Below are 69,295 nucleotides of genomic sequence, written 5' to 3'. Positions count from 1 at the left end.
ATTATGACCATGGAATGGATCATATCAACTTATAATTTCCACGAACACAGACATGTGTGCTTTGATAGTTATACCCGATTTGCACGTGTCAGGGATGAAGAACCCCTTCCCACGGTTGAGAGAAAATAAACAAATACAAGGCATGATAAGATTACTAAATATAATCAATATACTAAGTGACGTAGCAGGCTGCAATCGAAAATTGAAAATCCGCGAGTTTCTTGATTCACCCAACATCATTCAAAACTTACAAACATAGAAATCGTTGTTATAAAAATAAATGGTCCGAGCCAGAGCTTCATCCAAAATGACCTAGGCCGAAATGTCTGACCCGACCCAGGGACAAAATTTGGTCAAAAGCCCGCGCGGACTGGCCCGTGCACAGCCCCAATCAATAGGATACAAGGGCAAAATCTAGTGATATCAATTTGAAATAATTATAAAAATAAATAAAAATAAAAATAAAAAAGCCTAATGAAACGTGTGAGTGTTAGGGTTTTGACCTGATAAAAAAATGTCGAAGTGTGCTAATAATGTTGGAATGATGACGTTGTCCACAGGCAAGTAATCCAACAATGCTACATACGTCATCCATGTGCTCTGCTGCAATAGATTAATCACTAGGGATCATATAATAAAGAGCAACTTGCAATCTTAGGTTTCATTAGAATTCGTCATTTCCGAAGAAAGTCCTTGCCTTTGTCCAAAAGAAAGGAACAAAGAAAATCGTGCAACAAAGCAACCCCGCACCGTACATCAACTTCGAAAGCCATTTGACTAATAATCAAAATCCCCACGTTCATCACGAACCTCGAACAATTAGCTAATTGGGTATTGGTATTCAAGATGCGGAGTAATTTCTATGAATGTCATTAGACGACGTGATGGCATTGAAAAACGAATTCAGCTGAATTTATTGGCAAGACCTACTGAAATTTTGTTCTGTAATTCTTCCTAGGCTTCATATTGAACCGCATTGACCAGTCTTGGGTCTAAATGAACAATATGTATGAGTAAACATTGTCCAAAAAGTCATAAACCTATTGTACTTTCGTTAATTCAGTCCTAAACATTTTCATTATAATAATTGAGTCCTTAATCTTTTCAAGTTTTGCAAATTGAGATCATCCGACCAATTTTGGTCGGAAATAGCTGACGTGGATGCTAGCAATCCTACATAGCAAAATCAGTGCTATTGTGGACAATATTTAACAATTTCTTTAAATTTTTTCATTTTTTTTTTACTTTGTTTCTTTTTTTTCTTTTCTTATATTATAAAAAAATTTCAATTGTCCACATCATTGTCGACCATGCCACATAACACCGTCGACGTTCACATCAGCAATTTTCTGTCAAAATTGGCCGAATGAATTAAATTGGCAAAACGTTAAAAGGTCCCGAATTCAATTGGCACAATTAAAAATTTTAGGACCGAATTGATAAAAGTCTAAGAGATTTAAGACTTTTTGAACAATTTTGCTACATGCGTGAACATGTGTTGTCGAATGTGGTGAAATTCTAGAGGAACAAGGACATTTCAATGCTCATAACGACAAAGAAGACAATGAATCGATTCCACAGACCACACACGTATTCAGAATGAGACGTCAAAGTCCAGGGGGAATTTTATTCCAAACAAATGATCCTTAGAAAAGTTGGATAATTAGGGTTTCCATTAGACACCTCATTGCTGGTGCCATCACTGACGTCCAAGTTGAGCATTCAGTTTGAATAAAAACTAAAAACACGTTTGCGAAATTCGTATTTGATTAGAATATTTATATTAACATAAGCACATGGTCAACACTTTAGAAAGATTGTGCCCGCCAAGACTCTATTTGTTTCGTGAGAAACGACTGATTTGAAAAATATTTTCCTAAAAATGATTATTTATATTGCTTGAAATAATTACTCAATGAAAAATGTTATTATCATCAATAATGATTTATGTCTAAATATTTTCATAGACGATTAAAAAAAAACCGTTCATTCATTTTTGTAAGAGTTACAAGTATTTAGGAAAATATTTTTCAAATTAGTTATTTTTGCGATCAAACGGAGCCTTAGATACCGTCTTGTATGAGTTATAATCATGAGAGTTAATTTCACATGAAACCTTGACATTTCATATGAAGCTTTGTCGGAATTGAAGCATTGCCAGCCTGGATGAAGTTACGTCCAGAGAGGTCCTTTCCGAGGTCTTTTCTTGATATAATTCATTAATGGAGATTGCCCAAATCTTATCATCTCTTTGCTGTTTGACTTCGTGAACCATGTGTATCACATGGTAATGAATTTACGTTTTTTTTTTTAAAATATTGTTTCGACCGCTACTAAAATATCGACATCATTAGCAATTCTTAAATGTAAATTGAGGATGTATCGTGTCATGCCACCTTGGCGGAACCGTCCAATGAAATGCCGATTGGCTGATTAGGTTGTTGAAAAAAGATTAGCCACGAAAGTTAAATTAACAGCTATCAGAGGCAAATTTGAAATGGATTTTTGAAAGTTGTTTAAATTGAAATTGTGGGTGGACGAACCCGAACTAACTCAATATGTTCAAATACAAGGGATCCAAGTCTACTCATTATAGATAGGAGAATCTCCATTGCTGTTGAATCTGTTCTTGAAGAAAAAAGAGTCTGAGTAATTTCTTAGTTTCATTTGTAATAAGAGATTGCCCTGAGAAATGAATCAATACTTCACTAGAGATCGTACCCCATTACTAAAATTTACTAGTCGATACAACATTTTTCAGATATAATTACATATAGGATATTTCCTTGTTAAACTACCAGCCTATTTCATTTCTTGTATACTCAATGATCTTATCTAGCCTACTGAAACAATAATGTTGCTGGGTTTTGTTGAATAATAAATTAAATAATTGGTGGTCCCATTTCACCATTAATTCCCTTAAATTATAAGCAAAAATAATCATTTTCTGTTTTTGAGAAAGTTTGTCCTGGAGTGTTCATATGGGTCTGCATTGACCGAAGAGAACACGTATCAAGAGTGAACTCCACAAACGCCAAGATTCAGTACGGTTGCATAGGATCTGACGAGCTCTTCATTGAAGTTTCCGAACGGTTCCACCCGACCCATCATTGCTGATGCCCTCTCTTACGTCAGATGTGATGGCGACGGCCTGACGACGACTCGTTGCTCTGTCATTTATTGGTTTTGAAGTTGAACAGAAGAAGGTTTTACTTAATCTAATCCTCCAGGTCAACACCCACCTGAGATAAGAACCGCGAAACCCCGTTTAGGATTTGATTAACTTTGCTTTTTGCTTAATTAAGCCCCGGTTTGGGTTCTGTCTTGTTCACTAATCAGCTGGCCCATCCGAGTAATAGGCCACAGTTTCAAGGCCAGGTTGTGGAATTTGTTCTAAGAGTACGGCCCCAACGTGGGATCTGAATTGACGAATCTGTTTGTAGGGTGTAGAACGAACTTCCTCAAGGTCTTTTGCAGTATTAGAGAGCGCCCTTATGTATCATCTGTGCGTACGAAGTTTCGAAGGCGCGAGCTGCGCATGTCGATGGCGAGTTTATCCGATGCTATGTGGTAAAAATTTAAGGGAGCAAGCGTTGTGAACGAATGTACATTACATCTGCCAAAATCAGCATTTTGTGAACTTTTGACCCTCTGTTTATGCCAATAGATATATGAACATTGAGATAATCTCCTTTCTTCTTCCTCTGAACTTCTCGTACATACTGATCTTATACGACGTAAACAACGTTTACATTCTCAATCTTCAAAATCTAACATCACAAAGCTCTCAGAAGACCCTCATTTGCTATAAAATAATTGACTCTTTCGGTCCTCAGTGACATAAACTTGCATGGCTAGCTTCACAAACTTGCGGATATGCATACTACCTCCACTTTATTAGGGCATGAACTACCATTCCGAACGTTCAAACAAATACTAGAATTCAAAACATAATGAAAAACCAATACTCGGCATCTTGTTAGCTTCAATGGATGGTCATCAATTTTCCCACAGATTGACGGTGAAATCGTCTAAGGAAGCAGCTGAAGATGCTGTCTCCGATGGCCACCCAGGACACGATATAGTAGTCATCGAGTCCATGAACAAAACGTTTAAATCTTGTATCATGTATGCATCTTCCACAGAGAAGTGTTGTGCCCACAAATAGCTTTGGACTTCATCATCCACATATGATGAGCACACATTGTCCACAAAGGAGTTTTCCTTTTCGTCCCCATGGATTCCGATGGCTTGATTAGAGCTAGAAGCGCCGAAGTTATCTGGGCTTGATGGCAGATTCACGGTAATATCTCCGAGATTCGGCGATTGTACTGGAGTTGAAGTGGGAGTTGGCCTACACTCTTCTTCCTCTTGAGATGAACTCTCACGATCGGCGTCAACACTGCTACACACCCTCGCGGATTCGGAATTTCTAGGCTTTGGAATCGGCTTCCCCTTGAACCGCTTCTTCAAGCGGGTGTTCCAGTAATTCTTCACTTCGTTGTCCGTCCTTCCGACGAGTTTCGATGCGATCACAGACCATCTGTAACAAAAGAGACGAGTTAAAAAGATGAAATTCATTGAGAATAGGGATGATGTACATATGTAATCCCACTGCGTTTGTCATACAGCCAATCTTCTTACTTGTTTCCCAATACTTCGTGAAGCTTAATGATGGTTTCCACCTCTTCTTGGGTGAAATTTCCGTGCCTAAGGTTGGGCCTCAGGTAGTTCATCCACCGAAGCCGGCAACTTTTCCCACTTCTCCTCAGTCCTGAATCAATCACAGATACACAAGTTATAGTCCAAAAATATGAGTAATTCAGCTTCAGAGAGCCATTCCCATCTCAAAAGAGAGAATTAGAACCCTAGAGACACAAAAAGATGGTGAGTGGAGTTACCTGCTGGTGCAGCCATTCGGCTCCAGTTCCAAATGCCATGCCTCTTGATGTAAGCAGTGAGCTTTTCATCTTCCTCTGCACTCCAAGCACCCTTCTTCAACCCCCTCTTCTCATCCAACGCAACCCCAAGCTTGGCCATTTGATGATTCTCTCTCAGTAATCGTGACAGCTTGACTAGACCCACACCGAAAACCGAATCGTCAGAGCTCCCATTTATAGGGAGCCAGCAACACCTAGCACGTGTTTCCCCATTTCAGTAAAAGTCGTCCAGGTTTCACTTGAATTCTAGAAAAGGCATACGGTAGCAAGAGAAGGTCCCGTTGACTGTCAGTAAAAAGGGAGATTTTGTTGGTGTTACTGCGCAATAAAGAGGGCACAGAGAAATTTCTCCGCAAGATCCCCCATTTTTCCATGTGCACACGCAATCACTGTAATTAGACGTGGACGGTTCCGGTTCCGATTTCTAAAAAAGGTGGAATCGGAACCGGCCCTTGAAGGGCCGGTTCCTAAGCCCCATGGTTATTTTTCCCCCGGCCTCCTCCCTTTTTTTTTTTAAAAAAAAAAACCGGGTTGGAACCGGAACCGACCCTTGAGAGCGGGTTCCAATTCCAGGTTGGAACCATGGGCCTAGTCAACAGGTTGGTTCAGGACCGGTCAACAGGCCGATTCCGAGCCCACAGTTCATTTTGGCCATGTCTAACTGTAATCCTTTACTTGAAATGCAAAGGGTTTTCTGGACTGCCCCCCATATACCAATTTCTCTTGAGGAGTGTGACACCATCAAATAATGACGTCATCATGTACTGGCCATTTTTATTAAATGAATTGGACTGTGCAAATATAAAATGTCTAAGAGACCATACCAAATGTGTACACTACAGACTGAGTTGTCAGATGAAAACTCGGTCACTCTTTAATGGTATGACCTCTCACATTGCTAATAGATTCTTCAAAGGAAGCATCCCCATTTGAGGACCCTACATGCTTAATTGCTCATGAAACGTCATGCCTAGTACGATTGGATCTGCTTCCTCAGGAATTATCTAATAGAAAACCTAGGGAACACATATAATTTTCCATCATTAAAAGAGAGACAGATGAATAATTTTGCTTCCTTTGACCCTCGCTACGCTTCAGGCGAGCACCAGCGTCGCCCAAATCTGGACCCCCTTGCCCTATGAGGCCTCGCCCTAGCCTACCGAGGACCGGCGACTCTTGCCCAGCAATGAGGGGCGGCATCGGTGCTCCACCGACGCCCGGCATTCTCTTTCTTTCTTTTTTCAGTTTTGTTTTTTTGATATACAATTCTAGCTTTTTTTTTTCTTTTTTAGCTTTAAAATAATTTTAAAAAAGGAAAATCAATGATTATGAAAAAATTAAATCATTATTAGTAAATTGTCCACGTTAACGCCGACATCCATGTCAATGATTTCATGCCAAAATTGGCAGAATAGACTCAAATGACAAAATATGAAAAGGTTTAAGATTCAATTTGCAAAAGTACAAGTTTTAGGGCTGAATTGGTAACTGTGCAATAAATTTATGACTTTTTGAACAATTTTCCCAAGAGATTCCCACCAGGTAGCCAACTTGCTGCGAGGTCCTTGAAGATGTGAGTGGTAAAGACAAGACTAATTGTGCATCCTACTTCCCATTATTTTAGTTAAACGAGAAGTAAAGCTCGCTTAAGGTCCATTTACCCCTTCGTTCAATCGGATTCTTCCCACTTGTTTGTCCAAAAGAACATGACCTCTCCTCCACTTATTAATGTTTGACATGGTCAAACAAAAATTTCCTCTATGACATCACGCCTATGTCCAAACATTGGAGCTTCCAAAATAAAATAAAATGAAAAATTGGTCATAAAAACTAAGTAGCGTCGACATCGACGCGACATGACATACCGGCACATCATGTCTCAAAATTAGAAAATTTCAACATGTTGGGATATGTTGTATATTAAATGTATATTTTTATATCATGTATCATATGTATATATAAATATCAGCGGTGGATTTTTCCTTCTTTTTCTTCTTTTTCTATTAGAGATTAATGATAATATTTTATTTATTTATTTATTTATTTATTTTGGGGGGATGGCTTGGTATGTTTATTTTGGTTTGACTGGATATATAACTTAAGCATATAGTTTTTGATGAATTTATATTTTGACTTCTAATTTATTGAAAATACTTAAAATTGACCTCGTACATGTCAAAATAGCGTGTCAAGATACTGTGTTTGCGTGTCATTGGAGTGTCTGGAGCATTAACCACGTGTCGATCTCATGTAGGAAAGTATTGGACACGATACGACACAAAGGCCCCTAGAGGACGTCGGTACTTCCTAAATAAAAGGTTGTCCCGTCTAGCGAAAACCATTAATTTAAACCCTTCACATTGGTGCTGATGCTAGCAAACGAACTTACGTGGTGGGTGCACGTGTTACTGATCTCCAAGTCAAGCGTTGACCAAATTGTGTTTCACGCTCCTAACCTAAAGGCGAGTAATTGACGGACCAACCGGGACCAGAAGGCAGCCTTGGCGAGAATTTTCTTAAGTCAATTCCCATTTTGAATGTTTTCCAGATGGTCAACTACAAGACCACCCTTTTTCACAATCGAGGCACCTGCCAAATAGCACGCGTTTTTGGTTCGATTCTGAAATATTTGGATTTTCTTTTGGTTAGGACCCGGTCATATCTATCTTAAACTAATTTCGATACACCACGCTAAGCCCATCGTCTCTAGTTCTTCATAAGGATGACATTTTTGTCCAAAGCGACATGAATCTCTTACCCGATTAACTAATTTGTCTAAGGGTTTGATATCTAGGTTGGTCCTTCTTTTTTTTTCCCTAACGAATCTTAGACTAATTTTTCGTGCATAGGATTAAGTTCACCCTCCTCAACCCACATAAGTGCGGCATTTATGTTGAAATCAAGAGAATCACATGATTCACTATTTCTTGAGGTGAAAACTCAACATTTCATCAAGTTAGGCTCTTGCAAAGACAAAGATTACTAAAGGTCAAATTGGTAATGATTTTGATTTTCCGATTCCGTTACCCGAAACAGAAAAGGATGAGAAACATGTTTAGTAACATAAAAGACTCTGATTCTCACATTCCCTGATTCTATTTCAGGAACGGATTTGGAGTAGAAACAATAAAAAAAAAATTGTTTATTCTTTATTTCAGAATCATTTTTGAGAAACAAGGGGAGAATTACCAAACCTATTGTAATTGTGCTAATTGAGTCCTAAACCTAGTCCATTTGACTGACCGATGCTAACGTGATGCAGCCGAATCTAACATGATAAAATTTTTATATTATTTTATATTTTTATTTTTAATAATTTTTTCTATCATTTGCCAATTTAGTTCGTTTGGTTGGCCGAAATTGACGTGGAAAATTTTTAATAATTTTTTCATTCTTTTTTAATTTTTTATTTTTTGTTTAGGCCGGTAACCTTGCCAGCCATCGGTCGAGGAGGGGCCGAGGGTCGGCATGGCTGTCGGTCCAAACCAAGAAAGAAGAAAAGAAAAAAAAGACAAGAAAATGTTATCACAAAAATAAAAACAATTAAAAAATCTAAAAATATTAAAGTTATTATTAAAAATTTCACAAGTTAGCGTCGATAGGCCAAATGGACTGAATTGACAGAATTGCAAAAAGATTAGGACTCAGTTGGAAGGAAAAAAAGTTGAAGACTCAATTGTACTTTCGTAATAAATTTAGACTTCTAACACACTTATCTCATGAAATGATGTCGGGCACTGAAAAAGGCCATCGACTACATGAGGTGGAAGCTGTCAACCAAGTTTTACCCCTTCTTTTTACACAGATCATTATAATCTGCGAGAAACAAACTCGATTCTCTTGAAACAGTAAGATGATAAAGTGTACCAGTTCCCTTCATTAAATCAAACATTCCTTTTCAGATTGATTTTGTTGACTATTTTTTCCCTTATGAGGATGGAACATAAGATGGTGTGAAAGAGTCGATGCTTTCTCCGCGTGGAGAAACTGTTCTATCCAAGGGTTTGTCACTAGGAGGCACCCTACATAAGAAGCTTGATATTCAATGCAGTCATACTATAGAGAAACCGCGACATGTCATGCACTGTAAAATAATCAAAAAGTTTTAAATAGTTTTATGTTTTTTTGGCTAGAAAAGAAGTTTCTAGACAGTTAAATAAGTGCTCGATTTAACATGTATTATGCTCTTTTAACACTTCTCTGCTCATATACGCATAAATTTGGTCTAGGACTTAGCGTAAAAATTGATTATAATCGGGGAAACCAATGAAAAGTTTGGGGAGATCGGCGCAGATTGGAACAATGTTAAATAACTTAAAATTTTGTTTTTCTTTTCTTTGGCTCGGCAAGCAAAAGTTTATTTATCATGAATCGAGCTATACATCATAGTCCATCCAAGCATCAGACTAAATAAAACTAATCCCCGACCCCACAAAGGGCATATTAGCAGATTGAGAAGTGGAAGAAATCTGCTGAGAAATGCGAGCCAGCTAATGAAACTACGTTTTGTCGAGTTCTTAGTAACTTAAAAGCTATAAATTGTCGAGTTCTCCACCTATTTACGGGTTAATATTCAAAAAAACCTCCAACTTTAGCATTTGTCCCAATTATATCCAAAACTTTTTTGTCTCGTAAAAAAAATCCAAACTTTTATTTTTGTTCCAATTCTAGCGGCCTAATAGCAAAAAAAAAAAAAAAACTGAATTTTTACTTTTGTCCTAATTCTTTTGGCTAATACACAAAAGACCCCTCAAATTTAGTATTTGTCTCAATTATATCCAAAACTATTTTGTCTCATAAAATTTTTTTAATTTTTACTTTTGTCCCAATTCGACTGCCGTTAGCCTTCTGTCTATATTCGCCATTAATAAATCTTGCATGGCATTTCCACGTTATTAATGAATTACACCGCATCAAAGATAACATGAAAAAAAACCTCTTACTTCTCTTCTATTGTCTGCTTCCTCTATACATTGGCGGTAGAAACAGAGCCACTCAAATGGCACGTTTTGGATTGTCCCTAGCACTCAACAGCCCAAAGAACATCTAGACGTGGAGATCTAATTATTTGGACCGACAATCTCAAGTCTCGTCATTCATGAGATTTGTGGTGATTATGGACAGAAGGCTAATGATAGAGGTGGCAAAATGGGTTCAGAACCCATATTTGATGGTGGTGGATCAAAATTAGGTTGGCTTAAGTGATTAAGTGGGTCATAAATGGGTTACTTAGAAACTTAATGGGTCATAAATGGATTTTAAATGGGTTATAAATGGGTTAGGTAAGAAAACTATCTTAAGAGAGTCATAAACAGGTTTTGCAAATATTTTTAAAAAAAATAAATTTTATTTTTATTATTTTAATAACTTATTTTAATTTTAATTTTTCTTTTCTTTGTTTCTTGTCTTTTATTCCAATTTTATTTTTCCTCCTTCCTTGGCCATTGCTGAGGCCAAGTGACCAACGGAGAAAAGAGGAAGAAGGAAAAGAAATTTTTTATTTTTTTAGAGATTATAAACATTATTCATGATGTTTTAGGGATATAGTTTTTTTCAAAAATTTATAAGAAATGAATTTTCCTAAATATGATTAAATATTGAAGTGTTTGAACAATATGGGTTGTTAAATTTGTATTGTATAAAAATGGGTCAAAATGAGTTAAATGGGTCAGTATGGATAGGACCATATTCAACTCAATCCGATCTAGCCGTTTGATACCTCTAGATGAGGATGATAGAATTGAAACAAAAGTAAAAATTTTGGGTTTTTCATAAGAAAAAAGGTTTTGGATATAATTGGGACAAGTATTAAAGTTGGAGGTGTCTCCGGTATTTTGTCGATAGAATTTGGACAGAAGTAAAATATGGGGTTTTTTATGAGACAAAAAAAGTTTTAAATATAATTGGGATAGATGCTAAAGCTGAGGGTTTTCCTAGATATTAGGCTCCTATTTACCTTCATTTTATAATCCCTTCTAATGGAAAATATTTAATGGTTAGATAGTACCACGTCAGCACCTAAGGTGGCATGTATTTTTCCTACTCTCGTAAGTTGACATGTGTCTTCCATAACACATCAGCAGCATGTGTGGTATACAATAAAAATAATCAAATTTCATTTTTTTTTTCATCTCGATTCTTCATTCTCCATTCAAAGCTCTTTGAGCGTCATCACCGGCAAAGCCCTCTTACCTTGTCGCCATTGGCAACTAAGGTGGGTTCAATTGGATATGCTGATGAGCTCGATTTGGGCTCCATCTTTACAATCTCCCCGAGTAAAGGTATCGGACTTCTGCTGCATGCTCCCAACAAATGCTAAATCAGCAAACTTCCAGATCTAGAGATGGCAATGGCAGCTCATCCATGGCCGCGAGCAATGACGAAGAGGCGTCAACGGAGACACGCCGGCCTAGTGACAGAGCCTGCAACAACACCGCTGGTCCATATGTGGAGCTATGCCTCCAGATCTAGCTTACGAACTTCCAAATCTAGAGCTGGTGATAGTGTCTCGGGGTGGCTTGGCTTGGACGAGCGATGCCAGCGACGGCCATGGATGGACGGGTCTCTCCGAATTCTCTAGGCAACGAAGCAAGCTTCAATGGCTGAAAGATCTCTCCAAACTTTATTTTTTTTATTTAATTCCACATCAATTTACATGTGTCAATACATAAGTGAATATAAGTAAAACAAAAAATTATAGCACATAATCATTGACGTAGTGATATCAAACTACCGACTATTTGCTCCCTTCCAATGATCATTGCCATATTTCCACAACCATTTGGTTATAGCAATTTATATTTGATTTTCGCTGTCATTAAGGATTGGAAGAAATCTCTCTTTCTTTTTTTTTACGGTCAATTCGTGGAAGAAATCTTTAATATACATCCAAAAAGTAGAGAACAAGTCAGTTCGTTTAATGTCAAACTTGGTGTGCAGTAATGCATGTGTCTTCTCCACTCGTCTCCAAGAACGTCTCAGCAAGCTGGCTATTCAAAACCACGTAGGAAGGACATAAATTGTCGTTCGATGAACACCATGATGACCTAAGGCCGCTTACATCACTTCTCTTGACACCGACAAGACAACCAGTTATATTGCAGAGGACGGGGCACTTCTCAATGTATCTTATTCTTCTTCTTCTTGTTCGTTTTTCAACGTGAGTAAAACTAGGGTTTTCTCTTTTGCTTGATAAATGCATTTAAAAATTAATTTATCATTTGGAACTGGATATGTTATCGTGCATCTATCCTAGACATATACTATTTCCTCTCAGGTAAAGTAAAGGAAAAAAAACAATTTGCAGACTCCTACCCTTTTCACTCTTTTCGGACAAATATTGTATACATATGGGATATAGCTTAAAATTTTAATTAATGACTTTGAGGTGCTCCTAAAATATAAATGTTTCTGAAATGAGGACTTTCGAGTTTCGAAGGACCACCCTTACCTTATTCTCTCTAATTCAAACATTATCTCTAACATAAAAAATTTTCTCGAACATAAAATGTTTCTGAAATTAGGACTTTGGGGGGACCGCCCCTCTTTTCTCTCTTCCTGATTCAAACATTATCTCTAACATAAATTTCTTCGGGAGAATTACCAAAAAAATTTTAAACCTATTGTAATTATGTCAAGTTCAATCTTAAATCTTTTATGCGTCCATCCAACCAATTTGATTGAAAATCGCTGACATGTCATTTTCAATAATATTTTAATCGCTTTTTTGATTTTTTATTTTTTTTATGTCTTTTCTTTTTCTGGCCGAGGGCGACCTTACTCTCTTTGACATGGCCACTCTTAACTCCCCAACCCCCAAACCCACCCACGCCCCCCCCTCTCAAACATTATCTCTAACATAAAATGTTTCTAAAATGAGAATTTTGGAGGGACGTCCCTTACCTCATTCTCTCCCTTTCTCTCTCTCTAATACAACATTATCTCTGACATAAATTTTCGGCAAAATGACACCTCAAGTGTCAATATTTATGTACGACGCTTACTTTAGTATCAATATTTTTTTTATCACTTAAGTGCCAAATCGGAGAAAAAAATGATCACTTTAGTGCCAATGGTGAGAAATTTCGATGATCTCATCGTAGTTGACATTTAAATAATCATTTTTCAAAAAAATCGGCACTTACGTGATTCAAAAAACGATCTCTTTAGTACCAAATCGGAGAAAAAATAATCACTTTAGTGCCAACTGCGAGAAATTCTGGGGACCTCACCGGAGTTGGCACTTAAATAACCGTTTTTCAAAAAAAAAAATTGCACTTAAGTAATCTAAAAAAAAAAAATATTGACACTTAAGTGATCCATACATAAATATTGGCAATTTGAGGTGTTCTTCTGTCATAAATTTTCTGTACGAGAAATTCTAAGAAACCGATCTATTCACACCGGTTCTTTCTATTTAAAAGCATCTCTCAACAGTCTCTCTCATACACAATGTAAACGCTTCTATCATCTCTGCCACGTGATAGGTCAAACATGAATATCGACCTTGTGGACTATTGCATATAAGCATAACATCTAGGTATACCACCCGGGGCGTCTTTATTGTTTTTTCTGGTTTTATTTTTCTTTCTTTTTTATGTCATTAAACAGAAAAGGAATGGCTTTTGGGGAATAAATGTCACATCTGTGCACATTGAATCTTCTGATAATATCAATAAAAAAGAATAATGTCATGATGAAAAAATCATAGATAATATTCAGCTTTCCCTAAAAATTGTAGCAAGATGTTCTCTATTCATGGAACTTTAGCATACGGATATGCGAACATGATGATATTACCAATTTAAGACTTTGAGACTATCTTTTCAACCCCCTCATTACCATCAGACCAAAAAACACGTTATGATATGGTCAAGCAAAAAACAATGTTTCCCATCAGACCAAACGACACGTTACGAGATGGTCGGACAAAAAAATGTGGACTTCGAGAGAGTCCCATAAATCAACACTTTCTAAGGATATTTCGGTCATTATGCGAGATTCATTATAATAATAAATTTGTCGTGAGCCGATGCTTGAGTTGCCCCCGACGGAGTTTAATCATGTCCAAATTTTTATTTTTTGTTCTTTTAATGTTACACGCTGCCTTTTGTAGCACGACTCTCAATTTGTAATTTGCGCCGGACATGAAGTAGTGAGAGTCTTTGTTATTTTTATATCATGTTATAAAGAGCTATGACAATGTGTCCATTTGAGTGCATTCTCGAGGGAGATGTTTTACAAGCCCAACCATGTTTCACGATTGAATGAAAACATATCACTGGGAATATAAAGTAATGCTCACCTTTTTAGAAAGGGATTCTTGTTACTTTTCCTTGAACTCGTGGTTATTCATTTTCTCTAATTTATTTTGGGCTGTCTAAGAATGGACCCGACAAAAGAAGGGACAGGAAAAAAAGAATGATGCAACTTCCGGTATGTTTCCAATAAGTAGCTAATTTTTGTCAACAATTTTTCCTTTTTCTTTTTCCCTTTGCTTTGACCAAACTTGCAAATCCAAATTAAGTATCCTCCATCCCCATTAGAAGAAGCCCCTCATCTCTATGGTTAACATCCGTTAAGATGACCACATCCATTGCAAATAGGGTTAATATCACGAAAAATCATAAATTGGTACATTAATAATAAATTTAATCTTTAAAAATATTTCTGGAAAAAGATTCACTCACGCTCTTTCATTAATAAATTTTGAAGCTTGAGGTAAGGGCTGTGTTTGTTCTTTCTGAAAATTTTGCAACGCTCGATTCCGGCAAGTTTTAATTTCCGAGGGTTCCTTTCTTTTTCCAAGCATTTATTCACGATGTGCCCTGCACATGGGTGACGTCACCTTGCTGGCGTCACATTCGCTGTCGTCATCGCCGAGCAGGTTACAAAACTCAGTGGTGAAAGCTCGCTGAAGATTCGCATGCTCGTGAGATACGGAGGTAAATTTTGTCTCCTTGGGTGGTTCCACGATAATAAAACGCACGTGGCCTGGTAGATCCGCCTTTCCTATTTTCGGACAATCTCCACTAGACAGTACATATAAAATAACACGGTTCTCTAGGGGAGGATTTTGTCATAATAACACAAAAAGAAATCTTGCCTACAAAATTTCAACTTTTATTTCTTTTGATTTATACAAAAAAAAAATTGTATAGTTTATCTGCATTTCGGTGATAGCATCATATTTATGGCATGTAATGATTTATATTATGTCTGGGGATTTTTGTTTTCATACTAAAGATAAATAGAACCTGGTCCATCTCCTTTCACACCAATAAATTGACTTTGAAAAAAAAAAAGCATCCACCGGCCAACCATGTTGACTATTAATTAACGAAAGACCCATCCCTTGTTCTTTTGTCTGGCTTTCACACGCACGGGACCCAGCTCCACGTTGAAGATAGAGAACACTCTACGAATAAGAGGAGACTTATTTTGATAGGAGTGGAGGATACGCAATTTGGATTTACAAGTTTGGTCAAAGCAAAGTGAAAAGGAGAGGAAATACTTCGCGGGAATGAGCCACTTCTTAATATAACTTTGAAAAATAAGAAGAACAAAGGGAGCTATAGCTCTTTATAACTTAAAACCAAAATACAGCAGCTGCGTCGATTGATTTTGTAGTACCGATCCCTCTTCGTTAAGATCCATCTTAGGAGAACATGGCAACGTATAGGGAAGCTTCCAATAAATTCTTGAATTGCAATTCATGATCCAGCGCCAGAAAGTAGAAATTGAGCGTTGTGCTACCGAGATGAAGGGTCGGTATGTATTTGAAAACATTTGTTGCTTAAACTTCTTTTGAGGCGTAACTTACGCATCGGCTCGTGACGAATTTATATTATTATAACTGGTCTCATATAGTGATTAAAATATCATTAATAAGCGTTGACAAATGAATTCCTAGAGATCTGCGTTTTTTTGTCCGACCACCCTCGTAACGTGTTATTTGTTTTGATCGAAATGATGGGATCGAAAAGTAACATTGACAATGGCAATGCTATATCTTCAAATATTTATATGCAAAAGCTCCATCAATTAAAGAAAAAAAGTCTTGCCACACTGTTTAGGAGTCATTGCCCACATGAATGTTGATCTTGATCATTTGGACCGTTATCATCACCATCACTATTGCTATTATAAATATTAATTAAAAAATTTAAGATTGAATTGATCGCTACACAATGAAAAAATGTGGACATAAACTATAAAAACCCTATGGTATCCAAAGGGCGCTGTCTCCTTGAGACCCCCACTGGAGCAAGACTCCCATATTTTTCTGTCGATTGGAAGTATAAACCACATTCCAATATTAACTATAAATGAACTAAGTGTTATGTAAATCCTAGACACTAGATAAAAGAACAAGGGATGGGACTTTCGCTAATTGGTGGTCAAAATGGTAGGCCGGTGGATTTTTTTATGTAAATGTAATGGCGTGAACGCATATGGACATGTTCAATTTGTTCTAGTATAAAAAAAAATTCCCATAAAAACAATAATTGTAGAATAGCATAAAAAAATATGCTATCTCTGACATGCATGCAACCTATAGAAGTCTTTGTCTACTAATTGGTACAAAAATCATTATATTATGTTATTAATGTAAAATGAAAGATCTTCTTGAATACAGGTTGGTTACAATACAATAGTAAAATAAGGAAGAGAGAGGAGAATGACGACATCGCCAAAACATTGTCTTGTAGAGGCAATGCTTAAAGATGGCTCTGTTATAGTATATTATGCAAATATAAACAGATTAGAACCTCTCTTGCATAAAGTATAAGACGAATTAATTCAAAAATCCGATATAAGGCGAGAAGAGATGATTATAAATGTGAAGATGGATAAATTGTATATTTGGATCCTAGAATGTATAATTATCTATCCACCGTGAATTGATCGGGAAATTTAACTTCACATTTTAGCAAAAAGTAAAAATTAGAAAGTCCATGAAGCATTCAAAAAGTCACGTATTTCTTTCTTAAATTAAATAGGTTATTTCTAAAATCAATATAGATAAATGGTGTGTAGCAAGATAAACTATTAGACATATTGATTTTATAAAGTCACATGGACATGCAAGGTTTGCATTGTCTATACGACTTAAGTACAAAGGTTTTATCTTGATTATAAGGCAATAATCCCATATTTTTGCTAAAGAAAAAAAAATTCTCTTACAATAATTTGAAAGAAACAAAACCAGTTGCAATTATTCTAGGCAAGATTTTTTCTTGTCATATTATGATGAAATCCTTCCTTATTAATTACGCTTAATGTCTTTTTATAATAATAGGCAATTGCTATTATAAAATAACTCATTTATAGAAAGAATTATAGGCAATTGCTTGTCTCTACACAATATTGAACCGGCTCGCCTAGAGAATCGCGTTATTTTCTGTTTACCGTTGAATCGAGAAAGTCTGTCCTTTGACCCAAAAAAAACAAAAAAGTCTGTCTGAAAATAGGAATGGCAAGTCTGCGCGGCCACGTGTGTTTTGATCATCGAACCGAAGACTACAAAATTTACCTCGAATCTCACAAACATGCGAATCTACTGCGAGCCTTCACCATGTGATTGTGACCTGCTCAATGATGACGAAAGCCAGTATGACGACAGCAAGGTGACGCCATCCACGTGTCCGCCACACACGGTGGACAAATCACTTGGAGTACACAAATGAAAAAAAAAAAAAAGAACAACTAGAAAATTAGAACTTGCTGGAATGAGCCTTAAAAATTCTCGAACGGGACCGACACGAGGCCCATACCTCAAGCTTCAGGTTCATTTCAATGAGATTTTTCTTTCCTGTGAAAGAAGTTTCGAGGGATGTAGCGAGCTTGAAGTGACAATTTAAAATGAATTTTGTTGAACATGAAGATGCCGATAGCACGTTAAAGATAGAGAAAACTCGACGAACGAGAGGGACTCTTTTTTTTTTTAATAGGAGTGGGGGATACTTTTAGATCTGCAAGTTTGGTCAAGGCAAAGGAAAAATTTGGAAAATAGTTGACAAAAAACTCGGTACTTGTTGGAAATATAACGATGTTATGTTCCTTTTTTTTTTTCTTGGGTGGAATATATAGATAACGATTTAAGCAAAAAAAAAAATTATAATATGCAGTAGTACATATGATATCTTGTGCGTTCTTATTTCCGAACTTGAACTCTGGGGCAACTTGAAGTGATTTGGTGAAAGACAGCTTCCAATGATACTGATCGATCTTCATAACATGGATTCCATCTTAAATGAGAACATGGCTGCACAAAAGGAAGCTTCCTATGTATTCTTGAATTGCAATTCATGTAAAGTGGCCAGGAGTTCACATCGTATTTGGCGCCAGAAAGCAAAAATTGAGAATCGTGCTATATAAAATGAGAAGCCAACATTTAATTAAAAGAATAAAGAAAAAATCAGGCATTGATTAAGCGTCTTCTGAGGCGTAACTCGCGCATCAGCTCGTGACGGATCCGTGTTTTGATAATGAGTCCGACATGATGACTAAAATATTACTAGTAAGCGCTAACAGATGAATCTTTATAGATTTGCATTTTTTTTTTTTGTCCGACCATCCTCGTAACATGTTTTTTTTTTCTTTTTTGGTCGAAAGTAACATGTTGTTTGCTCCACGGTAGTCTTGAGAAAGGCAATAATATATATCTTCACATATCCAAATGCAAGAGTTTCATCGACCAAAAGCATCTTGTTGCACTTTTTGAGAGTCGTGACAATACCGCTTGAAAGATGCTAGCGACAACGTTGGGACCTAAATAGCTTATGTAATTTGTATGAAGACACCGTAAAGAGTAATTGGACATTTCCATTAATCATCTTTGCATAATGCCATAATTATTACTATTACTATAACTATTATTACCATTACTATTATAATTACGACAAGGTTAAATGTGCACCGACATCGCATTCATTCCCCCAAAATGGGCATGCCGTTTTTGTTTAATTTCCACGTAGAGAGAGAAAAGTATAACGTGAGAAGGAAGAACAAAAAGCAATGACCTTGGTGACGGCGCATATGACACATCCCATCAAAATCGTCGTTCCCACTATCTAGAACGCGAACAAATTATTCAGGAAAATTAAGTAACACATGGATGTACGCGTGGGTATGACCACGATGTCGGAAACTCTTACAATTTTTTGGCCGAAATTGTCGGATATGATTGTTTTTGTTCTGGAAAGACGCGTAATGTCATGTAAAGCAACATGAATAATTTTCAAATTTCAGTCAATCGGGTGGAAATTTAATCCGAAAAATTAAATTAAATTGAGTCATGTGGACGGGAATAGGGCCTACTCATCTAATCGCGATTGGTTGACCATCATTTAAGAATGCTGACATTATTAAAATCTATTGTAACTGGACAAAAGAACAAGGGATGGGACTTTCGCTAATTAATGGTCAAAATGGTAGGCCGGTGGATTTTTTTTTATGTAAATGTAATGGTGTGAAAGCATACGGACATGTTCAATTTGTTCTAGTATAAAAAAAAAATTCCCATAAAAACAATAATTGTAGAATATCATTAAAAAATATGCTATCTCTGACATGCATACAACCCATAGAAGTCTTTGAGTCATGTGGACGGGAATAGGGCTACTCATCTAATCGCGATTGGTTGACCGTCATTTAAGAATGCTGACATTATTAAAATCTATTGTGAAACAGAGAAGCGGGTAAAAATTTATAGGACAAGGAGCGCCAAATCATAGATTGCTATGACACATTAAATTGAATTGAGTCGGGTCAAGCTCAAGCACGCGAAACACTTTGTATGGATCGACCTTTGAGATAGCCGATTTGAAGTGAGCTAATGAGCCTCGTGTAGCAACTCGTGTCGACTCAACTCTATGCTCATCCATACCCGCAAAACGCAACCGCAACCCCTCGGTTTAAACACGACATGATAATAATACAGGTCTAAATATTTAGCATTAGATGAGATAAAGAGTTCAATCGGCAGCAAACACAGCAAGCTGCTATTTGACTGGGCTGAATCCGGTGGCCATTTGGGTCTCTCTCCTTTTTTGGGCCTTGGCATCAAGAATCTGACAAAATGCGAAAGCCCATACAAGATTTGAATAGGAAATGGAGTTGGGAAAAGCACTGTTTTATCACTGTCGAGTGAATGCTATGATTCAGTTTTTCACAGTACACTGGGCTTTAGATGATTTCTTCTCCCCCAGATCAATGAATTAGGGAGGAGTCAGTTCATTCTTCCAACAAACAGGAAGCAGAGCGATATGCCGGGGCAGGGGATGGGAAAAGGAACAGCTCCGAAGAAAGAAACGGGGGTTCCCGCCCTAGTGTTGTTATGCAATTCTATTACAAGCACACATAGATCAAAGAAGTGAGCATCATGCACCGACAAGTGTTCGCTAACTACAGCTTGCTCTTCGGAACCCCGACATCTCTGGACCTCCTCTCCACGGCTCTGGAAAGTCGCCTCACCTCGTCTTTGGGAACATGGCGTGGTGCGCTCAGCCATGATCCTCCATCTACAATCATTGTCGTTCCGTTGATGAACTTCCCTGCCATTACCAGAAAATGCATATGAACAACCATATCCTTCCGTTTCTGGCACTCTCTTAACGCAAGGATTGGTGCCCTTCCAACACAAACATCTCATCATCTCAATGCACAGATACGGTAAGTTGAGTTCATATATCATCCATCGAGCAAATGACTCGAGTTTTTTCGTTGTTCAATTGTTAAACTATGAGTCGTTCCAACTTGAGAATACGATTTTCATGAAGCATGAAGATTCATGAATGCATCAGAGAGTAGCAACAGAGAAATTACAAAAGCACTCAAAGCAAACTGAACAGCACGAAGGAGTGGTTATGTATGCAAGCAGGAAGCAGCTAAAAGAGTTCCATCACAGCACTGAAATGCCAACCAATGTGTCCATTATAAACAGATGGCCAACAGAACCAGCTCAACGGCCAATGAGGACCAGATTGATATTCAGCTTTCTTTCCTGATTTGGCAGTTCCATCTGTGGTTTATCATTCACGTACATCAATTAGATCCTCCTATTTAGCTTATGTCGGTATAGCAGGAACACGATACAAACATCTTAAGCATCTCGAATGAGATTTCAGATGCAATGACAATTTGAGGGATGGAATTTTAACATTGTATTTTTCTACATCACGTAAAACAAAGAGTTCCAGCAAAACAAAGCTGAAAAGAAGACACTACAGCACTGATTTTAACAGGGAAAACCAAAGCAAAAGGGCGAATTTTGCTGAGACATGTTTGAGCAGCTGAAAAAGATTACAAACCTGCATCAGATGCCAGATAGATAGCAGCCATGGCAATGTCCCATTTCTCCCCGAGCTTAAAGAGCGGCATTTGCTCTCTGCTGCTCAGAACTTCGCCAGGCGCAAGTTTGCTTGCGCCTGGCGTGTCATCAATAGGTCCTGGTGCAATCCCATTGACTCTTATGTCATAATCCGTCCCCCATTCCAGTGCCAAGCTTCTTGTAATGCTATCGACAGCCGCCTGTGAAGAGCTTAATCGGTAAGCAACTCCAACGCAATTTGAGTCAGTACTTTGCGAATAACAAGAAAATGGACTGAACCGATCACAGCCAAACCTTTGCAGCGGATACATGGATCTGGTACCAAGACGCTGTGTAGTGCAAGGTTGCGCTGATATTTATGATCGTGCCCCCGCAAGACGGCTCCTTTCCAGGACCGCCTTTCTTGAGATACTTGAGTGCTTCATGGCACACGGTGAAAGTGCCGACCGAGTCTATGTCAATGACTGCAGAAACCAATCATAGGGAAAACAGATCATCTAATCTAATACAATACTTCACACCTTATAAATCTCAATCCTCATCTGCACAACCATAGCAATTAACTAGCATAATCACAAGAAGAAAAAGGAAAAGAATAGAACCTTTGACCAAATCCTATTCTGATTCATCTTTCACTACATGTTAGTGGCAACAACTGGGACAAGAGAAAGAACAAGACCTGTACGAAACCCGTTGGGAGACAAATCCTCGGCCGGGACTAGGAAATTGCCAGCCGCAGCATTCACCAGAATGTCGAGCCTCCCAAAGCTCCTGATGGTCGATTCCAGAGCTCTGACGACGTCGTCTCGCTTGCGAACGTCTCCTTCCACTCCGATTGCCTGCGGCAACAGGGACGACACCCCCCCAGAGACTTAATCATCAAACAGCAAAAGAAAGGAAAGATTTTGAATTGCTTGAAGAAAGAAAGACGGAATTTTTAGTTACGGGAATGCCGTGGAAGTGGAGAGCAGCGACGGCGGCGTCGAGGACGTGCTTGCGGCGGCCCATGACGGCGACGGAGGCTCCATGTAAGCCCAGCTGGCGCGATATCTCGAACCCGATGCCCGACCCGCCTCCCGTCAGCAGCGCCACTTTGCTCTTCAACACTTCCGGCTTGAATGGAGACTCCATATGGAACACCCCTTTTCTCCTGCGACGCTCGGAGAAGACGATGAACAGGGACGAAAGAAGAACGATCCCAGTAGGAAGATGGCGTTTGTCTGTCGCCGGATCGGGCAAGAATCGTGGGTCGACCGGAAACAGCTGGATGGGGCGATTCTTTTTGGGCTACTACAGGACAGGACAGGATTGGAGAGACGTCCGGCCGTCCTGTTCCTTGACTTTCGCTCCACCAAAATCAAATGGTATATGCTGTTTCGGTCAATTCCGAAGCGTGCAAAGACCCACCGAGCTTGTCCTGTTCGAGAAGCGGTTCTTGAATCGGTCTCCATGTGAGTCGATTCGGATTCAGAGCCCATCTCCAATCTCGAAAACGAGCATCTTTTGAATCGATTTTCCTACTCGTGAAAAGGGTCGAAAGGGATCGTTCTCGCATAAGAACAATGTTCATGCAGAATTCATCAAAGAAAAAAAACTTTTATCATCAAGAATATAGGTGAGTGTCGGACGTGCCAAAATCCATTCCAAATTCTTCATCCTTAGATTCCATTCATATTCATGCTCGATCATGCGTTGCCTCTTCCAACAGAGATTTGGAAGGACGTTCCTTTCATTTTTTTAAGACAAATCAAACTCTGCTGAATTCCATTACTGAGGTGCTACAGCACCCCACCAACCACCAACGTGGACTTCAGTTCCATCTCCAGCAGCCACTGGGATGCCATCCGCCTAATCCTAATCTTTGCAAGAGACGAAACAGCAACCTCGACATCAGCTAAGTAGGAAGAGTAAACTTACTTTAGGTAGAATGGCAAATGAAAGAGGCATTGATTACTATGGCTTTAGACAATTTTTTTTTTTTTGTAAGAATACTATAGTATGATCTTTAGATGTGTTATGCGCGGAATATTCCTTCTTGTGGAGATAGGTCCTACTTTTTTCTCTTTTCTTTTTTTATCAACCACCATGGATGTCACGTTATAAGACAAGCAATAGGCCATCTTCATAATGTAGGGAGAATTTTGCTGCCGGAAATTCAGTGATTGAACTTCAGCTACACACATTATTAATCTAGCACATGCTCCTTTTGGGAAATATAGGTAACAATTATTACTATTCGACAGAATGAAAAGTTGGTGGGCAACATATGTTGTGCATTAATGGAGAGCATGGACATCTGAAATTAAACAGAAAAGAAAAAAGCTAATCTTTTGCTGTTGAAATGGTTTCGCTTCAACCAGAAGTAGCTCTGTAATGTAGAATTCTACCGCCACAAGATCGACATAGTTCTTGGGAATAGCCCACATACCACACCTCAGGAGTGAGGTCAACCATCTACTCCATTCATGTTTCAAGCATGAGTGTGAGGATTGGTTTACCCTGATTGATCATTAGTCTAAAGTTACATCCGTTAAAAGATTCTATTATAATTAGCACATCTAATTTCTATGTTACAACTCTCAATTACAAGAGAAAAAGATTGTATATATCAGCAATTGGCTATCCATGAATACGTACCCGGACTACCAATAAAATACATACTCAAATTATAAAAAAATCCTCTAGCATCCCGAGGCGCTACCCCCTGCAAGTCACGTCGAGACAACCCTTGAACCTCTGCCGAGGCGATCTCCCGGATCTTCGTACCTTCCGTCGATAGGAAGTATGAACCACACTCCAACGATGCGTTAGTAGATAACGCAACCACTGCCCCCCTTTATGTGTCTGTGATGGCGTCAGTTGAAACTTGATTTTTCTGTTCGAGAGGTTCGATTTATCTTCAACGGCGACCGACGCCGACAGGATAGAGACCAAGTGGATAGAGAGATGTCGCGGCAACAACTGTCGCCCCATCAGACAAGGACCCTTTGCATCCCCCAAAAAGTTGCTGAAAAGTGGAACCAAAGAAGACAGCAGATGCACCGCACGGATGATGAAGACTCCACTTCTTAGGAGCGTCCCACGTTCGTCGTGGATGGGATACAATGAAGTCCTGCAGCTAAAGTTCATTTCCCCCCCACGCCACAACCCCCTCCCCTCCCCCCCACTCCCCCCCCACACACAACAACCATCATGCCAACCCTTGTAATCAAAACGATAAGCACGTGCGCGGACCAGAGGGTTGTCACAACCTCAAGCCCAGTCAACTGTTTCACACGTCGTTGACTTTCGGATGCAAAATTTGGAGCACGATTAAGATAGTTTTTGAACAGCCTGTGCTTGCTCCTTGGCACCGTCTTACCTCATTCGAGTTGAAATCAAACCGACGTAGGAGCACCTCATATCTGCATTTTATAATCTCGGTTTTAATGTTTGCGAAGTTCCTATAATAAATTAAGAAGATTACCCTGGACAAGTGGTATGAAGTTTTTTAATTCGAAGAGGATAAGACATTGAAAATATTTCAAAAAACAGGGGAGCAGGTGTGTAATAGAATATGGATATCATTACAGGGTCGTTAAGCAATTATTATACACGTATGCGCATATCTCAACCTATATTACATATTCTCTACTCTTTTTTTCTAGAGTTGTTCGCACGAAATAAATCTGTGATGAAAATATATGGATAGTTTTCCCTCTAAGGTTTTGAAAGAAAAAGGAGATATTTCGTGTTTGTTATTGGCGAAAACATCTTATACGTAAATACTATGACTTCCCTTTAATTAGCTACATTCCAAAATAGTCTTAGTCACCCTTGGAAAACAGGGGAAAACAGGGGAACTTTTAGAATCAAGTGTACGTGTTTCCATCAGTGAACGGACCATTACCCAGAAAAAGCAGAAAAATAGCTCATCACCTTCCCCATATGCTAGCACCCCAATGAATTCCCCAGCCTTTCGACACCACCAACCCAAAAAAAAAAAAATCCCCCAGCCTATAGCAACAAGACGTTGTGTAGATGAGATTGTTTATTATTCAATTCCTATTATTGTGCACATATATCCAACGGGGCATCACCAAAACTACGAAACTCTTCCAGGGAAATGATAAAGAACCTTCTTTTTCTTCTTCCGCACCTCTCTCTGTCTCTCCAGCTTCTTCGTCTGCCTGATTCAGTCTTTGTCCGCCAAGTTCTGTCAACTCTTTCCGGGGAAATTTTTTTTTATGGGTTTTTGCAAGTGAAGCGTCCGAGCTTTACTTTACTGTCTATCTGTTTTTTCTTGATTTTTTTTTTCCTGAAATCTGATTCTTTTTGGGTACGTTTGAAATGTAGTAAAGCTGGTTTTTCTTCTTCTTCTTTTTTGATCCAGTGACTGAGGGGTCAAGCTGATCGCTTGGTTGTTTATTTTTATCCAAACGAGCAATCTTTTTCTCCCCTCTTTTTCTTGCCTTTATGGGTTTATTGTTCCGGGGTTTGAGGTTTTGCATGCCTGCTTTATCTTTTCTTGATCAGTCTGTTGGGCCCTTTTGAGTTTTGACCTTCCTTCTATGTTGATTTCTTTGGTGGGTCTTCGATACAACTTGAATCTTCCACTTTTATTAGCTCTCCAATTGTTCACATGCGGTGTCCTGCTATTCTCCAAATTAATGGAGAACTGATGCTCAGTTCAAGCCACGGTTACTACATTGCGTGTGGTGGGTGTTTCAATTCTAGCATTAAACCTAAGTGATTAATCGAGCTTCTACATTCCAGTTGGCCTGGTTTTTAGTTTTAGATGCTTGGATTTGGTTGGTTGCCATAATTGCCCGTGTATTTGAAGAAGTGATTGGAGTGGAAAGAGGCAAAATTGACTGTATGAAATCGGTTTGAGACATGGATTCAGGAGCTGAAATTGATGAAGAGAGTGATAACAGGGGAAGTATGTGGGTTTTGGATCAGAAGCTTGATCAGCCCATGGATGAGGAGGCTGGTAGGCTGAGAAACATGTACAGAGAGAAGGTATTGATTCTCTCTTCTTCTTCTTTCTTTTTCGCATAAGCCGAGTTTGAGCATTCTAACCTTCTTTATGAGGCGGTGAATTTGTATTCTGGTAAAGCTTAAGTTACTGCTAATTCATTAAAAGTGAAGTTTCAGATCGTGGACTCCGTGTCCTCTGTACAATTTGTTATGGCCCTATGTCAATATTTGCAATGTGTTATGGCTCTAGTACTTCGTAATTGTGCTTTTACATTACATTCGGTAGGTACTACTAATGACCTGGTATATTTGGTGACCTGAAAATGGTTAGGGGCTAATAATCATTCAACGCTAACTGTGTGCTCAATACTTTCTTCTTTTCAGAAATTTTCTGCTCTGTTGCTTCTTCGGCTTTCATTCCAGAGTCTTGGAGTTGTTTATGGAGACTTGGGCACGTCTCCTTTATATGTCTTCTATAATACATTCCCGCGGGGGGTTACAGATCCGGAGGATGTTATTGGAGCTCTTTCTCTAATTATATACTCCCTGACGCTTATCCCACTTCTCAAATATGTATTTGTCGTCTGTAGAGCTAATGACAATGGTCAAGGTAAACTTATATCCCTTCTGTACTTACCCCTTCAATTTTTCTTCGTGTAACTTCTAGGGATTTCTCAGATGCATGAAATGTTAGCCTACACTTTACATTGATGAAAGAGTCTCAGTCCGTAAATCAGTGGCTTTTGTTTCTTTTGCATGATCAAATTCTTCTAGCAACATTGAGAGGCTCAGCCAAAATTTTTATATGGACCTTCATCAGCCAAAATTGTAAATGCCTTTGCTTGTGATATAGGTTTTACTCGTAGGATTTGTCAAGCGTAACTTTCGTCCTAATGGCATAGGTGGAACATTTGCTCTTTACTCCTTGCTTTGTCGACATGCGAACATAAAAACTATTCCCAACCAACATCGAACTGATGAGGAGCTGACGACTTACAGTCGTTCCACATTCCATGAACAGTCATTTGCGGCAAAGACCAAGAATTGGTTGGAAAGACGTCCTTCAAGGAAGAATGCTTTACTTATTCTCGTCCTTGTCGGGACATGCATGGTGATTGGGGATGGAATTCTTACTCCAGCTATATCAGGTGCCAATTATTCATAACTTTATTTAGATGTCAGCTATACCTTGTGCATCTGATTTCCCTGCTTAATAAATGTCTCTTCCTGTCGATATTGGTTATCGACCAAATCATTAGGAGTAGCATATTATGTTTGTTTAGTCAATAGCAACGACAATATGTGACCCCTGGATGAGAAACTGAGGTGCCTGTTGTTTGTTTTTGAGGCATAACAAGAAGTTGACCTGAAGAGTCAGTGCCGCAACTAGATTCTTGCATGAAGCCTTTTAGGTTGTAGCTTTGCCCATGTTATTCTTCAAGAACAATCCTAAGAGATCTCTAAAATCCTCAGAATCTGTAGAATACCAATGTCAGTCTTTCTTGATGATGCACTGTCCATGCCCAGTCCATCGATATTGTCAATCAGGTGACTGTTGTTGGTATCAGCAAATCTTTGGTGGAAATTTGAGTAGAGATGGTCCATGTGAGTGACTGAAATCCCATGTGCTCTTTCAAGCAAAAAATGAAATCAGCCTGGATGCGTAAATTCTCGTACTTTTGATGAGATGCATTTAAATGGAGAAAACTGCAAATTGCTTGCTGAGGGATGGATGGATAGGACAATTGTCACTAAGAATTTTCCATTTTTAATTTCTTTTCACCCTGCCTCTTTTTTGTCATAGATGCTTTTGTTTTTTCGTGAACAATTTTTTTTTGGTAAGCAGTAATGTTTTTTGGTGTCATTTTTTTCTCTTCATTTCGCTTTTATTTGATTGAGATTTTTCTAACAATACAATATGGAATAGTTCTTTCTGCGGCTGGAGGAATCAAGGTAGCCCATCCCGATGTTAGTAGCAGTGAGTATTTCCCTGAGAATCTGAACTTTTTGGCAGATAAGAACCTATATTATTTCTATTCAATCACTGAGTTCTTTTCCTCTGGTGCAGAAGTAGTCGTGGTTGTCGCTGTGCTAGTGTTAGTGTGTTTTTTCAGCATGCAACACTATGGAACGGATAGAGTTAGTTGGCTCTTTGCACCCATTGTGCTACTTTGGTTCCTCTTAATTGGAGGAATTGGTATCTATAACATTTGGAAATATGATAAGGGTGTTCTTCGGGCTTTTTCTCCTGTGTACATATATCGATACCTGAAACGTGGAGGGAAAGATCGTTTTACCTCACTCGGAGGTCTCATGCTCTGTATCACAGGTTGGATTTACTCCTTTCTCAAAGAAAAAAAAAAAGAAACGAAAAAGGTTTTAGTGGAATCGTGCTAATCCTTTTTGTGGTTAACTTGCAGGGACTGAGGCTCTTTTCGCTGATCTTGGCCATTTTCCAGTTTTGGCCGTACAGATTGCTTTTACAGTAGTTGTCTTTCCTTCCCTTCTTTTAGCCTATTCTGGGCAAGCGGCCTATCTTATGATGAACAAGGACCATGTGGTTGATGCATTTTATCGATCTATCCCAGGTTTTTGTTCAGTTTTGATCTATTTGTTGATTTAGCTTGTTTGTCCTATCAAAGTTTTCTCTGGCTTTATAACTTCATGCAAAAGAGGACTGTCAATCAAAGAGTCCTCCTTTTGGGTGCCTCTGAACTAAAGTTTAATTTGATAGCAGGTCAAACATGATTTAATTACAATTTCTCAAAACCAATCAACTTATGTATTATCTCTATAGATTTTTCAGTAATTAAGAAATGATATCTCTAAACAAGGATAATGCTGGTCCCATCAGTATTGATAGTGTATATGTATTAGCTATTTAGATGGTCTTACCACATCAGAGGTTATGCATCTGACACCACTTTATGATGGGGGACAAATAAAGATTAAACGAAAAGATGCACATGATTCTTTTTTAATTACTCTCCTCTCATACCTGTGTACTTACCGAGGTGTTGCTTTTTGACTATTGTTTGAACCAGTGATAGTGGAGGAAAACTTATCTATAAATGGCCTTAATCACCACATAGGAGTTGGTTAGTGTGTCTTCCACTTAGTTCACTTCCTGAACTGAACTGATAGCTTTCTTTCGTTTGATATTTTTCCAAGTGGACTTATTTTTGCTTTCTAAAAAGGAAGTGGTGACGATTGTATGATCAGTGGAGCCATTTTCTGGAGGTTAAGATACAAAACATTTGCTTAACTAAATCCCTGAAGCATAGAAGTGAGACACAAGGCATGGAAATGTGCATATCCGCAAAAGTCATTTTTCTACACATTTATGGCCGATTGGAAGAGAGTTTATGTATTGTTTGGATCATGTTTCAGTGTAGTGCCCAGGGTATCGTCCTGGGTCTGGTGTGTTGCGAGCCCCCAAGGCATTTATGGGTGTAGCAACTTGGTGTCGAGGAGATACCTTTTAATAAACCATTTCATTCTCGATGCTTTGAATTGTGTTTGTGTATTGTTTAAATCACAGTCTAGTGGAAGCTTATCTGTTTTAAAACTGCACTCCTCTTTTATGCATCTATAGAGTTTATGTATTGATTGGATCATGTTGCTGCTGTAATGCCAAAGGTCCTTCTCGTTTGTGTTCTGTTTAAATCACGTTCTAGTGGAAGCTTATCATCTACAAAACTGCACTCCTCTTTTATGCATGTCAAGATTTTCGGAATTTCTTTACGTTGGCAAATAGTATATTTGATTCATGCAAAGGTGGTGCACCTGCAAATATTCTTATTTACGATGTATACTTGGGAAGCAAACTTATCCCCATGTAGGCTGATGACTTCTTAATCTTACAGATAGCATATACTGGCCAGTATTCGTCGTTGCAACTTTAGCTGCTATAGTTGCCAGCCAGGCCACGATTTCTGCTACGTTCTCGATAATCAAGCAGGCACTTGCACTTGGCTGCTTTCCTAGGGTCAAAGTCATACATACATCAAAGAATTTTCTCGGACAGATATATATTCCTGATATAAACTGGATTTTGATGATCCTCTGCATTGCCGTCACTGCTGGCTTCGAAAACCAAAGTCAAATTGGGAATGCATATGGTAAGTCTTCCCTTTAACCAAATAGTTTCTTTTGTCAAATACCCAGATGTGTCATCGATCTGCATAACAAAACCTCAATTTATCTCTTGTTTAGGTTTTTAGTCTTGTAGAATTTAATAATGCTGCCCTGGAAGTAAAACCAGAAAGAAAGACATAGGAGCATCGTCCTGGGTATAAGACTGGAAGAGTAGTCTGGTCACCCTTTTAAGTGTTCCTTAGCACGCCAAAGCTATAAATTGGGCCCGCAAGCTACTGAAAAACGATATCCGGAGCCTAGTCTCATAGCCCTTTTCTGTCCCATCCTTATTATTAATAACTGACCTTGCTTGGGTGAATGTAGTGATGGTCAAGTGGTCCTAGTGCGGCAATTTCTGTGGGAGGAGCTACACAATCTCTTTGAACGTAATGTTATTGATATTTGATTGCCTGCATCAACCTTGTATCTCCTAATATCTATTTCAATTTCCATGACAGGGACGGCCGTTGTAATAGTTATGCTGGCAACCACAGCCCTCATGGTTTTGATTATGATTTTAGTGTGGCACTGCCATTGGCTTCTCGTCCTACTTTTCACTGGCCTGTCACTAATAGTCGAGTGTACATACTTCTCCTCCGTGCTCTTCAAAGTAAATCAGGGTGGGTGGGTTCCACTAGTTATTGCGGCGGCATTTCTTCTGATCATGTATGTTTGGCACTATGGCACGGTGAAGCGATATGAGTTCGAGGTGCATAGTCGGGTTTCGATGGCCTGGATTCTTGGGCTGGGCCCCAGCTTAGGACTGGTTCGAGTCCCCGGCATTGGGCTTGTGTACACAGAACTTGCACGTGGGGTGCCTCGCATCTTTTCCCACTTCATCACCAACCTTCCAGCCATGCATTCTGCTGTAGTTTTTGTCTGTGTTAAATATCTTCCAGTGTACATCGTTCCTGAAGAAGAGAGGTTCCTCGTGAAGCGGATCGGACCCAAGAATTTTCACATGTTCCGCTGTGTTGCAAGGTACGGATACAAAGACCTTCATAAGAAAGACGATGATTTTGAGAAGAAGCTCTTTGATAGTCTTTTTCTCTTCGTTCGGCTCGAGTCCATGATGGAAGGGTGTTCGGACTCTGAGGAGTATAGCATATATGGTATGCAAACTGAGAAATCAAGAGATGCCCTTATGTCTAAGAACAGCAAAGCTACTACTTCCGATGTGGACCTCACAATTTCATCGATGGACTCCATCATGCCAGCAAAATCTCCCCTGTCATGTCGGAATAGCATGACGAATTCATCCAGACAGGCGGGCAACCAAACTGAAACTGATGAATTAGAGTTTTTGAATAGGTGTAGAGATGCAGGGGTGGTGCACATATTGGGCAATACAGTTGTGAGAGCGAGCAGGGAATCAAGATTCTACAAGAAGATTGCTGTTGATTATATATATGCTTTCCTCAGGAAGATATGCAGGGAAAATAGTGCAATTTTTAATGTCCCTCATGAGAGTCTCTTGAATGTTGGGCAGATATTTTATGTATAATAGTTCTTTTGCAATTTGATGGGTAAATTAACACATGTTTTGGCTAGAACCAGATAGTGAACTCAACGCCAACAAGCATTTCCAGCATATCCATGCCTGCTGTTTGGACCAATTACCACCTTAGTTTCATTAAATATGCTCAACCGTGTAATGATTTTTCACAGTCAAGGGCTCACCAAACATTGTATTTGCCATCCAGAGTTATGTCTGTATAGAAGACAAGTTTGCTTACATGCAAGATAAAACTCAAACCAATTTGTCTATTGCGATTGAAGATTGCCGCGTCCTGGAAGACTTTTTCTCGATTAGGTGGGTCAGAGACGGTATGAAAATGCAAGGAACAAAAGCTAATAAATGCATTTTGGAAATGCACTATCCCTGTTGATTGAGATGGTGATTGTTTTTTTGTCTCAGACTAGCAATACCACTGCCTTCAATAAAACTTGCAATGAAAGTGCAGCATCACGGTTGCAGTAACAAGGACAGAAACCGAGAGGGTTAAAAGCAAAATGGGTATAGTTTTATTGACAACTGTACTTACTATAAACACAAATAATAGTTGTACGGAGAATGGTTTCTCCATAGTCTAATTACACATTCACACCATGCACACACACCTTTAATACCTAAGAGAGTCTGGCATTTTGAACAAAGGCCATCTCCGCTTTCCTTACAATACACACTTCTCTGTAGAAACCCCACTATAAACAGCTCGTGGCATTACCAATGGTGATTAATAATGGTAACAACCAAAAAGAAGCAAGGCCAGGCTTTTCAATCTTTGAGATCCATCACCTGGAGACCTGGTTTGTAGGCGGTTTGGCTTGGGATGCTGTAGACATAGCACGCAGGCGTCGGGCAATTTCTGTGAAGGACGGACGGCCGATGGGATCCGGGGCCCAACACTGCTCCATTAGCAATTTCCATTCGGGATCGCAAGAGTTTGGCACTGGGGGCCTCAGCGTGTTATTTACTATTCCACCTGCGAATACCACAGAACTCATCAAACTACAAAATATGAAGTCATATTGAGATGTCTAGTCACCGAGAATTAAGCATTCTCAGTGAAAAAGGCCTACAGAGTGAAATTTATTATAATGGGAATCTCCTACACCAACACAAAAGTTACACAGAGGACCAACAGTCTCAACCCATGCAAGGCACTCCAATCAACTTAGAAGTGATCTTCGGAGCTAAGCCAATACACATTAGCCAGTAAACTATCTATAAAATGTCCAATGCGAGATATACATATTCCACTTCCACATACCTATAATGGCTCCATAATGCATGTTGGCATAAGGCTCCTCGCCAGTGATAATCTCCCAAAGGACAATGCCAAAGGAGAAGACATCAACCTGTCCATGATCGAAAACAAGAAGGATAAACATCACAAGTTTGAGACTTCTAAAGCAAATAAACAGTAGGAAACTTATTCAAACTTATTCAGTAGAGAAGGTCAGATGCAGCCAACAAAATCATGCAAGCTTATATTTGTTGAGATATTGACGTTTCTACCAAGTTTTGGCGAATATGGACTTTACAACTCAAATAAGAGTCCTTAAAATGACCAAAATTCTTCTTCAAGTTTAAGAAGCAAAGTAATCAACTCGGATACAAGTATTATAGGATTCCAATAACTTTGGTGTTTTTAAGTTTAAGTAGGATATTATGTTTCATATAAGGTTTGTGATTCTTCTTTTCACGTGACGAATTATAGTATTTTGCAAGCATTTGCTGTGGGATCTCATGATGCAATTCTTCTCTTAGGTATGATGCTTAAGAAACCTAGGTGCGATGCTTAGGAAGCTTTGGGTGTGAAGCCCAAAGATGTTTCCTATGCTGCCGGACTAGCCGTCCTACATTAAGTTCCTCATAAACATAAATAGTTGAAAGCACAGCACGCGTAGCCCAGATATCCCTTTTGTTAGGTAAAGTAGAAAATTTGCCGGACAAAGTCAGATTGATGAACTAGGGAAAAATTTGCACCCATACCTTCTCAGAGACCTTGTTGCTGCTACCGTTTAGCAACTCAGGTGCCATCCATGGAAGGGTTCCCCGGACGCCACCAGTAACCAAGGTATTCCTTTTGATTTTTGACAAGCCAAAATCACCAACCTGCACAACTTATGGCAAACGACTGATATAAACTTCTTTCCTCAAACTAAAAGAACCTCATGAATATTCTTTGAGTGGAAGTATTTAATCACCTTGCAAATCGGACGCACTGGATCTTTCAGGTTGACAAGCAGGTTATCACATTTCAGATCAAAATGCACAATATTCTTTGAGTGCAAATATTCCATTCCAAATGCTGCATCCATAGCAATGATAATCTTCTTACGACGATCAAGATGCCTGTGTTCATGAAACATGGAGAAGAGTGGTAAAGGACAATATCTCCCTCTGATCAGTGTGACAGTGCAGATAACCTTATCACAGTTTATGTGGATTACCTGTCCTTACAAAGCAAAACATGTCTTAGAGAACCATTAACCATGTATTCGGTCACGGTAGCCATTGTTCCTCCTGGACCATCCTGAACAACACCATAAAATGCCACCACATTGGGATGATGAAGCTTTGAGAGAATGTCAGCTTCCCTCCAGAACTCAACTGTCTAAAAGAATTATAAGACCTCATTAATTTGAATCTAGAAGTCCAAACAAGATGTCCTGTTCTCCCTTATTAAGGGCATAAAAATCACAGGCGAGAAAGTGTAGCTGTTAAGAACAGACTAGTAAGCAAGAGAATGCTCACCAATCTCTCCTGCTCCGATGAACGGCCAGTGAAACAGCTTTTTTTAATGCGCTTTATTGCAACATCCGTTCCACGCCATTTTCCATGGTAAACAGTCCCAAATGTGCCAGAACCCAATTCTTTCAGTTCTTCCAGATCTTCGTTCTTAATAATCTGATACAGCATGAAAAAAGAATATCAATAAACATTGACAAACCCTGGGGTTTTATTTCTGTTTGAAGAAAGAATATGGTCTCAGATAAAAAAAAAAAGTTAATCATTTAGAGACTTTTGAGACTCTGACCATCTATCAAATTAGTTGCTCAGGCAGGAATATGCACTACAGATTGCTAAACTGCCAGCTAGTAATTTGCTTAACAATAACAATATGCTGTTGCACTAATATAACAAATTATACCATAGTGTTGCTAATAGTGATAAACTAGAAGACTAAGATGTGAGAGATTACATTGGCACCAGAACTGAATTTAACGTCTACTCATTTCAAAGTCATCTCATTGAACTTCAAGATATGTGGATACTCTATGTCAGCACCTAAATACTTCCCCACCAGCATTCAATTTTCACACCCTCAGGAACATGTTGAAGGTAATATTCACATAAATTCAATTTGTGTAGAGAAGATAAGCAAAAACTGATCCTTCAACAGATGAGCATTCGCAATAGCAAGAAATGATTAGTCTGGCTTCCATGTCAAACAGCCGATTTCCTTCTACAGTATTCTGACAGAATTGGATTTGATTCCGTTATCATAGCAGGATTAGCAAACAACATATCAAATAACAGATTTGCCTGCATTAGGATAAAAACAACTGTTGAAACTGAACATTCATACTACTTCAGACTGAAATGAATTTTCAGAAAAGGAATCTCCATTTTCCCTTTAATTACAAAAGCAGCCATAGTTTCTTATCTTCTGGCCAAAACAAAAAAAAAAAAAAAACAACTGTAATTACGAACTGAACTGCAAAGATGTCTCTCAGCAGCCAATACCAAACAAGACCAGAAGTAAAACCAATGAGATGTTCAGTGGTTCATTCAATCAGTTCAACTGAAAAAACTTGGTTTAAACTGTGGGTTCATTTTTTTATGATGTCATAAATACTTATAAATCTAAATTTAGAATATCAGGCAGCTGAAACAGAAATTGAGTACAGCACGTCGCATGAGGCAAGCACACTGAGCTCCCTCGTTTGACAATCAGTTAAGAGAGATCAGTTGTTTCTCCAAAACAAAATAACTGGCGCTTATTAAATGAGGAAGTGCTATTTCTAAAAATCCCCTCAACTTCCCGGGATGGCAGGGGTTGAATCCCTGCTCCATGTCATGTGCCCATTCTTTTCCCTTTCCTTTGTCTTTTCCCATAAATAGGTGATTTCTCTACCTTAACATTTCAAGTGGGGATCCGATTGAACTGGATTAATTGTATATACTTCTATCTAACTATTGACAGACTCATCTTAATATAAGAAAGGCAAACTTATAGGCCTATTTTCGCGCAATTCCAAAGGTAACAGGTTAGGTGTTGACTTTGGAAACACTATTAAGGACCAAGTGAAGAATGAAAAACGTCCACCAATGTCCAAGCCCTACGGAGGAAGAAGTTGCTCTTCTTTGATCTTCCTAAGAACTTATATTACTTCACGAAGGTTCTATAGAGGACAGATCTGGGATTTGGATATTGCTTCTACAATCAACTAGTCAATTATTTATTATTGGCTACAAGGAACTGACCAGATCGACTGCACCAAACCTGATGGAATCTAGTTATGGACCTGCAAAGGTTGATGAACAAAGAAACAACAAGACTGGAGCTAATTCCCAGTGCAACAGGTGGAACCAGCAAGTCCAACATCATCATCACCTTTATCCCAAACTATCCCAAACTAGTTGGGGTCGGCGGTCAATGAACCCAAAAATAAATAAAATAAAAGCAAGACCGATTGAGGGAAAAGAAATAATTATATAAAAATAAAAATAAAAATATATAAATATATATAGGAAAAAAGGACTAAAAAAGACGGTCTGGAACATAGGAATTCTGCCCCTCCACAATGCTAAAAAGGACAGTCTGGAACCAGCAAGTCCTACTTGAGAAAAATTCCCTAAGATATTTTATAAGAGATGCATTACTGTTAAAACCATAACTGGAGAATGAGATATTTCCCGCACCGCATCTCATCGAAGAATGAAAGAAAAGCATCATACCTGCAGGCTACTGATATCCAAGTCACCCAGAGAAAGATCGGCAATAGATTGACCAATATTAGGAACTTCCGATTTTTCATCCTGAAAATCCACAAAAAAGTATCATAACATTTACGGTAAGACATTCACAAGCAGCCTGTGGGTGGCTGAGTTCATGAATCTTAAACTCTGTATACCTCATATTCCATTTCTGGTATTGTAGGGTGAACTACATCCAACATACTTTCAATCACCTTGAGCTGGGAAGTGCTGTAGTCTGGATGCACATTCCTCACACTTGGACCAATGACACCAGATGACACTTGAGCAATATCCTCTTCAAAGTTAAGCCTGCGCTCCATACGACCCACATGGACTCCATCAGCATTTGCAGGCGGATAGCTGTAGTCAATAGGAGCTCCATCTTCAAGCGGAGCCGAGAAGCCGAGGTGATCCTGGTCCATAAGAGAAACATCCTTCCTAACGAACTCGTTTTGAGCCAAGTTTCGGAAGTAAGACCAATGCTTCGGCTCATGATTTTCCATGTACAAACTCAATCCTGCCCCATCACTATGCAGAGGATTAACATCAGAGAGATTCTCAGAGCGCCTTGCCACTGAGAATAAATCAGACAAGAAATCACGAGGAAAACGGTCATTAATATCAATTAATATGTCTCCATGCTCTGGGTTGCTAACGCTAACTGAAGGCTCGACAGTCTGCATCAAAGGCTGTGCATGACCCTTTGTTGTTTTCCCACTGGTCTTGTTTGGTGTTACTTCATCCCAAAGATATTCAGATGCCCTCAAGGATGAATTGTCAGCATGCAAACCAGGAGTTACTCGACCTGATGTTTGATGTTGAGGACCAGCTGCATCTTTACCCCCGGCAATCATTTCCTTGTACTTCTCTTTATCCTGGATCATCCCGTGGTCATCCGCAGAATTTAGAGGTCTCGATTCAGTTTTCTGCGGCATTGGTTCAAGCACCTCTTCAGCAGTAGGCCTGTCCAATTTGAAATTGTCTGAAGAAGCAGATTCTACGTGCCTTTGAAGTTGGTTAGGTCCATCATGGATGTTCTGTGGATTTTTATATGCTACTTTATCATATGGGACAAAGTGCTCGCTCTGAGAAGCCGCATCTCCATCATGCAGCTTCTCAATTACCTCTGAGGCTGACTGAGAGTAATCAGACCGCCCTTGAGTAATCAGAAACTGAGATCCAAAAGAATCATCAGATTTTGACAAACGGTTCAACTCTGCCTGCTCCCTTGGGATTCGTTCAGAATGAAATACTCGCTGGGGCATCGAAGGCGGCTCTGGGTAGCCCAACGCTGTTGGATCAGCTTCAGACCCACCATTACCCATGAACACTCCACCTGATGCATAGAAGGGGTCATTCTCATGATTCTTCTTCCCTTCCCTCACATCTTCAGGGTCCGTAGAGCTCTGTACAGTTTCCTGAGGCCTCTTACTTACTGCCATCGGCAGAGGGCTCTTTAGCTCAGGGGCCAGTTTAGCACCAGACACGTCTTCCCGGTGGGTGTAGCTTGTGACGGGGACTTCATTCGGTTTAGAAGAAGCAATGTTTTCATTCTGAATCTCGTCTATCTTCTGCATAGAGCCCTCTCTCTTCATTTTCAACTCCTCAAATTTATTTTCCTTCTCTAGGGGCTGAACTTTATCAGGTCCATTTGTTTTCTTGACTGAGCTGTCTCTTTTCAATTTGGTGTCCCTTATAGGTGCTTCTATATCCTGTGTGTGCTGACCACTGACTAAATACTCTTCATTCAAACCTCCAGTTGCCACTGGATTTACATTGGGAGGAATCGCATTTACATTATCCACATGTGGCGCGAAATTAGAAGTAGATCCTTGGCCATTTAAGAACTGGACAGAGGAAGAATTAGTACCCTTTCCCTCCAAATCCGAGAAACTCTCCGCACGGTGAGGAGCGGGTAAAGCATGTTGGCTAGCTTCTCCATGATTAACTCTCTGTCGCCGGTAAGAGTGTAAATTAGACTCATAATTGCTAGCTGAGCTTGTTGGCACCACTTGAGAAGACTGAACACTGGATGTAGGTGCATCTCCTCTAAAAGGATCAGTCGTAGCCCCAGCTAATCTACCAGCTTCTGTTTCAAGATTTAGATTTACTAACTCGTCCAGGTTATTGCCAGAGGCACTTGCTAGAGCAATTGAATTCCTTCTTGAACCTGAATCCATGCCATTCACCGCAACCACATATTGGACCTCGGAATCCCGATCAATACTTCTGATGCCAAACTGAGCATCCTCTAGATCAGTATCGGAGAAAAGGAACATCCTAGGTTTCCGAGTCCCTCTGTCCTCCAATACATTACATTCCTCCATCATGTTCTGAAGATCCTCGTCGCAAGATACAGAAACCAGCGCATCAAGTTCCTCACCCGGAAGTTGATACTTAATAGTGTGAGGTTGGTCATAAATTGCCAAAGTTTTCTGTGTCAGTTCCTGCCAAGAAATATCCTTGCTTATCCGAATAATTCGGGTCTCACCGCCAACATACCGAAGCTTTCCATCACATGGGCGGGGCAAAATTGTACCACCAAAGCTGCAGAGGAACTTCACTCGTGCTGATGTGCAATCACCAGATCCCGAAAGGGAACTATCAATGAGTCTACTGCTACTACCTCGCGAGGAGGATCTTGGTACAGACCTCAAGGACTCGTGGTAATTTCTCTCTTCATTAGCCAAAGAGCTCTTTCTTTCAAATTCAGGAACAAAGCCTTTTTCGGCTGAATTGATCATAGAAATGTCTGATCCACTTTCTGAACCTGTATGAGAAATACCAAGGATGCCCTTTAAATCCATATAGTTTGATGTGCTACTAGGATCCCTTTGAGCTGGTGGAATGAGCTGTTGCCTGGGGTTGAGCATAAATTCGAGCGCAAACTCCTCACCAGTCTGAATTGAATAGTTCAGAACTGGTCTGGCTCCAGCAGACATGTTGTAATCTGGAGGTCGCATATTCGTGTTGATAGTACTCGATGGATCATGGAAGAAACTCTGATTCGTAGAACCGAGCCCTGGATTTCGAGGATCGATATTAGCATATCGAAACTGTTCATGGCCCTTCTGTTGGTTCATCGCCCCTCTTTCGAAATTTCTCTCCATTCAACTCAACTATACTAGGGGAGTATCCAAAGCCAGACTCCTGACATTCATATCTATTAGCACATATAAAGAAGAATTTCAGATCCAGCTAAGTGCAATGCATATTTTAGACAGCCTACTTCTCACACCAAGGTTTAATGGAATTTCACAAGGTACTGAAGCTTGCACTAAATCTTGAGATCCAATGGAGAATAACCGTTTCAGTTTTTAGCTCAAAAAAAAAAAATAAAGGAAAATAAACTCGAGAAAGCAAAGTGTTTACTAATCCCGTAAAGACAAAAAGCTCCTTAAATGGTTTATCGAATCTTAAAAAGATGGTGCAAAATAAACAAAACAGCTGCTACTCCGAAGCGAGTTCTAAAAGATAACAACGGGCTTATACCAAAATATTCAACTGAAAATCATAAACTCATCCTTCGTAGTGTACATCTTCTATAACTGGTTTGGGCAAGAGCCACCTCAAACTGGTATTTCATTCCAGTGAGCCTCTAATTCGAATGATCATTTTCCAAGGCACGAGATCATGAAGTGTCGGATCCAACCAAAACAAAAAGACACCTTATACGACTAATATTACGGACTAAGTTTCACAGAAGAACCGTAACATCAAGCCAAAGATCATGGATCCTCGAATCATCTGACATGGGTCGAACAAAAAGACGTAGAACAAAAAATTTCAAATACAGACAAAAGGGTAAATTTCACGACCGATCCCAATAAAAGTCTCGGTAAAAGCCCAACAGTTCATCATCCAACGTCAATCGCCACTAAACAAAGGAGCTGTAAACCGAAAACTAAAACCCCGCGAGACGATCCTCCAAATCGGAAAGGATTTGACTCGACGTACACCCATCATAGCTCACTCAACAACGAGAAATGACAATCGGGCGCGCGACTTCCGTAAGCGGAGCTCTAAAACTTCAACCCACACACCCAATTAGCAACCCGAGAATTCCGCAACCACACTGGTCCAAGACCCAGCAAAGGGAACAACAGATCGAGCTCAAAGCAGCTTAAAAATTCAAACTTGGTCAACGGGAGGACGAATCGGATTGGGAAATCATGAAATTACCGGAGAGAAACCCAGCCATCTGGCGGATTGATCCCGTCATCCCAAACTCCAATTCAAGAACAGGGGGGGTGGTGGGCGCTGTTGCAGTGTGAGACTGGCAATGGGAAAGCTCTCTTCTGCCTTTCTCTTCTAAATTTCTCTCTCTCTCTCTTCTTTGCTTTCTTATTTTCTTGAATTGCATCTCTGTTTTATCTCCCACTATTCAAAACAGGTCGTCGTGCTCTGTATTTTCCCCCTTTTTCATTTCTTATTATTATTTAATCATTATTCATTAGTGCTTTAAGCAGAATTAGCAAAATTTAAAAAAAAATTACTTTTGGGCGCTGAAATCGGGATTTTATTTTCTTGGATTTTGGATAATCTTTTTACCAGTAAAAAGTCGGCCTTTATAAGATCCGCAGGCTCTTGAAGGGGACGCGCTAGCGTTGCGCATGTCAAAAGGAGCATTGACCCGGGCTGTATGCTCGCGTCTCAGTAAATCATCGGACGGTCTTCACTTCTCGAGTCGAACCGGGCCCGAACATGGACATGGGTCGGCTTAATAAACATTGCCACGAATTAGATCCAAATCTAAGATTGTTTTCGTACTTTTTTTTCTTGTCAAATCACACACTTTCGTATGAGCACCAATGAATTCGCCCTTGGGGTCACGTAGCTATTTCGATTCCGTGAAAAAATTCGTCGTTAAAGCACGACAATAGTTAGTCTAAATATCGTCCAGTACAATCGAATACCGACGGCGAATTTTGATTATGTTGTAACCGCCAAGCACTTGCAGGCAGCATTCCTAAGTCCGCCACCAAAGCGAGTGATGCCGGATTGCTATCGATTGGCATCTATAGGCTCCATGCCTTTCGTCGATCCGGTTTTGCCGTTTCGCGAAGATTATCAAGGCAATCCATTATCTCTGTATCGTTAACAAGGCACCGCATTGCGTGGAACATGAGTTGGTATGCTAAGATGAAGAAGGGCTAATGCCCACATACACAAAAACAGCTCCACGATTTTCATTATTGTCCAAGACAGTATTCCACCTTTCTTTGGTTGCACTTGCAGACAAAAGCCTCAAGTTAGTCGTTGAAAAGTGACGTGCCGTCGGCTTTGCTTTCGTCCTTAATTTGAGAATTATAGTTTTCTTTTTAAAAGTATATAAAATCACTTGCGGGCAGAATTTTTTTTTTCGCTCCGAAAATTACTCTACTTATAATCGATTAGAGAGGCGAAAAAAAAAAGAAAAAGGAGTACGTATAATATAAGAAGGTCTCGTTCTCATATGAGAATCCACCAAAAAGTAATCGAAATTCTTCGTAGCGAGGAGTGATGGGCCAAAATATGGGCCTCAACAACGCCGTTTTTGCGGAAATTCAAGAATGGGCCGACTGCTTTCTCTTTGGGCCTAGGGAGCCCATATAAGCCCAAATGGCTTACCTGTGCGTTCTGCCGCTTTTGTCATGACGAAATTCATTTCCGAACGTTGTACTTTTCTTTTTCTTTTTTGTTGGTCGGAAGAACGTTGTACTTCACAGACGGCGATTCTTGCCCGGTTCGAGTAAAAGTTGCCGGAGAATTGAAGGCGCAACTTTGCTCTCATTTCGGAATTTAGCCGAGAGAAGCTCCGGCGGGCGTTCGATTCCCTCCCGAACAGCGGCTCAATTTGTGAACTTGTATGGCTTTCTTTCTGTTTCTGTGATTGAATTGCTCTTTATTTCTCTGCCGAGTTGTGTCTGAACTGTGGAACTGATCATACGAAGTCTGGAGAGCTGGGTTCGGGGCTTGGATGGCCCTTTTTGGGTCCTTGCGAATAACTAATTGCTCTTCAGTAATCGAATTTGCGATCGCTACGTATTTGTTGCTTATGGTCATCCGAGTCTTTGTCGGAGCAGAAGTTCTCCAGTCTTCTCGTTGTGAATGCCAAAGCCCGAGGCACGGATTGTAGTCTAAGTCGGGAAAAGTTAGGAAGACGAGAGAATGGAACGAAGTATTGATCGTGTTGGAAGTTCGATCAGTGTTATTTGAGTTATTTGTGTCAAAAATTCAGTTCTTTTTGTCTCTACCCCTCGCGGATTCTTTCACAATCAATGTTTCACGAAGTTGAGTTTTTGCTGGATTGGGGACATCCCTTGCATTTCTGAAGATTGCCATAGTGCCATGTTGATATGTGCTCAATTGACTTTTTTGCGCCTTCTTTGTCTAATTCAAGTAGATTGAAAAATGTATGTTTCAATATATTCGGTCAGGATAAACATCCCATTGTGAGATGTGGTGCAGCATCATAAGTTGAAAGTTACCCAAAAACGAAATATACTAGACCACTCTAAGCGTGGTGCAAAAGTCATGTGGGTAGCGTTTGGAATCACAATGTGTTGGGTTAATTCTCCTCCCCGCAAGCTTTTCAACTTATGACATGACACAACCTTTGACTGGTAAGCACGGTCGTCCTCCTCGCTTAAGGCTTAGTTTTAAATTACCATGCTTGTGCATTCTTTTGTGACCACCCCTAGAAGCACTGACCCATGTTTCTCCAGTTATTACGCAGTCCGTGTGGGATTGTAGCACCCTATGGGGATTAGTCGGGTGCTCAAAGAGCCCCAGACACCCATTGATGTCAAGAAAGAGACTGATAATTCGACATTGGTGGACTGGGTAGGAAAAGAGTTAATGGTGTAACTTCAAGCAAAACTATCATCTTTAGGAACGTCCCTGTAATTTATAGTCAAAGTAGATACTACGCCTAGACCGTCCATTGTCTATCTGCCATAGTTTGTGACATAAGATATTGTTTAAATTTGTTTGTGAATCTGATGTAGTGATATGTACTCACTCCTTTTTCCAATATCTAGCTGCCCTTCTGGAGGAATCGATTAGGATTTCTTTAGTCAAATACTGATGCAAATTCAACCTTTTGGTCGCTGGACAATTTGGTAGTTTGGAAGTTGTTTTTTTTGGTCAAAAGTTCAAAGTTCCTACTTCCTTTAACAGTTGCAGTTGTACTCTCGAAAAGAGTTCTTCAAGGGAAAAGCAGCTTCTCCATGGGGATAGATCTGGAACAGTTTTCAGGAGAATGCCAAAAGGAAGCTACATTGTTAAACACAAATGGAAATACCATTCACTGCTGTGATGAAGGGCATGTTGGAGATGGCTATGTAATAAATCCTCCAGTGGTTTCTGAAGTTGACAGGGAGAAAGATGGCCCAAATTGGGGCAGGAGGTCATCAGACAATGGGCAAAAAAATTATGCCACAGAGGATGTCAAAGGAAATTCTTCAACAAATACAGAGCCCCATGATGGCATGGAGTTTGAATCCAAGGAGGAGGCTTTCTCCTTTTATAGAGAGCATGCAAAGTCAGCGGGATTTACCGCCATAATAAAAGCCAGTCGACGCTCAAGAATATCTGGCAAATTTATTGATGCAAAATTTGCATGTACTAGATATGGTAACAAGCGGGAGCCTGCAGTGGATGCAATGGCAGAACCAATTTCAACTACAGACATCATGGCAATTCCTGTCAAGAAAAAGAGAGGTAGGACTAATCAATCTGGGTCAAAGACCGATTGTAAGGCTGGCATGCATGTTAAACGAATGAAAGATGGAAGATGGGTGATTCATAGTTTAATAAAGGAGCATAATCATGAAATATTTCCAGATGATGCATATTTTTTCAGGTGCCATGGAAACTCAGATCAGGGTGAAAGCCATGGGGATACTCTGCATGCTATCCATGCAAGAACTAAGATGTATGTTTCAATGACTATACAGTCCGGTGGGTATAAGAAACTTCAAAGCCAGAAAGGTGGCCCTACGAATCAACTAAAGAATGATCAGCATTTGCGCTTAGATGAAGGAGATACTCAGCTTATGCTCGATCATTTTATGTTCATGCAAGACCAGAATCCAAACTTCTTTTACGCTGTAGACTTGAATCCAGAACAGCGTCTGAGAAATGTTTTCTGGGTTGATGCCAAAGGCAGGATTGACTATGGAAATTTTGGCGACGTTGTCTTCTTTGACACTACATACATAAAAAGCGAATACAGGTTACCGTTTGCTCCTTTTATTGGCGTGAACCATCACAGTCAGTCCTTCTTGCTTGGGTGTGCATTTCTGGCAGATGAGACCAAATCAACATACGTTTGGCTAATGCAGGCATGGCGTCGAGCAATGGGTGGACGTGCTCCACAAGTCATACTCACTGACCAAGAGAAAGCCCTGAAAGAAGCTATTGCTGAGGTCTTACCAGAATCTCGACATTGTTTCTGTTTATGGCAGATTTTAAGTAAGGTCCCAGAAAAGGTCAGTTGCACGATTAAGCAAGATGGAAATTTTATGAAGAAATTCAATAAATGCATCTCCGAGTCGTGTACAGCTGAACAGTTTGAGAAGAGATGGAGAAAAATGGTTGATAGATTCAATCTACGAGATAATTCATGGCTCCTTTCAACATATGAGGATCGTCACCAGTGGGCCCCGACATACATGAAAGACATCTTTTTGGCAGGAATGTCAACAGTGCAACGGTCAGATAGTACAATTTCTTTCCTTGACAAGCACATGCAACGGAAAACTACGTTCAAAGAGTTCTTGGAGCAATACAAAACTATGTTACAAGAGAAGTATGAAGAGGAAGCAAAAGCAGACTTCGAAACTTGGCATAAGCAGCCCGTGTTGAAGTCCCCATCGCCTTTTGGGAAGCAAATGGCAGCTACATATACACATGCAGTGTTCAAAAAGTTTCAGGTTGAGGTTGTAGGAGTTGTCGCTTGTCATCCCAGGCAAGAAAGTGAAGATGGAGACATCAGAAGCTTCAAGGTTCAAGATTTTGAGGAGAACCGAGATCTTATTGTTGTTCTAAGTGAAAGGACATTGGACATTTCTTGCTCGTGCCGCTCATTTGAATTGAATGGTTTTCTTTGTAGACATGCGATGATTGTTCTGCAAATATCTGGTGTGCATAGTATCCCATCCGAATATGTACTGCGACGTTGGACAAAGGATGCAAAGAGTATAGCGTTGTCGACACGGGGCTCATCTATTATTCTGCCCAGGATTGACCGCTACAATGATTTGTGTCAGCAAGCATTTAAGTTAGGTGATGAAGGATCTTTATCTCAAGAGAGTTATGCTATTGCATCTGCGGCACTTGAAGAAGCTTTAAGAAAATGTGAGAGCATAACTAATTCAGCTCAGTCAACGGATTCCAATTCTCCACCTCATGGTCTTCAGGAGCTTGAAGTTGTGAACAGAGGCAACCGAACATCCAAGAAAGATAAGAAATATGGCTCATCAAAAGAGGGAGAGGTTTGATTAATTACATGGCTGTAACGTTCTTCTATGTAACTTTTCTTTTGTTTGCTGATACTTTCAAGGGAAAAGGGCCCAATCATGTAACTTCTAGGAACAAAGAGAAACAAAGTTCTTTGCTACTGGGACAAATAATAGCTGGCATCAAATGGTTGGCTGTGGCATAGCTAACTGTATGTTTTACTGGGTCAGTGATATACATGAGGCTTGACAATATGAGTTTTGTGCTCCTTTTAGGGACCATCAAGTTTAGAAGCACCAGCACTTGAATGCTACAATGCTCAAGAAAGCATGCAAGGGACCATATGGAGTAACTGAATAGCAACAACAGTGCTGTGATAGTATCGTCCAACCTAGTACAACTCATTTCGTGGAAATCTTCGCTGTTTTCGCAGTTTGGGTGTTAATTTATATCTTATTGGAAAACTGAATTCAAGAGCTCCAGCTCTTGATGGCTATGTTGGTGCTCAGCGCTTTGCACAGTGAATGGTATTTCACATCACAGGTGTTATCCTTTTGTTGAGTATATTGGATCCTCATTGTAACTCGCAATTGATAGTACTTTATTTCTTAATTTGTTTGCAGAGACAGTTAAATAAAGTAGCCATAAATCGCATCGATTACCGCAGTGATGAACATACCATGGAAGGACTGGTATGGAGCATTGTTTAGTTGATGGTGTTTTCAGCCTTTCTTACAAGTGCTTTGGTTAAGCAAGTAGTCGAGCCTAGTTATCTTATTTCGTGCTTAGCAACTGCTTATCGGTAGGGTGTTATAACAGTGAGAAATTTCAGTTCTAGCAGTAAAAGCCCCATCGTTTCTGTGCATTCTACTTATCAATTGCACAACTTCGATCAATGGAAAGTAGTAATTCTTTTAGATACCAATTAGTGAATTCCCAGTAATGTCTGTGGTTGGGTAACGATGGTCACGTTATGCTTGCAGGTCCATCTGCGTTTCAGGTCACAAACTCTTTCTGGTTGTTTTGACGCTCCAGATGGTTTATGAGGTATGTAAATCAAGCAAGCCATTGTTTGAATTTTTAAAAGGCTATGAGGTTGCTTACTGTGTTATTACAGTGTTTATGCAGGACCAATGTAATGTGGATCCTGAGAGTGGGAAGAACCAATCATGAGCTGCTTGTTAATACTTGTTTAACAAAGGGAGTGTAAATAATCCTGGGGTAACCTTATATGATTGTATATGCTGATCCATTTAGGTTATGGTGCATTTCTTTGTAGGTGTTGCCAGTAGAAACTAAGTGAATTTACAATCAACCATTAGTGAGGAAGCAACTTTCAGCTGGCTGAAGCCGTTGTTAGGGCTGAGTTCATTGCTTAACTCGGGCATGTGCTTTTGACAATGAGATTGATGATTGAGACAAAGATTCGGACGTTCCCCGTTTTGTGCAATTCATTTGATGGTCATCACCAACTTCGAAGCCTTTTTTGCACATGATATTTGGCACAATTTTACCTTATAATAGCTGGGTCCTTACAGAAGGGTCATGGAAGTTGATTACTAATACTGGCCTTTTTCACGCTTCCTCTGACCAGAAGCTTTTGAGAATGGAAATTCTCTGTGTTTGGCAATTCTTCCAGTTCTTCTCGTAGCCTTTCCTTCAATTTTGTGTCGAACAGGAATAATAGCCAATCCCACAATAAAGCACTCGAGCATCCATGAGAAACACCAGAGTTCATAATAATACACCAGCTAATTGGTTTGAGAATAAGTAAAGACAAAGCACACTTCTCAAGAGCAATGGACAACGAAATGCTAGAGTCTGGTGGTTCGAGTCATCCAATGCCCTGCAACACCTCTTCTGGGAATGCGAGGAATTAAGTATGAGCACAAATCCTGACTAGAAAACAAAAGGAAAAGAGAACTTGGGAAGAATACTAGAGAAAGTTCAGAAGGAACAGGACATTTCAGGCATGTTACAGCTTACAGGTTCTCAAAATTCGAGGTTTGTGGTGTGGATGATACATGATTGTATGTGTCCTCAAGTCAAGTGGAATGGGGACCAAGGCTTTAACTAGTAGAATATACAAATACTGATCACGACTTCATTAACAAGTTTTTAGAATAGTTGATATTGATTCTAAAAAAACTTGTACGTTATCAGAGTCTTTGATAAAGAGATCCAAATTAAAACCCTAGCTTTGTCTTTCTAATTGCCGCCAGACTTATAAAAAAGAAACAAAGGAAGCCGACCTTTTCCATTATTATTGTTATGCTGATGCTGAGACCGTCACCGTTTGTTGTTCCGAGGCCTTTCTTTTTTGTCCATCAGGTTTCATCCTCGAGAGGAGCCACAACCAGTCATCTTCAGGAGAAGCATTATCGTCCTAAGTTTGTCATGATCTCAAATCTGCTACGGTTGTCTTTGAGAGCAATGCTATCTCGTAAGCCGCCGGTCCCTCTGCTGTCATCGTTCGTTGCGGTCTGGTCAATATTGTCGTTGACATCCTTGCAATGACCTCGTCGGTCATGTCATCAAGATTTGAAATATCACAATTTCAAATATCTCTTTGTGAGCTGAGCTGCCAAATCACACGAAACATAATTAGTCATGTCCCTCAAAGTGCTTAAGTGATATGAATCACCTTTAATAGGAGTAGCTATCCCATGTTCTCTATTTTGTGGAGCAATAAAAGTTACATCCACAAAAGGGAAAAAAAAAACTTGTTTTTGACATAATAAACGGCAAATTGTAAACCCAATCCAAAAGCTTAAGTTGATAAGTGAAAAGAGACTACATGAATATAAAAAGTATATAAGATCCATTGTCAAGCGATGTGAAACAACAACTTCTACGGTAATGAGATTGGCTGAGTAGTTAACAAATAAATCATAAACTAATTCGTGACACCACTAATGTCAGCAATTTCCATATAATGGGAGGCCACTCTGGGTTTCTGCTCATGTATTACTTGATTCATTGAGACAATAACCAACGTCTTGATGAATAATTGTAATTGGTTTCTTATGGCCAAAGAGTAATTCACCCGAATCATGAGAGAGGTGGGCTTGGGCTCTCTTCCCGCCATAAAAACACAAAGTACATAGTCAAACTACTGCACACCAAAATCTCTCTCTCTCTCTCTCTCTCTGGAAGTGCTGGAAATTGCCGTCGTCTTCGCCCCCGTCGGCATCAAACTGGATCATCAAAATTGAGGAACATAGTGGAGGAGGTGGTGGTGGAATGATGGAGAGGCCGGGGTGGCTGGAGGGGCTGATGGGAGAGAGGTTCTTTGGGAGCTGCAGGGTGCACCAGGAGAGGAGGAAGAGTGAGAAGAATGTCTTCTGCTTGCTCTGCTGCTTCAGCCTCTGCACTCACTGCCTCCCCTCCCACCCTTCTCACCCTCTCCTTCAGGTTCCCTCTCTCTCTCTCTCTCTCTCATCCTTGCCATGCCATGCATTGTGCCACTTTCATTCTTTGCTTCACGCACAAATCCATCCTAGTTTTACTTGACCATCACAGCATACTACTTGTACTTCTCCATCTACTGTAACTAGAGCCAATCGGTCCTCCCTCATACTTGATGATTCTGAATTTGTTTTCAAGACCCATTTCCATGAATCAATGGTCAAATCTCAAGTTTGATCTTTTTAACTAGTAAAGTCACACAGACAGCCATAGGTCCATTTCTTCTTTGGCTTCACCCTATTTTGAGTTGGTCTGTTTGCCATTTATGGAAGGGGCATCTTCTACCCTCTTCTTTCCCCGCATGAGCTCCCCCCTGAGCTGTTGCTTTCAAAAGAAACTCAAAGTTTGAAAACCCACAACTCCCCCCCGCCACCCCCCCCTCCCTCTCCTTTCATTTCCCACGACTTTTGTCCAAATTCAATATCCATCCTTCTTCTTTTTATTTCTCAAAGAATTTGTCCTCATTAATCATATAAAATAAACTTCAAGGGTTCATTAATATTTCATTAGTTCATCTCCTACCGGCTTCCTTGCAAGGTTGGTTGCCTGCCTTTTTCACCTCTTGTTCGAGCCTGCAAAACCAGAAAACTTACCATCAAATTCTACTGTGATTTAATGTAAAGATAGAAACTTTTCTGCATACCTATGATGGACAACATCATTAGCAAGACAGTAGATATATCACTGTCTGGTTAACGACAAATGTACTGTGGAATCATTTTCTAATTTTCTTTGTTCCAAATACAGATGTCATATTGAAATTAAAAACTCCTGAAAAGATCTCCTGATGCAGCAATTCAACAATCAAACGATTGTTTTCGAGATCTCTTTCCATGTCTAGCCTTAGTAGTAGTGTTCAACTGAACCCAAGTCATGTAAACATGGGCATTGAGCCAATCAAGGTTTGCGTTGGTGGTCATGTGACAGGTGAGAAGATACGTGTACCATGATGTGGTTCGACTGGCCGATCTCGAAAAGCTCATTGACTGTTCCTATATTCAGGTAAAACGAAAACTTTGACTTCCAAAGATTGAATATATAGGACATGACGAAACCCTAGGCATGAACGACCGCAAAGAGAAAAGGACATGCATTGATGAGTTCATTAGATAATGAGATTTTTCCTTTTGTTTTTTATAAATTTTTTCCTGGTTTGTCTGCAACTGGAACAGCCCTACACCATCAATGGTGGGAAAGTGATATTCCTGAACCAAAGACCCCAGTCCAGAAACTACAAGGGCCCTTCAAATATTTGCTTCCATTGTGACAGGACCCTTCAAGAACCCTTCCACTTCTGCTCTCTTCAATGCAAGGTTCGTTTGCTCGCTTCCTCTCAACTTTCGTTGGCCATGTTAACTCTGCTGATTTTCGTTAAAAGTTTCTGGTCAGAGTGTGGACCAACTAAAGTCCCATGTATGTCTTGTCATTGCAGAGAGTCCCTTTCTCAGCTTGTTTCTTCTCTCTTCATGACCCCATGCATCTGTGAACTGACTTCAGCATGACTTTCAATTCCATTCATATAGATTTTTTCAATCTAATGCGCTTGAGACCTTTTTAGACTCTATAAAGTGCTAGTACATATGTTGTTCGAGTTCAAAGAAGTAACCTAGCTAGACGTAGACGACATACATACAAATTGATCAATTGCCATTTTCAAAGCTATTACGGGATCGGAATATGTCGAATCTCATATTCAATTAATAGGTCAAAATGACATATTGAACTCTCTATATATATAGGTGGATCATTTGTTGGATCGTGGTGAAGATCTGTCCAGCATCCTCTACAGTTTCGATGGGGCGGATTTCATGGTCACTCAGAATTTCGAGGGTCTAGGAATGGAGAGCTCATTGGACGTTCTGATCGATCATGGCCAAGCCACGCCAAGCTCATCACTCCTAGATGAAGATCATCGCTCAATGCAACATCACGATTGTCAATACGATGACAATAACTCGACGTCATGCATGAGTAGTGAGGCCATGAGCAATACGTCGGGAGTTTTGCGCAATGCCCATCAGTCAAAGGAGACGGCGGTAAAAATGAAAAACAAAAGGAGTGGTAATAAACTCATCCCTGGGATTGTCTTGTCTCTGAGCAACAGGAGAAAAGGAGCTCCTCATAGGGCTCCTCTTTCCTGAACGCCTCCCTGGGTCCTGAATCAATTCATTCACTTCCAACTTAGCACTATTACCCCACATGCAATATTTTCCTCCAAGTACTACCCCTACTACGTTCCCTCATAGGTTATTAGCTACATAATTGCGTGACCAAACGACGTTACGGACAGCGCTCGTATCGAGCATTATTCTCCTTTCCTATCTATCTAAATGTAACGACAAGGTGCAATTTATGTTGCTCACCATAGCTCAGGTGGATACAGATCCGCCAATTTTGTATCCGGTGTAGTGGAATTTGCATCCGTTATACGTGGTTACGTATCCATTCTTATGTTTAAGAGCGCGGTTGGTCTTCCCTTTTAATTTCAAGCACGTGTGAAGTGAATGTCCACAAACTCATCGCTGCATGAGTTTCAAAAGTCTCTCTTTCACCAGCTATACATCTTGCCAGATACACGAGCCGCAGATCAAATAAAGTATTTCGTGGTGAACGGCGCTTGTGATAAGAAAAAATCCAGACGAGAGGAGAAACAAAGGCCAGGATTCTGACGGTGCTCAAACAATTGGAATTATTGGTGGGTGGCTGAGGCTTGGTGCAGGTTCAGGAGTACATCCTGTGAGGCCACTTGGCGAACTGGGTGTTGTTGCCCGAGCCATGTGATAAGGACATACGACCCAAGTGGAAGAGTCAGATGGCATCACATGGTTATGTCAGATTTCTCGAACGCTTGTTGGTACTCCATTTTTATTCTTTTACATAAACTTTTCAAATGATGCTTGAGAAATTCCAGGTCTAGACGTACATTCTCCTCCACGTCATGCAGCGAGGGAAAATTCCGTCCTTCCGAAAATACCGCGGGCCCTAACTCTCGCTTCAAGAAGCATAATTTAGAGGTACGAGCATGGAGATCCGGCTATCTAAAGATTTATGAAATACCTTGTAAGTCCCATGAACCGATTAGGTCCAAGCATCTTTGACCTGTGTATTACACGGGCATCGTGACCATGAGCACTTTGTATAGAGCAATTAGCAAGTTTTTAATGGGATTCAAATGGATGACCTTCAATTCTTGAGATAAAATGCTCCAATACCCTAACCAATTAAGTCAATGCTGGGGATTAATTTTGTGGGAATTATCCAGTTTGTCAATTGAATTTCAAATTTGGAAATCGTCCGATTAGCATGTTTAGTCAATGAGTGTCCTTAGACATATGTCGATGCGCCTAAGCAGCTACTTGTCTTTTAATACTTGACTAGACACTGTGCAAGTTCTCAATTACAATTATGCTCACTTTTATTTGAACTTCGTAACTTAATGTAGGTTTTATTTGCAGTTGAACAAATATAGCTGTTGTTGTAAATATAACGCGCAAGCTAACCCGCATCTTGCAAAAAATCAAGCGAAAGCACCAAAAAATAACGAGAACATAAATGACACCAAGGATTACGTGGTTCGGTCCGAATATCACCTACACCACAGAGCCAAAGAACAATCCACTATAATCGAGAATCAATTACAATCGTTCAATACGTTTCCCGCACCTAGATTATACCCAAACCCAAAGTGTTCACAAAAAACAACTTACTTGGATATAACAAAATAAAACCACAACACAAACTACTACACTCAAGCCCGCCTGTCGGCTTCTCGCCGAGAAGAAATGTAATCCCCTTCTCTTAGTGCCTTCAACTCTTCTTTGTGCATGAGAAGCCCTTTGGCAACACCTCCCTCTCTTCTTTTGGGTGCTCATTATAATATACAAGAAACCCTCTTTCCTTCTATACGGCTTCAGGTTCAAGAGAAAGGAAAGCAATCCTACCTTTTCTTCTTTATTCCTTTCATCCACCACCTGGCCCACAAAATTTCCTTCTCTTTGTGAACGACAATTCATGAAGAAGCCATGGCCTCTTCTTTTGAACCCGGACCCACCGTGATCTCTTGATCTACCATTACTCAAGAAAGAGGTCGTGCACTTCTTTCTTTCCTATCGACCAAAATCTTGAGTAATGATCAAACGCGGTCCCCATATTTTGTCTTGTGGTGCCAATAACAATTTTAAACTCGAGACATATTTAACAATTCTCCACCTTGGCTCGATGTTTGAAGCCAGTTAATAATGCTCATCATCTATCCTCCTCCCAACGCCTCCACGGCGCTCACTCTCTCCAATAGTGCTCAAGCAAAGCTTGAGCTAAGCTTAGTCATCATGTCCGCAGTCTTCCGTAGCAATCTTTTTCACAACAACCTTACCCTTCGCTAAGACATCTCGGATGAAGTGGTACCGATATTGATATGCTTCGTTCGCTCGTGATAAACCGGATTATATGCCGGATAAATCGCCCTTGGTTATCACAGTGTATATCAACACTTTTCCGTTCTAACCCAAAGTCCATGAGCAAACCTTGCAACCATATCGCCTCTTTCGCTACAAAGGTCGGTGCCATGTACTCCGCCTCGCGGACAAGGCTACGCGGTCCCGTAAGGACGCCTTCCAACTAACCCACCACCCGCAAGCGTAAACAACCCGGCTAAAGACCCGCACTCATCCAAGTCACCCATGATCGAATCCACAAAACCATGGTCTCACCGCCATTACCGTCCCTCCCCTATACTATACCAACGTTTGATGTCCCCTTCAAATATCGAGGATCCATTTCACGACTTCCCAATGAGTTTTACCCGACGCTTCATATAACGACTAACCACACGACAATTGTGAAATATCATGCCTAGTGCATACCATAGCATACATAATACTACCCACGCACTAGAATAAGGAACACGAGACATATGTTCCTCTTCCTCCTCGTTGCGGCGATAACTTAACCGAAAGTTTAAAGTGCTTTGCTAATGGCGTACTCACTACTTGACGATATTAAAACGTGCAACAATTTTCTCAATATATTTCTTTTGAGACGACGTAATAATCCTGCACGCAAAATCTCCATACCCAATATTTTCTTCAAACCTAAATCTTTCATCTCAAACTCGACTACCCTCTTAACATCAATATCGACATATTTTTCCCTATTCAACATATCATCAACATATAATAGCAATATATCAAAGACCGCCTCCAATCTCCCAAATAAACACACTATCCATCCGACTCTTTGAATAGTCCCGACTAGCCATGAAAGCGTCAAACCCTTATACCACCTGTCTAGGAGATTGTTTCAACCCATACAAAGATTTCTTTAATAAGCAAACATGATCTTCCTTACCCGAATAGCAAATCCCTCGTGCTCCTCATGTAAATCGCTCCTCCAACTCACCGTGAAAAACGCCGTTTCACATCAAGTAAAACAGAATAAAGTATGCCTTACCACAGAGAAAACACCTCACCGTAGTCAATGCCTTCTCGCCCTCCAACAAGTCTCGCCTTATATCTCGCCGCCTCGACACTAGGAATGCCCTCTTTCCGTTTGTAGACCCATTTACTCCGACAATCTTCCGCTCTTGGGTACTTTAACTAACTCCCATGTCATTTCGATGGAGTGATTCCATCTCTTCACTCATATCCAAACACCATCGCCCGAGAAGACGAAGGCCATCGTCTCCACCTCATCACCTACGTAAAGCATAACAAAATGTAAAGCATAACGTAGTGGTTTAATTTGCCTTCTCTGTCTGTTGCGAGGCTCGAAGCCTCCACCTCACTACTAACACCAGATTGTCTCTTTTTTTTTTTTTTTTTTTTCTTCTTTTTTTGTTTTTTGTGTCTCGTCGAAAACACATCTCATTAGAAAACCGGGTGATCGGGATCGGGCACCACACCGGTAGCCTTTCACCCCATGTCATAACCAAATATGCACTTCTTCGACCTCGGCTCAAGCTTACCATCACTCGCATGAGCATACGCGACATCCGAATATTCGTAATCCGAGTAATCAACGAGAGTCTTCCACTCGAAGCGATGATGGAGATCGATTAATCGAGTAACATGTCATGTTCACCGCGCCCAAAATTCCTTGCCTATTCCAGATGCGAAAGCATGCTCGAGCCCGCTCAAGTAAAGTCGTTCTTCCGTTCGCCACGCCATTCTCGGTGTCCCAGTCTGTGCGGTGTCTCACAATCCCTTCTCTCTCGCAACTGCCGTTATGCTCGGCACTTGATCCGTTTATCGATGCTTCTCAATCAATGCCTTAAATTTCTTGAACCGATCAAACACATATGGCTTAAAAGTATACCCATACTTTCCGGAATAATCGTCGATAAATGTCGATATAACGAGCACCTCCTTTCAAGGAACGAGACGACCCCAAACGTCCGAATGAATATATTCTACCTGCTTGGTGAATGAATACACGTAGCAAACTTAATCCTCCAATAAATGGTGCTCACATAAGCTAACTTACTTGTCTTCGACCCTTTAACAACCCTCTATCACTCAGCATCGTCATACCCGCCTCACTCATGTGCCCAGACGATATGCCAAAAGAGTTAGATCAACGACTCACCGAAAAACAGGTCTCTCCAAGAGATGATAGAGAGAACCACTTTCTTCCCTTTCATCACCGTCATAGCACCTCGAGATATCTTACACTCCACCTTCAAGTACTTACACCCGATATCATCGAGTGTTCCCAGAAAAAATAAGGTTCTTCCGAGCTCGGTACATGCCTCACGCTAATGTGCGCACTACGCCATCGTGCATCGAATCTATCCCCACAACCTTGCAGTCGTATTCCCCAACAAACTCTACCACCATCTGCGACGGTAAGTAGTAAACCGGTTCTTATGAGGCGTCATATGATAAGAACACCCCGAATCTAGCACCCATTCATCTCCCGATGAACCCCGGTCACACACAAACGACCTCATCAACACTAGTGCTCTCTTAAAACATTCGCCACACCGGTTGTGGCTTTACCTTATCACCTCTATTTCTCAACTTAGGACAATCTCTCCCGATGTGTCCTTCTTCGTGACACTCAAAACACTTCACGCGTCCCTTGGACTTTCTATGGCGTGACTTAGATCCCTTACCTCTGCTTGCTGGACCCTCGTTGTTGCTCTCTACCCCGAATCACTAGTCCTCGCGCTACATCCTGCGCTATGTCATCTCGCAACTTTCTCCGCCACTCTTTAGAAAATAAGGCGGACTTTACCTCTTCCGAGGTAATCGTAGTACGCCCCCGCAACGATGAATCGAAAGTGCTCCCATGACTCGGTAGGGAAGCTAACAACATCATGCCCCGCTCTTCATCATCAAGTGTCTTACCGACATTCTTCAAATCCATCATGAGTTTATTAAATTCATCTAGATGGGTTCGATAGACCCTTATACACCCGAACCGGAACATCCTCTTCAACATGTATAGCGATTGTTCAAACCCTTCGTTACATAGAGCGCAAGTTTTGTCCACAATGCCGCGGTATCCTTCTCCTCGCCACCTCTATTAACACTTCATCCGATAAATTCAACGGATTAAACTTCTAGCTTTCCTCATCACCACATCCTTTTCATCTGTCATCGTTTCTGGCCCAATGCTTCGCTAAACCTTGAGTTGTCAATATCGCCCCATCTTGAGACTCCATAACCCAAAGTTGTTCCTCCCGTTAAACTTCTCAATTTCAGCTTTCACTCCACATAATTGCAATCACAAGATATCCAGATAATAATCGACAAGCAAAGCCCCAAATCACAATCTAGAATATCCGAACCAAGGCTCGATACCAATTGTTGTAAATATAACGCGAAGCTAACCATCTTGCAAATAAATCAATGCGAAAGCACCAAGAAAATAACGAGGAACGATAAATGACACCAAGGATTACGTGGTTCGGTCCGAATATCGAACTCATCCACGGGAGAGCCAAAAGAACAATCCACTATAATCGGAGAATCGGAATTACAATCGTTCAATACGCCGTGTTTCCCGCACCTAGATTATACCCAAACCCAAAGTGTTCACAAATAAACAACTTACTTGGATATAACAAAATAAAACTCACGAAGCACAAATCTACTACACTCGCGCTCTCTTCTTCCGAAGAAGAAATGTAATCCCCTTCTCTTAGTGCCTTCGCAACTTCTTCTTTGTGCGATGAGAAGCCCTTTGTGCAGCACACCTCCCTCTCTTCTTTTGGGTGCTCATTATAATATACAAGAAACCCTTCTTTCCTTCTATACGGCTTCGCAGGTTCAAGAGAAAAGGGGAAAGCAATCCTACCACCTTTTCTTCTTTTATTCCTTTCATCCACCACCGCTGGGCCCACAAAATTTCCTTCTCTTTTGTGAACGACAATTGCATGAAGAAGCCATGTGCTCTTCTTTCTTTTGAACTCTCCGGGACCCACGGATCTCTTGATCTACCATTACTCAAAAAAAAGGTCGTGCACTTCTTTCTTTCCTATCAGACCAAAATCTTGAGTAATGATCAAACGTGGTCCCCATATTTTGTCTTGTGGTGCCAATAACAATTTTAAACTCGAGACATATTTAACAGATGTCTATTCAATTATGTTGGAAAAGAATGATAAGAGAAGGATGTTAAGCACGATGTTAGAGGGATTTTACTTTTTGTGCCATTTGTTGTATAGGTACGAGAAAATGGGTGGTTACATATGGAAGTGAATATAGGTGGGACGTTTTTCGAAAATAAAAAGAAAAAGAAAGTGAACATGAGATGGAGATGTTGGCTGAATTCCTCTCAACTTGCAAATCGTCCATCGAAGACTTAACGAGCCGATACGAGGCTGTAATTCATGTTTACCATCAGGAACCACAACCTCAAGACATTCAAGGCATTGTTTGGATGGTTTAAGCGAGCCTATATGGGAAAAATCTTAGCCTGAAAAGACCAAGATGGTATCAATGTTGTACACACTATGGCATTCGAAAAGAATCCTAGGTGTGGTTCATCGATTCAATGGTTGTTCGTTCTTTAAATGTTTTTTTTTTTTGGGGGTGGTAAGGTAAGAAATTTGTTAACCAACAAAGGCGCAAAAAACAAAACGTAACTCGACCACACACCACAAAGTGTCACCACGAGTACAAGAGCGGCCTGAGTGAGAATACAAAGAAAAGGGGTAGAACTCTAATAGAGAAATACACAGGGAAATCAAAAGGCCAAAACAATCGGCCTATAAATAAAGACAAGCTAGGCTGAAATACAGCAGCCGAGAATCGGTCAAAAATCGATTGAGTGATGCCCCAGCTGCCTTGCATTCACTGGTTTCGATCCTTGAATTCAAAACAATCTAATCTAGGAACACACCTGTCGAACGAGTGGGCTGAGTTGGATCGATTGGCTATTTGTGTGTAAATGCAGAGGACTTCCAAGACAATACAAACTCTGGAAATCTTCAAAGTGAAATTTAATGGTGATCAAGATGTTGCGACGACGTTACGCTGTCAACGACGTTGAGAAGAAGCTCCCCCTTGACCTGTTGCTTTCAAAAGAAAAAAAAGAGTACCCGCAACTTTTATATCCAGATTACACATCCATCTCTCTTCATTTATTTCTTGAAATTCCTGTTCTCATGAATTATTTACACGAGGGCTCAATGGTTCTTCCAGCAATAAAAAGAAAACACAAAAGAGATATGTGTTTTGCTCGGAAACTTCTACACCTTTGTGTTCTAAGAAAGGGAAACTTTGTGGTTCGACCACGGTGCTAGCAGCCCTCTATGCGCTAAATATCTCCAACAGCTGCCTTCTTTCTCTCCTCCAGTTGGAGCCTGCAAAATTAGAAAACTTACCATCAAATTTTACAGTGATTACTTGTAAAGAGAACCTTTTTTTCTGCGTACTTGTGACGGACAGACAACCTTATTAACCACCGTACGTAGATTGGCACAACGGTCCATACACATTACTGTCTGGTTTAATTATTGTCCCGGAGATCTCTTTTCCATGACTAGCCATTGAAGCCAAGTCATGTAAATCTGGGCATTGAGGCAGTCAAGGTTTGGGTTGTTGGTCACGTGACGGGTGGGAATTTGTGGTTCGACTTGACGATCTTGAAAAGCTCATTGACTGCTGCTTTTTTCCAGGAAACGCCATATTCTTTTGACTTCCAAAAGTTGAATATTAGGACACGACGAATACATGGGTATTGATGAACTTTGAAAAGGACATGCACCAAATGGAATCATTAGTTGCTGTTTTCTTCCTCTTGTCGTTTCGGAGAGTCCTTTCTCAACCTCGTTTCTTCTCTTCATTAGCCTACGTATACGTGATTAAGATGACTGCAAAGGATCTTAATATGATGTTGTTCGAGACATTCTTAAGGCAACATAAGTGTTGGTACATGTTCTTCGAGCTCAAAAGAAGTAACATTTCTAGAAGACGGGCGTACAATTGATCAATGGCCATCTTCGAAGCGGTTGCGGGTTTAAAATATATCGAACCGCACATTCAACTAGCAGTTTAATTTTTTTACATCGAAATAACTAATTAATCTCTGTATGCATGGGAATTATTTTGTTGGATCGAGGTGAAGATCTGTTGACCATCCTATACAGTTTTGATGGGGGCCGGATTTCACAGTCGGGCAAAACTTTGAAGGTTTAGGAATAGAGAGTTCATCAGAAGTGTCGACCCATTCAAGATCTCTTTCGTTAACTATATTTGGCCAAAAACATGAGGCGGAAAAATAATATTTCATCATGAATGAGTAAAACGTACTCATCGGCCGTTCTTGTCAAGGTGGTGCTTGTGATAAAAGAAAAAACCTACGATCGTGACGACATAAATCAATCACAGAGTTTCGACGAATAAAAAAAAATTAATAATATGGTATGATATTGGCATATGGTACTTATATTTATACCTTTGTGAAGATGAAACTGATCGAATTCTTGAATTGCGATCGATTTGATCTAGAACACATTTCCGAAAGGGCTTTCTACCTTGTGGCATCGCATGGAAACCCAAAATCCTTTAATGATAATTCTTGTGACCTAAGTGGATAGTGAGAATTCCATTATAATACAAGTAAAGTAGGCGAGGCTGAGAATGCACGTAAAATACGAATAAATTTATCCCATGATGGAGGTGAGACAAAGGTGAATATGATCTCTAATTTTCATAATATAAAAGTAATTTTTCTCGAATAATAAGCTTCTTAAATTTAATAAAATTAACGTAATATTTGAATGTAAATAAATAACAAAAATTTCGTTTTCAATTATACCTATTTTTTTATATTTTCGGATTTTTATCTATCTTATAATATAAATTCAATATACACCTATATAAATATAGTATTTATTGTTACTATATGTTTAGGGTATTTTAGGGTGTCTTAGTATAATTCACCATTTCATAAAATTTTATTAGAGAATGGACATAATAAGAGATGCGAAATTATTCGGCATTACTATTGCGATTTGCTAAACAGTGGATAGGATATAGCAAAGTCTATGGATTTCATATCGCATCTCCATCTAGGTTGGAAATTCAAACAACCACACGTAGCACGATACCAGTAGTAAAACCATTGAAACTTACTTGTAACCTCTCAATGGCTCATTTTCCTTGGGTCTTATATATGTGCCTCGGCTAATGACCAAGGAACAAGGAAATGAGGCTAATTGGGCAGAACAAATGGTGCTGATTGATGGTCATAGCGAGAGCAACGGTGGTGGCCGAGGATGGTGGATGTCGGCCTGCCGGGGACAAGAGTTGCATGGGCGTCTTCAACGGCCCGAGGGATTGTGCGGCGACTAGTATATACTCAACAAGTGGAATGTTAGTGTCCTTCTGCGTCAGATTTTCATGAGCAGTTAGTTATTCATGATTTGCTTGTGTGGATTTACTTCTGGTTTAATGTTATTGTCGGCTGCTGAGCGGAGACCTCAGCTTAAGCGAGGGGATGCTCCATACCTCATGTTATTGTAAATTTGGTGGAGTGGTGTAGCTGTTGGCTGATGAAATGGGTTGATCTCTGATTGATTTATGCCCTTCCTCAAAAGTTCTGCGCTCTGCTCCTACATCTCCCTGGTCAAACAATGGACACGAGTCCTGCCAGAAAAAGAAGAAATAAAGGCTAGGACTCTCGGCTTCAACCAGCAATTAGCAACTGACGATATTGCTGAGCTCTTCCGTTACTTGGATGTGCTTTACCCAACGAATAGAAGGGGATCAGCAACACGGCACACAAGAAGGAGCCGTAAAATCCCACCAGGATAAGGTCCTACCACCTCAGTTGATGTTGGGAATTCGATTACAAGGCAAGTAAAGTGGGCGAGGCTGACACTAGCAGTTGCTATTTGCTGGTTCCATACTCTTTATGCGCTCAGCCTACCCTACTTTACTTGCCTTATAATCAAATTTCCCAGACATCCACTGAGGCCATGACTTATCCAAACACATCCGAATTCTAAGCCGAAACGGTGCCACAAGGAGATTGCGTCGGCAACTTCGTAGGATTTAACGAATGGGAATAATTCGCAAACACTATTTACTTTAACTGTCCATGTATCTATGTTTTCTAGTCTTAGGCTTGGAAGAACTAGACTCTCTTCATTAGTTGCATCTGATGGACTCATCTTCTAATTCCTTAATCCCTTCAATTGTCATTAACCCTTTCTATATTTGAACTAAAATTAGAACAATCCTTTTTAACATCCCTCCGGTTTAATACAAGCAATTAAGTGCACTCCTCTGATGTGTTTGAACTAAAGAGTGTACATTTCACTGGCTGAACGTTACAATCAGGACTAGATTGGATATGGGCTGGAACAGTTCTAAACCAATAGGTTTGGTTCGGGTCCAATCCAAAACTATGTAAACCCCTACAAAACTAGCATATCCACATCCAAGAGAAAGTTGCCACCAGGTATGCATGCAAGAGGCAGCCAAGAGAAAGATCCCAATGTTTTATTAGAGGCTTTCATCGACAGAACATGCGTTATTTCACGCTAGGTAGTTCTAATCAATGAAAAACATGACCAAACGCAGTCCAAAAAGTCTCAGACAAACACAACAGAGAAATATATGGTCGTCACCTGATAAACTTTACACTAGGTGATGCCCTCCTATGCAGGGGCGGCAGCCACTGAGGCCCAATAGGTAGGAACAGTTATGTCAGCCACTGAGGCCCAAGAGGACGGAAGAGAATCACTTGTATAGCCTATCCATTGTATGCTTCAAGCGTTCAATATCAGCTCCCACAATTTCATCTACCTTCTGCCCCTTGCTAAAGAAATGAAGCCTCGGCTGCAGCAAAATTCGAAATCAGTTTCTCATTCAAAAAAGCACCACACGGATGAGAGTTTAATGAAGCCGAAGACAGAAAATTAACTCCCACACAGTTCTTGCTGGCATTCTCAAGAAAAATCCATCAGAATGCATAGTTTTAGGACAGAAAACGTCAGAAAACAATGACGAAGCTTCCAACTTTTTCATCATGCCAAACTCATAGCACTTCACTTTACTTGATGGGTGCCAATTAGGCCAGATCAATTTCTGCACAAACCCAATCTGACCCTAACTGCACCACATCAGCCCAATGCCGACACATCACAGAGTCGAAACAAACTTGAAGAATATATGTACAATTGAGAACTTGAAGCAGCAACAATTCAGTTCAACTCGAACTCCGACCATTTCCGCTTCTTATGGCATGAACCAACCTATAGCAAGGACAAATAAAAGTCAAAAGAAAAACCACCTGAACTAGATTAAACCTCAACGTTTCTTGTTCGACTCCAGTTGATTAAACTTGGTTTTGAATTCCTTCGGGTTTTTTGTACAACTTTAGGGTGCCATGCACCTCCAGGAACACTGTTCATGTCCATCTTTTCCATATCTTGGATTTTGCATCTAGCCCCATTTCTACCCACAAGCACTAGGCACACGACCAGGCATACTTCAAGAGTTGGCACATTGCCGGACCAAGTTCGTCGGAGCATTTTAACTCTTATGCCTAGTTACAACTACTGTGAACAGTATGGATAGAAGCAACAACTGCAGTGGGCTCATAGGAGCAAAGGATTTGGTGCTTTGGTGTACGAGCAGTTTGATAACAGAAAAGAGCTGTTATGTCTGTACCAAGATATAAATTCTATCAGTAGGAACCACCATCGATGACCACAGTATGGAAGACATTTTAAATCACAATCCAGAATTTTCTTCCATAAATAAGGAGGAGGCTTCAAGACACGAATTTCTTCCCAAGACAAGCTTGAGTTTTGACAACGTTCCCCCATTTGCAGCATCAAATAGACAAGCAATCTTCAGATTATCTATGTTAGTGAAGTTACAAACACCGTATACATTGCTTGAAAATAGCATCCAATAACACGCATAAACATTGTCGTACCACAGAGTCTATCCTCAGCTCCATCAATTTGTCTTGAATGCCCTCCTGCAGACAAATCAACAACCTTAGCTTCCAAGAGTAGAAAGCCTTTCTATCATAGAAGAGAAAGCTGTTAACATCACCACGGAGAACTTCCACAAAGATTAAAGAGTGGTCTAGAGGCAAAATGTGGAAACCAGAGAAGCAGCAGGAGGCATTACCTGATCATTGTCAATTTTATATGTAGTCACGTGAGGGTACTTCTCATTCAGTGCTTCAATGGCAGGGGACATGAATCTGCCTGCAAGACAAAGATTAATGTCGAGGCTAAAACAACCTTTTTTATTCAAGTAACAGAGGATAATCAAGAGGAAGAAGTGCCAGTTAATGGAGGACATTGACAAATGCCTAGATGGTTGAGATTACTTACAAGGACCACACCATGCCGCAGTGAAGTACAAAATTGCTGGTGAGGACTCATCTATCAAAATCAATCAGACAGAAGCATAAGATCCTTCATCTTTTGGGGGCCCACTAAGTGGTGAGAATTGCGATCCCATCGGTTCCATTTCAAACGTGTCTAGCCATGAAGCAATAAGGAGTCGGTAGCAGAAGAAGAACGAACCTCGGATCTTGGCAAGCACACCATTTAACTGTTCTTCTGACTTGATAAGGTGCATGTTCGACGAACCTGAGATTGCAAGATTGGCCATAGTGGATTACAAACTTTGAGCCATTGAGAATATGCAGTTCATCCAAGAGGCAGAAACTATGCACTGCACAGCCCTTGGTTGAGCTAAAACTAAAAGGAGCTTACGTTTTTCAAGAGGAAAATAAGCAAGCAACAATAATGGTCCGAATTTGTCAGACTTTAAAAAAAAAGCATGAGCAAGACTGTCCATAACTGGCGACCGTGAGTTTCGCGCATGGATTCCCATTCCAAGTCCAACTATCACCCTTCCTCATACCAATAGAGGGAGAAATATAGACAAGAGTTCACAGTTGGTTAATGCCCATTGCGTAGTGAATAGGAAGTTTGGTTCGTGGAAAGCAGGAAGAGCCCTGAACTCCAACTAAGAGAGTTGCGATCAAAAGTCCAATCTTTCTTCTTCAGGTGCGAGTATACGAATTCGTTAGTACAAATGGTACCGACCCAGGAACAGGGAATAGCTGATGCAAGACTCGGATACATATCAATAAAGTAGACCGAGAAAGGGATCAAAAGGAAGGAAGAGAGGGGAATGTAGCGAAAAGGGTATTGATGAATTGGGACAGAGAAAGAGAGAGAGCGCACCTGAAGGAGACGAAGTGGATGAGAAGGTCCGGGGAAGAGAGAGAGCGGTGAAGGTAGAGGCGACCACGGAAGGGACGGCTCGTCGTGCGTCATCAGCATAACTTAGAAGAGGAAGGCGAAACTGGGGTCGTCGACGGAAGCCCCCGATTGCGGTGCCACCGCTCAAGCTCCAGGATCGCCGCAACAGAGCCGCACACCTCCTCATTCTAGCGGGGGTGTGTGTGTGTGTGAGAGAGGAGAGAGAGAGAATGAAGGAATGAAGCAGTGCAGGAAAACCAGAAAGAAAGCAAACCCGATGCTGATAGAAATGATATGGGCGCGACACGTCTTGTTGGGCCTGGACCATTTGGACATCAGTCAGTCCAGCTCAATATTGTGTGGCGTCATTTAGCTGCACAGCCCACGCAATTTGGAATGAAATTGTACAAAATTGGTACTAGTTTTGGGCCTGGAATTACCAGTTTTCCATGCTCTGGAATCTCGGTTGATGAGCTAGCTACTTGGGAACACCGTTTTTACAATCTCTCCTTCTCCTCATCATGGTTCTCAGTTGTGGCTCCCGTCCTAGTCGTGCTCAACGCTCCTCGCCATCTCGTGCCCCCAACTCTCTCATTGATTTACACGATGGGCAGCTCAGCTCAGCTCTGCTCAGTAACCCACGAGCCCCCGACCATCACCCTCTTTCCCCTTCTCCACACTCCCCGTCATTTTTTTCATGGATTAAAGATGCGTTCCAAATCATGTTAAGAGGAGTGTTTTAGCCCCATATAATTGGGCGGGTCTGGCTTCAAAAAGGGGCTCGCGCACCCTGGGCCTGGGCTTGGGCATGGGCATGGGCATGGGTAGGCCCGGACAACCGACCCATCAAACAAAAGGACGAAATTTAGGTAACCAAAAGGGTCTTCGGGCGATGTTGGAGGAGTTGGTGGTTGACCATACAAATTTAACGAAAAGAGCGGTTGGCCGGAGATTGGGTTGGGGGCGTGAATTACAAAGCAAAACCATTTTTTCGGATTGGGAGAAGGCCTTCGATTTAGACGTCCACATGCTCCCACCCCACCCACTCACTCTTCTGCCTTCTGTCCTCTTCTGTCTTTGCTTTTGTCATTTTCAACGCATCATGCGCCTGGGATCTTACTTTCGTTTTAAGGTTAGAAGAAGGTTTGCCTATATCACCCTAGCGCCTTAGGGTTTTCCTGTTTGAAAATACGAGACCACATCGTGATCAAAAAAGGGATAGGAAATTCCGCATCCCTACTTTTTTTTCCAATTACGCGGTAGGAAATCGAGATCTTTCGAAATAATTAAATATTAAACTACGTATTTATCTAGCTAGCAACTTAAATTTTTAGAATATTTGATAATGATTCCGAAAGTCCATAGAACAACCTCACAATCCTCACGGGACCGGTTAAGTTTCTTGACTTTTGGTAAGCTCCAGGGGTCCAGATGCAAAAATAAAAAATAAAAAAGCAGTTTTGAAATTGTTGCGGAGAAGGTGTAACAAAGACAGGACATAAAATGTATGCGGTCCACGTCGGAAACCATGGGCGGAGCAAAAAGAATCAGTGGGCGGCCGGTGGGGGCCATTTGGAGATTTCTGCAATAGAAGAAGAAGACGAAGACGATGAAATTGGTGGGAGGATTTGGAGCTCCATTCTCGTATTGCCCTTTTTTGTAATTTGAGGTGCGGTGTGACGTGGAATCAGCTGGACTTCGTAATCGCACGGTGGAAACGGCGTCGTTTCTCAACACACCGTGTGTTGATCTTAGAGCTTTTCATGCCTTTAAACTCCCCTCTAAAAACCGGAATCTTTGCTTTGATCGAAGAACCTGCGATTTGATTCCCTCCTAAATTTCAGTGTCTGCTCTTTGCTTTTGCCCCCACTTCGTTGCCCCAAGGATCAAAAGGCCCTTTCGTGCTCCATAAAGACGGAAGTTTGCACCATCTTCTTTTCTGCCACCTTGGAGCGCATTGTGGTAATAAGCACTTATGAAAAAAGCACGGGAAATTATCCAAAAAAATCTTAAATTTATTATATTTTTATCAATTCAATCTTAAACCTTTTTAATTTTATCAATTGAGTCTTAAAATTTTTCAAATTTTTGCCGATGGGGTCCATCCAATCAATTTTGGAAAGAAACCGCTGATATGGACACGGCCGTCCAACGTGGCACGGCCAGTGCTAAGGTGGAAATTTTGCTATAACACTAAAAAAAAAAAAATTTGATAGTTTTCTTTTTCTTTTTCAATCAACCCTTTGAAAAAAAAAAAGGGAAAAAAATGAAAAGGAAAGAAAAGGAAAATAGAAAAAAATAAATTAATAACCAATTCAAAATATTGTTAAAAACTGTTCACGTCATTGCCGGCCAAGATCCACGTCGGCAATTTCTAATCAAAATTGGACAGATGGACTTCATTGGCAAAACACGAAAAGGTTAATGACTCAATTGGTAAAACTAAAATGTTTATGGTTGAATTAGTAAAAATGAAATAAATTTAAGACTTTTTGAGAATCTTCCCCACAAGTAACATATGGCGTACGAGATGCTCATGCATAATCGAATTGAACTATGGCGAGATAACAACCGGTTAGGTAGTACGTGGGTGACTTCATTAGAGGAATTCATCTGCAAATTTATCACATGTTGTTTTTGCCGAAAATGTCCACAACGACATACCTTTCACTAAACGTTGTTTTTTTGATTTTATTTAAAAGAGATGGGTTCTGTGGCGATTCCAAACAAGAGGTTCAATGGATCACAAGGAACAAATATGCTTTATCCAAGTCTAATCACCAATGAAGCACAAAAAACTTTGCCATAATAATTGATGACAAAGTGAGATGATAGATAGATACAGATCTGGAATTTAATCGATGACTAAGTATTCGAAACTCCTGTCTAAAGTGCTGGAATTGAAAAATACGGGAATGTAGAGTTGCAAAAATTTTTTTTTTGGCAGAAAGTAAAGATAAAAGTAAAGAATGTTGAGCTATGTCCTTGATGAAAGGGCTTTATAAAGAGTACACTTATGATATTTATAACCGTTAAAAATGACAGTTACACATAACAATTACCAAATTAGAAAGAACAAATAACTCTCTTTTTGTGGTTACCATAAGTTACTGCACAAATGAATAAGGTGTAACCAACTCACGGTTATATTCGAATAACTTACTTTCGGTGGTTATCGGAACTTACTTTATGAATGGATAAAAACATAACCGACCAACAATTATTGCCATGTCGGTGCTTACCATAGATACCAATGGCTTTACAAGAAACTTCAAAACTCTAGTTGATAACTTCACATTGTGTTATTGATGATTTCACCAGTGAGTTGCCAAATTTCTTTAAAGTTGTCGGTCACTTTGTTCATTATTGATCAAATTATGCTCTTATCGGCTAAGTATGATACTTGCCGATAAAAATAAAAAATTGGTCATTTTTTGGGTGTCAATACATGTCGCGTTGATCAGCCTGAGTAAAACAAAAGGTTTTGCTCAAGATATAGACACTAATCATCTATGTGTCTTGCTGTGACGTGGCGACGGCAACCAAAATGAGATTATTTTCAAGTGGAGGCGTTGAGGATGGAAAATTCAACATCTGGTTTATGATCTTTCACGAAAAGGAAAAGTGCTTGTAGGGACTTAGAAAACGAAAGTAAAAGCTTTCCTTCGATCCAATAAACCCTCGAGAAGCACGAGTTGTCCGTGATTCATCGGCAATGTCCAGGTTACTTGCCTCGGGGACAATACTGACTACTTACTTGGCAGTTAGGTGTTGTTCTTTCAGTTTCAGCAACTCATTAACCGGGGTTTCGAGGGTGCCGCCCTGGTAGGGGT

At 40.2% G+C, this 69,295-nt stretch overlaps 7 protein-coding genes across 17 annotated transcripts; 3 read left to right on the top strand and 4 right to left on the bottom strand.

Annotated features, from left to right (window-relative positions):
* Nucleotides 1-3,671: 3,671 nt before the first annotated feature.
* LOC115755443 (transcription factor WER-like) lies at nt 3,672-5,093 on the bottom strand. The gene is made up of 3 exons (XM_030694850.2): nt 4,902-5,093; nt 4,645-4,774; nt 3,672-4,543 (listed from the first exon to the last, which is right to left on the bottom strand). The coding sequence occupies exons 1-3, from the start codon at nt 5,038-5,040 to the stop codon at nt 4,000-4,002; spliced, it is 813 nt and encodes a 270-aa protein (XP_030550710.1). The 5' UTR covers nt 5,041-5,093; the 3' UTR covers nt 3,672-3,999.
* Nucleotides 5,094-20,047: 14,954 nt separating this feature from the next.
* On the bottom strand, nt 20,048-22,588 carry LOC115755427 (peroxisomal 2,4-dienoyl-CoA reductase [(3E)-enoyl-CoA-producing]-like). The gene is made up of 5 exons (XM_030694826.2): nt 22,219-22,588; nt 21,953-22,112; nt 21,568-21,737; nt 21,254-21,473; nt 20,048-20,497 (listed from the first exon to the last, which is right to left on the bottom strand). Exons 1-5 carry the CDS (start codon nt 22,402-22,404, stop codon nt 20,349-20,351), a joined length of 885 nt encoding a protein of 294 aa, XP_030550686.1. The 5' UTR covers nt 22,405-22,588; the 3' UTR covers nt 20,048-20,348.
* A 2,791-nt stretch (nt 22,589-25,379) lies between these two features.
* Nucleotides 25,380-31,985, top strand: LOC115755398 (potassium transporter 10-like). 4 transcript variants are annotated; one of them, XM_048285165.1, is made up of 8 exons: nt 25,380-26,274; nt 26,617-26,842; nt 27,135-27,380; nt 28,160-28,210; nt 28,307-28,561; nt 28,653-28,820; nt 30,099-30,353; nt 30,828-31,985. In XM_048285165.1, exons 1-8 carry the CDS (start codon nt 26,149-26,151, stop codon nt 31,871-31,873), a joined length of 2,373 nt encoding a protein of 790 aa, XP_048141122.1. In that variant the 5' UTR covers nt 25,380-26,148; the 3' UTR covers nt 31,874-31,985. The 4 variants fall into 4 exon arrangements, with proteins under 4 accessions (XP_048141122.1, XP_048141121.1, XP_048141123.1 ...); XM_048285164.1 differs by having other exon boundaries at nt 28,160-28,561; XM_048285166.1 differs by lacking the exon at nt 25,380-26,274 and having other exon boundaries at nt 26,704-26,842; nt 27,254-27,380; nt 28,301-28,561.
* A 386-nt stretch (nt 31,986-32,371) lies between these two features.
* On the bottom strand, nt 32,372-41,219 carry LOC115755381. Of its 3 annotated transcripts, none has more exons than XM_048285683.1 (9): nt 41,045-41,219; nt 37,018-40,145; nt 36,842-36,922; nt 34,634-34,786; nt 34,330-34,493; nt 34,084-34,231; nt 33,869-33,991; nt 33,144-33,231; nt 32,372-32,855 (listed from the first exon to the last, which is right to left on the bottom strand). In XM_048285683.1, the coding sequence occupies exons 2-9, from the start codon at nt 39,970-39,972 to the stop codon at nt 32,665-32,667; spliced, it is 3,903 nt and encodes a 1,300-aa protein (XP_048141640.1). In that variant the 5' UTR covers nt 39,973-40,145; nt 41,045-41,219; the 3' UTR covers nt 32,372-32,664. The 3 variants fall into 3 exon arrangements, with proteins under 3 accessions (XP_048141640.1, XP_030550610.1, XP_030550611.1); XM_030694750.2 differs by having other exon boundaries at nt 37,018-40,025; XM_030694751.2 differs by having other exon boundaries at nt 37,018-40,012.
* Nucleotides 41,220-42,558: 1,339 nt separating this feature from the next.
* On the top strand, nt 42,559-47,672 carry LOC115755414 (protein FAR-RED IMPAIRED RESPONSE 1). 5 transcript variants are annotated; one of them, XM_048285685.1, is made up of 6 exons: nt 42,559-42,708; nt 44,024-46,341; nt 46,582-46,683; nt 46,764-46,849; nt 46,930-47,353; nt 47,586-47,672. In XM_048285685.1, exons 2-3 carry the CDS (start codon nt 44,074-44,076, stop codon nt 46,660-46,662), a joined length of 2,349 nt encoding a protein of 782 aa, XP_048141642.1. In that variant the 5' UTR covers nt 42,559-42,708; nt 44,024-44,073; the 3' UTR covers nt 46,663-46,683; nt 46,764-46,849; nt 46,930-47,353; nt 47,586-47,672. The 5 variants fall into 5 exon arrangements, with proteins under 5 accessions (XP_048141642.1, XP_048141644.1, XP_048141643.1 ...); XM_048285687.1 differs by having other exon boundaries at nt 46,582-46,833; nt 47,290-47,353; XM_048285686.1 differs by lacking the exon at nt 47,586-47,672 and adding an exon at nt 47,435-47,529 and having other exon boundaries at nt 46,582-47,108; nt 47,290-47,353.
* A 1,784-nt stretch (nt 47,673-49,456) lies between these two features.
* Nucleotides 49,457-52,162, top strand: LOC115755417 (protein RGF1 INDUCIBLE TRANSCRIPTION FACTOR 1-like). The gene is made up of 4 exons (XM_030694808.2): nt 49,457-49,720; nt 50,702-50,776; nt 50,947-51,087; nt 51,514-52,162. Exons 1-4 carry the CDS (start codon nt 49,550-49,552, stop codon nt 51,913-51,915), a joined length of 789 nt encoding a protein of 262 aa, XP_030550668.1. The 5' UTR covers nt 49,457-49,549; the 3' UTR covers nt 51,916-52,162.
* Nucleotides 52,163-62,700: 10,538 nt separating this feature from the next.
* On the bottom strand, nt 62,701-65,701 carry LOC115755416 (thioredoxin O2, mitochondrial-like). Of its 2 annotated transcripts, XM_048284916.1 has the most exons (6): nt 65,445-65,699; nt 64,776-64,841; nt 64,581-64,631; nt 64,372-64,451; nt 64,172-64,216; nt 62,701-63,066 (listed from the first exon to the last, which is right to left on the bottom strand). In XM_048284916.1, the coding sequence occupies exons 1-6, from the start codon at nt 65,647-65,649 to the stop codon at nt 62,968-62,970; spliced, it is 546 nt and encodes a 181-aa protein (XP_048140873.1). In that variant the 5' UTR covers nt 65,650-65,699; the 3' UTR covers nt 62,701-62,967. The 2 variants fall into 2 exon arrangements, with proteins under 2 accessions (XP_048140873.1, XP_048140874.1); XM_048284917.1 differs by lacking the exon at nt 64,581-64,631 and having other exon boundaries at nt 65,445-65,701.
* Between the last annotated feature and the right edge of the window lie 3,594 nt (nt 65,702-69,295).

The sequence above is a fragment of the Rhodamnia argentea genome, chromosome 9 (genome assembly GCF_020921035.1).
Source record: "Rhodamnia argentea isolate NSW1041297 chromosome 9, ASM2092103v1, whole genome shotgun sequence".
Taxonomy (NCBI): domain Eukaryota; kingdom Viridiplantae; phylum Streptophyta; class Magnoliopsida; order Myrtales; family Myrtaceae; genus Rhodamnia; species Rhodamnia argentea.
This window is presented reverse-complemented; position numbering and strand designations above follow the sequence as displayed.

Bases quoted from the DNA above. Each gene is read 5' to 3' on its own strand.
- LOC115755398 (XM_048285164.1), top strand. From the start codon at position 26,149: ATGGATTCAGGAGCTGAAATTGATGAAGAGAGTGATAACAGGGGAAGT. The intron at 27,381-28,159 runs GTGCCAATTATT...AATATGGAATAG, and splicing joins TCTTACTCCAGCTATATCAG to TTCTTTCTGCGGCTGGAGGA. The intron at 28,821-30,098 runs GTTTTTGTTCAG...TTAATCTTACAG, and splicing joins ATTTTATCGATCTATCCCAG to ATAGCATATACTGGCCAGTA.
- LOC115755414 (XM_048285685.1), top strand. From the start codon at position 44,074: ATGGGGATAGATCTGGAACAGTTTTCAGGAGAATGCCAAAAGGAAGCT. The intron at 46,342-46,581 runs GTTTGATTAATT...TGCTCCTTTTAG, and splicing joins GCTCATCAAAAGAGGGAGAG to GGACCATCAAGTTTAGAAGC.
- LOC115755443 (XM_030694850.2), bottom strand. From the start codon at position 5,040: ATGGCCAAGCTTGGGGTTGCGTTGGATGAGAAGAGGGGGTTGAAGAAG. The intron at 4,775-4,901 runs GTAACTCCACTC...TGATTGATTCAG, and splicing joins CCGAATGGCTGCACCAGCAG to GACTGAGGAGAAGTGGGAAA. The intron at 4,544-4,644 runs GTAAGAAGATTG...CTTTTGTTACAG, and splicing joins CACGAAGTATTGGGAAACAA to ATGGTCTGTGATCGCATCGA.
- LOC115755416 (XM_048284916.1), bottom strand. From the start codon at position 65,649: ATGAGGAGGTGTGCGGCTCTGTTGCGGCGATCCTGGAGCTTGAGCGGT. The intron at 64,217-64,371 runs GTAATGCCTCCT...ATTTGTCTGCAG, and splicing joins ATAAAATTGACAATGATCAG to GAGGGCATTCAAGACAAATT. The intron at 63,067-64,171 runs GTACGACAATGT...ATTTTGCTGCAG, and splicing joins AGCTGAGGATAGACTCTGTG to CCGAGGCTTCATTTCTTTAG.
- LOC115755427 (XM_030694826.2), bottom strand. From the start codon at position 22,404: ATGGAGTCTCCATTCAAGCCGGAAGTGTTGAAGAGCAAAGTGGCGCTG. The intron at 22,113-22,218 runs GTAACTAAAAAT...CTGTTGCCGCAG, and splicing joins TCCACTTCCACGGCATTCCC to GCAATCGGAGTGGAAGGAGA. The intron at 21,738-21,952 runs GTCTTGTTCTTT...TGGTTTCTGCAG, and splicing joins TCCCAACGGGTTTCGTACAG to TCATTGACATAGACTCGGTC.
- LOC115755381 (XM_048285683.1), bottom strand. From the start codon at position 39,972: ATGGAGAGAAATTTCGAAAGAGGGGCGATGAACCAACAGAAGGGCCAT. The intron at 34,494-34,633 runs GTGAGCATTCTC...TAATTCTTTTAG, and splicing joins CATCGGAGCAGGAGAGATTG to ACAGTTGAGTTCTGGAGGGA. The intron at 33,232-33,868 runs GTATGGGTGCAA...GATCATGGACAG, and splicing joins GCAACAAGGTCTCTGAGAAG to GTTGATGTCTTCTCCTTTGG.
- LOC115755417 (XM_030694808.2), top strand. From the start codon at position 49,550: ATGATGGAGAGGCCGGGGTGGCTGGAGGGGCTGATGGGAGAGAGGTTC. The intron at 49,721-50,701 runs GTTCCCTCTCTC...GTCATGTGACAG, and splicing joins CTTCTCACCCTCTCCTTCAG to GTGAGAAGATACGTGTACCA. The intron at 50,777-50,946 runs GTAAAACGAAAA...CAACTGGAACAG, and splicing joins TTGACTGTTCCTATATTCAG to CCCTACACCATCAATGGTGG.